The 72089-nt window shown below is 39.3% G+C and overlaps 1 protein-coding gene across 2 annotated transcripts; it reads right to left on the bottom strand.

Annotated features, from left to right (window-relative positions):
- Positions 1–38121: 38121 nt before the first annotated feature.
- Positions 38122–51281, bottom strand: LOC104243149 (protein TIC110, chloroplastic-like). 2 transcript variants are annotated; one of them, XM_070165965.1, is made up of 15 exons: positions 50569–51281; positions 49924–49983; positions 49060–49183; positions 48836–48904; positions 48630–48728; positions 47962–48028; positions 47217–47281; positions 46944–47038; positions 46619–46743; positions 46331–46431; positions 44213–44429; positions 43244–43398; positions 40142–40267; positions 38744–39709; positions 38122–38657 (listed from the first exon to the last, which is right to left on the bottom strand). In XM_070165965.1, the coding sequence occupies exons 1-15, from the start codon at positions 51105–51107 to the stop codon at positions 38415–38417; spliced, it is 3051 nt and encodes a 1016-aa protein (XP_070022066.1). In that variant the 5' UTR covers positions 51108–51281; the 3' UTR covers positions 38122–38414. The 2 variants fall into 2 exon arrangements, with proteins under 2 accessions (XP_070022066.1, XP_070022063.1); XM_070165962.1 differs by having other exon boundaries at positions 46619–46746; positions 50569–51280.
- Between the last annotated feature and the right edge of the window lie 20808 nt (positions 51282–72089).

Below are 72089 nucleotides of genomic sequence, written 5' to 3'. Positions count from 1 at the left end.
AAACTATAGACAACTTGACAGGCCAGCTTAATGTTTTCAATGCTGCTTTACAAGACCTTCTTCGAGGAGGCGAAAATCAAATTAGGGGTGTTGTGAACCTCGCCCCTACAACACAAAATTGAAAATTCCTGAGCCCAAGTCATACAGTGGAGCTCGGAATGCCAAAGAAGTGAAAAACTTCATATTTGACATCGAACAGTACTTTGATGTCATGGGGGGACTAGAAGAAGCTAAGAAGGTAGCAACTATTGCCATGCATCTTCAGGATGATGCTAAACTCTGGTGGCGGGTGAAGTACGAAGCCAACAGGGCCGGTGAAGATGCTCTCGAGACACGGCCAGAACTGAAGGCAGCCATACGCCTACAGTTCTTCCCCGAAAATATTGAATACAATGCAAGGAGAAAGCTACAGGAGCTCCGCTAGACCAAATTAGTGCGGGACTACGTGCGAAAATTCTCTGCGCTCATGCTGAACATACGTGACATGGGGGACAAAGACAAACTCTTCACCTTCTTGGAAGGGTTGAAACCTTATTCTTGTATGGAGCTGCAAAGAAAAAGGGTATAGATACCCTACCCAAGACAATCCAAGCAGCTGAATGCCTTTGGGACTATCAAGTGGAAGCTCGGAAGGATAGGCCTCAGCCGCCTGCTCGAGCCGGATACAAAAGGGGCCAGCCTAGCAATGGTGGCCCTAGTAGAAGTGGGGGAGATCGGAGTGCAACCAAGTTAAAGCTCCATCCTCAGGCAGCAATAGTGTTGTGTCAAACAATAATGATCGGGGGAGAAAGCCCCTTCAGGATGTCGCCATTGAGGCAGACCACATTGGAATAATGAATTCCCACATGCACAAATGAATGCCCATCAAGCTTTTGATGATGGGACAGATGACGACACAGATGATGCGGACCAGACCAAACCAGTAGGTGCCTTCAATGCAATTGTTGGCTCTATTTCTGAGGCTTTAGCAGAAACCGGTGATGGTATCCGTAAGAAGAAGGACCCCTATCCAATCACCAAGAAAGGGAAAAAGAAGGCGAATGAGAGGACTACTCTTAAACAAGAGAGGACCTTAATGTTCATCGAGATGAAGGTAAATAGCAATCCCATTCAGGCAATGATAGACACGCGTGCTACCCACAACCACTTAGCCTCGACTCAGGTGGAGCGCCTTGGTCTATTTGTAAGAAAGGGTAGAGGTCGTGTCAAGGCTATCAACTCACCTCCTCAGCCAGTGGGTGGAATAGCCAAAGAGGTACTAGTGAAGCTTGGCCCTTACGAAGGAAAATTTAACCTGTGGGTAGTGATCATAGATGACTTCGAGTTGATAGTTGGGTTGGAATTCCTATGGCAAACCAACACCATACATGTATCGTATGCAGACAACTGATGATAGGAACAAACGGGGCCAAGCCCTGTATTATCCCGTACATGCCCATGAAGATGGTCACTGAGAACATCTCGGCCTTGCAGTTGAAGAATGGGGTCAAAAAGACATAAACCTATGTTCCTAGAAACCCCTGCATTAAAGATATAGAACGCTCCTCGGGTCCCATTCCTACACCTGTGAAGGAGCTGCTACTGGAGTTTGAAGATGCCATGCCACAATACATTCCAAAGAGACTCTCTCCAAGGCGTACTGTGGACCATGAGATTGAGTTGGTGCCGGGCGCGAAGCCACCCGCTCGGGCGCCTTACAGAATGTCACAACCCGAACTCACCGAGCTTCGGAGACAGCTGACGGGAATGCTAGACACAGGGATCATCGTGCCCTCCAAGTCCCCATACGGGTCCCCTGTGCTATTCCAAAAGAAACATGATGGAAGCCTACGACTCTATGTGGATATCGGGCTCTAAACAAAATCACCGTGAAGAACAAGTACCCTATTCTGCTAATGGCAAACTTTCTCGATATACTGGGTGGTGCGAAGGTGTTCACCAAGATAGACCTGAAGACAAGTTATTGGCAAGTTCGGATTGCAGAGGGTGATGAGAACAAGATGACCTATATGACAAGATATGGGTCATACGACATCCTGGTTATGTCGTTCGGCTTAACTAACGCTCCAACCACATTTTGCACCCTGATGAACCAAGTCTTCTGAGAGTACATTGACAAATTCGTGGTGGTCTACTTGTATGACATTGTGGTATATAGCCAAACACTTGAAGAACACCTAGAGCACTTGCAAAAGATCCTAGCTCGATTGCGGGAGCACGAACTAATATGCGAAGCTATCCAAGTGATCCTTTGCTCAAAAATTGATTGACTTCCTCAGACATTTTATCGAGGAAGGGCGGATCAAGATGGACCAACATAAGATTCAGGCTATCATAGATTGATCGCCGCCTAAGGATATCCACGCCTTAAGGGCGTTCTTTGGCCTATGCAACTTCTATAGGTGATTTGTGAAAAACTACTCCCTCATCGCAGTGCCATTGACAGAACTCCTCAAGAAGGTCACACCTTGGGATTGGGGACCCAAGCGAGCGAAGGCCTTCAATGCATTGAAAGAGGATATGTCTAGTAGCCCCGTCTTGGCCAAGCCATTCGAGGTACAAATGGATCCTCTGACTATGCCCTTGGCGGAGTCTTGCTAAAAGAAGGGCATCTTGTAGTGTATAAGAGCTGGAAGACAAAGGATACAGAGCGGTGCTATGCCGCCCAAGAGAAAGAATTATTAGTTGTCTTCCATTGCTTACAATTTTGGAGGCACTATCTGCTGGGAACCTCGTTCGTGGTCAAGACAGATAACATAGTTGTTAGCCATTTTATAACCCAGCCGAAGTTGAATGGTTTCCAGGCTAAGTGGTAGGAACTCCTAGCGAAGTTCCACTCCAACCTAGAGTACCGAAGTGGGAAGACCAATCATGTTGTTGATGCGCTCAGTCGGAGAGCTGACCTAGCATCGGTGTGCCTACTTGCCACTTTAAGGGGAAGCGAAGTAGCCACCACTATCAAAGACCAGATACAGGATCTACTCATCAAGGATCCTGCTGCACAGTATTTGGTTGATTTGGTAAGACAGGGCAAGATTCGCCAATTCTACATGGAAGATGGTTTCTAGAAAGTGAAAGGGAACAGACTTTATGTTCCAAAAGGAGGAGATCTGCGAAAGACTCTTCTGGCGGAATGTCACGATACTTTGTGGGCCGGCCATCCCGGTGAAAATCGCACCATGGCATTACTATGCCGTGCATATTATTGGCCTCAAATGGCCGATAACGTTGCTCAGTATATGAAGACTTGTCTAGTATGCCAGAAGGACAAGTCGAAGCGCTTGACACAAGCGAGACTCTTGGAACCACTAGTTGTCCCAAAGAGACCTTGGGAAAGTGTTTCCCTAGATTTCATCACCGGATTGCCCAAGGTCGAAGATCTCACAACTATGTTGGTTGTGGTAGATCGGTTTTCCAAGTATGCTACCTTTATAGTAGCCCCACAATATATCTCAGCAGAGGATATAGCTTGACTCGTCTTCTCTCATGTCGTCAAATATTGGTTCCTGCCTAAAGACATTGTTAGTGAACGCGATTCACTCTTCACTAGCAACTTTTGGACCCAACTCTTTAAGTGCCTCGGGTCAAAACTGAGTCACAGCTCAAGTTTTCATTCGCAATCTGTTGGCCAGACGGAGCACTTCAATGGCATGCTGGAGGAATATCTCTGTCACTTTGTAACTGGATCACAGAAGAACTGAGTGAAGCTTCTGGATGCTACTCAACCGTGTTTCAATTCACAAAAGAGATCTAGTACAAATAAAAGCACTTTTGAAATTGTTACCGGACAACAACCGCTACTCCCACTCACCGTGAATGCACCAAACATGTCAAAATCTCCTCGGGATGCTAGCTTTCTCAAAAGAATGGAAAATTTGGAGATAGTGCGGAGCTATCTTGTCAAAACCCAAAAGTGGATGAAGAGTCGTGCCGATCAAAATCATCGCTTTGTTGAATACCAAGTAGGAGACAAAGTGATGGTCAAAATTCCAAAGCGATACTTGTGTGCAGAGGTCCATGACCCTCGCCTATTACTAAAATACATTGTACCCCTGTCCATTGAAAGGCGCATTGGGAAAGTTTCATACCGAGTGGATACCCCAGCTTGGTGGAAAATCTGTCCCATCTTTCATGTCAGTCTTCTGAAACCTTTTCGGGAAGACACGGAGGATCCTTCACGGAGCCAATTCACAATACCAAGTATTCTAGGCCCTAATTCAACGAGGAAAAGGTGTTCTAAAGCTATTCTTGATGATCGAGCGATTCACGCCTGAAGGAAAGATCACCAAGAGTTCTTGGTGAAATAGCAGGATTGTGATGTAGAGGAAAATACGTGGGAGAGGGTAACAAACCTCAAAGCCTACAAGAGCCTAGTTGATGATTATCTTACAAGTAAGTTATCGAGGACGTCGCCAACTCGGGTGGGGGAGAATGTTATGGGTTGCTTTCCAGTCATGCCTCATGACCTCTTGGACGTGCCATGTGGCATCCTAGCAAGTCTCCCAACGCCTAATGCCACGGATGGCCCCGTGGTCTTGGCTGTGTCAAGTGAAAAATGCGCATGTGCCTCTGTCGCCCCACCAATATCCCTTGCTAGCGCCCAACCGCAGGCAGATGCCAACAGCCCCGCGTGCGCAGACCGTGATGCCAAAGACAAGGTTGCTGACAACAGACCTATTTCTACCTTGTAGAAAAATCTTTTCATTGTAAATATAGAGTAGTTTTATTTCATGTACTTCCATTATGTTCCTCTAGCTTAGTTAGGTCTAGTCTTATAACTTTGGTTTATTTTTTTAAGCACTATTAGGGGGGATCAAGCAATAAAACTTTCTAGCAAGCAAATAATTCTTTGTACTGGTGTCTCTCCCCCTCGATACTGTGTTGCTTTTTTGTAATAGCTTTCATTAATGCAATCAAGCTTTCTTTCATTCTCAATTCTCATTTATGTTCTCTCAATTGCTCTTGACATTGGTTTTCCAATACGGCACTAACAATATCATCTAGCGTACGGAGGGGACCTCAATTGGTGGATAGTAACTACTGTGAGCACGTGATTTTTGCTTCACGAAGACTACTCCAAAAGAAATCAAAAATAAAACAAAATTCTCTTGGTGTACAATTTTTAGGATTTGCGTGATATTTTTTGGATAATTATTTGTGTTTTTATCCGTAAATGTTTACCTTGTTATAGTTAATTGAAAAATAAAAAATAATAATATAAAAATACATGTTGTATGCATATTTAGGATTTAATTATGCATTTAGGAGTTAACAGTTTTGTTTTACAAAACGGAAAATCACAGAAAAAATGTGTACTTTGCATTTGTAGCACTGTTGAATTATGTTGATTTTATTGTTAATTAAAATTTAGTTGTATGTGATAAATGTTATTAAGGGATAATTAGTATTTTAGTATGTTAATTTGGTTATTGATTTTAGAAAATAATTTAGAAAATATAAAAAAGGGGTTAAAAACGTGAAGAAATTCGGACTGGGCCAGGTTTTAAAAGAAAGTCAGGCCCAAAATCACACCCCATGCCCAGGTCCAATCCAACCCGTCTCCAGCCTCTATCAAACGACGCCGTTTCAAGCGTCTCAATCTGGACCGTTGATCTCAGATGATCAAATGGTCCCAAAGCTGTGACCGAACCCGACCCCTGACCCATTACCCGGGTAAGCCCGACCCCCCCCCTGTTTAAACCAAACGACATCGTGTGGTTTAACCCCCTTGATCTTGGCCGTTGATCTTAATTGATCTAACGGCTAGGATCGAAATAACCCCTCCGTATATAAAGGCCAAATCCTTACCCCACCCCTCACCCCAAGCCAAAACACCCCATCTCACCTTCGTCTCTAACCTTTAGAGACCAGATGACCCTCCGCCCCTTACCACCGTTGACCACCCACTGGAAATCGCCTCACGGCGATTCCGGTGGTCCAAACAACCCCAAAATTACACCATAGCTTCCCCACGACATCCCCTTTCCAGATCAGGTGTTAGTTTCCTTCGAATTATTACCAATCTTCTCGAATCTTCAATCGAAGAGTTCGTCTGAAACTCCACCTATTCCGATGACCACCAAATTAACACCACAGCATCCCCTGACCACCCTCATCATGGATCTGTTAACCTTTTACTTCGAATCATCCTACAACTTCTCGAATCTTCAATCGAAGATTTGAGCAAAACCTAAACCTACCCCAACCTACCCCAAAATCATACCAGGTACTCCCTTGACCTCACTCGTAACCAAACCAAGCTTGGTTTGGTTCAAATCTGCCTAGAAATGTTCATACCCTAAATCCGAAAAAAAAATGGAACCCTAAAATTCCAAATCATGGAATCTGTCCGATTAAATGAAGGGTTGGGGTCTAATAGACCTTAATCGAGGTATTCTCAATTGAGAATACTTCGATTAAAGTCCGTTCGACCTCAAAGAGGTTAAATCCGGTTCAAGACTGGGACATTTTTGTCTTTAAGATTCAGAGGTATTTTTCCTTTCTTTCTTTTTTGTTCATGTATTCTATGTGTATCTCATTGCCTGTTTTAGTAATTTGTGTGATTTTTCTACTTTTCTTTTAATTAGTTCTGTTTCATCTTCAATATACCTTTTTATTTGGTCCAATTCTGTTATTGCTTCTGTTTACTGTAATTGTTATGAGTTACAATGTGTGTAATCGATTCGACTAAGTTCGTCGATTAGTTATTTTATTATAAACCCCTGTTCCTGTTAATGCTGATTGAAATTGTCTAATTATCTATTTTTAGATTGATTGTTATCATTTGTTGTAGGTAATCAGTTAATTAGTTTTCGTCGATTAATTCGTTCTTGTTTGTTAAATCAATAAGTTCGTCAAATATTGTTGTGTATGTTTGATATGTGGCCACTTAGTTTCAGGGCATTGTCATTAGGCTGACAATGAACCTGCATTCATGTTACCTGCATTCATGTGCATATTGATTCAATGTTTCAATTTCAGTTTAAATAATTCTGTTAAGTTCTGTAAATTCAGTTCAGTTTGTTTCAATTGGGATTCGACCTTAGTCATTTAGTTGTCAATAAGTTTGGTTATAGCTGTTAGTCAGATTTAGTTTTCAAATCTTTGTTAGCTGGAACAAATTGCAGAATTAAAAGTTTTAATACAGTTGCTAGGCGGTAATATTAAGGGGTTTCAGGGATGATTTACGAATGAAATAGTTAGGATTATACTTTATTGTTAGTGCTTTGTCAATGGGGGTATTAATTAATTCACTAATGGGGAACAAAAGGGAATGGGGGTGCTGAAAATAAGGAAAAGCTTCCTTAGTGAGATTTAAAGTAAAAAATCAGATTTTAGTGGAAAATTCTGATTTGAATAAGGAAAAGGGGGGCAGATTTGTATAAAAGGGGGTTGGGGACTGATTTTAAGGGAAGGAAGATAGAGGAGAATTTTTAAAAAAGAGAGCGGAAAATTAGGAGAAATCTCAGAACCAAAGAGGAGAGTGCATATAGGCTATGTTATCTTACTAAGTTAGGAATAGAGTAAATGTTTAAGGGCTCAGCTTACGTTAAAGAGCTTAAGTTTTCTTTCTTCTTTGAGGGTTCACAATCAGAAAGGCAGTTTTCTTACACCTGCCTATTTTCTGTTTTGACTGTAATTGCTTTGTGGTATTGTTTGGTTTGAATTTGGAATTTCCTGGGATTTCTGCTAGTTTTCAAGCTCTGTTCTATTGAGTTGCTGGGGTTATTCTTTTGTTTTCAATTTGCTCCTGAGATTTCTGCTACTGTTACTATTGGCTACTGGTCTACTGTTGTTGTTGTACTGCTGTGTTACTGTGAATGTTACTGTTGTTTTGCTGCACTGATCTTCCTCTTCTTCTCTTTGCTTTCCAAATACCAGGTACATAAATTTGATACACTGGTTCTTGTAGGCTGAAACTTGAAGCATGAATACAAAGAAATGAGGAGTTAAAGTTTTAAAATTCAATATAGTTGTCTATTTGTTTGTATGTACATTAGAATACCTTTCTTTCATTAGAGTCATGTAGGTGTTTGTTTATGTATAACTAGACATGCCTATTCTATAGTAATTTAGTTGTAAATTCCCCCCCCCCTCTGTATGTTTTTAGTTAATAAAGACTAATAATGTAGTAGTAATGTTTTGTCATTTCAGTCTATTTTGTTTAAAAGCATGTTCCAAATACACATCAGGCCATAGGTTGATTATTCAATATTTTAAATTATTTCAGTTAACAAATTGCTTATCTAATTTTGTAATAACAAGTTCAATTGGTTAATTTCAGCATCTAAGTGGTCTAGGATAAAAAATCAGATTTTTCAGGTTCATTCATTCCAGTAGAATATCACTTTAAATTGGTAGAAATTTGTTAACAAAATTGACACCATTTTTAGTTTGAAAAATTATGAATATGTATATAAACCAGTAACTAAGTCCAATTTGAAGTAGTATGGCCCAGGTTCGGTTTTACCCTTTATATGTCGAACCTGGGCACATAACTGTCAAATAGATTGCTCTTACTACGTTCATTTTAGATTTAACGAATCATGTTCGAAACTCAATTATAGTAACTCGTAAGTATGTAAATAAAATAGGACCTTTTTCTTCATTTACTTTAGAGACAAACGAAATAGAAAACATAGTCATTATAGGACGACCTTTAAAATAAAAATGAGATGAGCCTCGCCGAATAAACTATAAATTGCGAGGCCCTCAATAAATATTGTACTAATTTTTAGACTTCGGGATGGGCTGTTTTAGTGAATTTCACGGCCTTTCCCAAAATAATAACGCATTAGTCTCTTTAGGGCACGCCTTTAAATTTATCTTCTCAAACTCGGGTGCACATTTATGTGACCCAAATCCAAATCCCAATGAAGTCGAAATGTGTCAACAACCACGGATGCATTTATGTGACGTGATTTGAGACATGTTTTTACGACGTTGCAATTCTCTTTCAAAATAACAACAATAAAAGCAGCTAAAAGTTAAAATTTGCACATAGACTCATAATTGTTAAAATCAGATAATTTACGCCAAAGATGACAGTTGAGCGACCGTGCTAGAACCACAGAACTCGGGAATGCCTAACACCTTCTCCCGGGTTAACAGAATTCCTTACTCGGATTTTTGGTGCGCGGACTGTAATACAGAGTCATTCTTTTCCTCGATTCGGGATTCAACCGGTGACTTGGGACACCACAAATCTCCCAAGTGGCGACTCTGAATCTTTAAATAAAATCCCGTTTCGATTGTCCTTTAATTGGAAAAACTCCCTTTGCGCCCCTTAGCGAGGGGTGTAGTTGAAAAAGGAGGTGTGACAGCTCTAGCGACTCTGCTGGGGATTGGATTTACCCAGAACCACCGGTTCAGGGTTAGAAATTCGAGCCTGATAAATTGTTGTATTTTGGCTTTATTATCTGATATTCTCATATGATTTGTACTTAATGTGCAAAATGATGCTTTTTACTGCTTTGACATTATTTGAACTGTACATATAAACTATGATGAAACCTTCTCTTCTTACCTCTGTTGATGTGCTTACTGGTTGAGATTCCCTATCTGTTAGTATCATACCCTAAATAAAAGAGGCTCGGAAAGTTTCTAAGTCGGTTGACCTTTTGGTTCCTGGAAAGGAGCTCATTCCTCAACTCGAGTTGTCTTCTAGGGTACACTGTCTAGAACATATACCCAGGTTGAACCTAGAATAACTTGACTTCATGCCGGATCCCTAGTAGGAACGTTTATTTGCATCATTTTGCATTCGGCTTAGGGGACTCAACACAGGGGTTGGGTCCGTCTAGGACAAGCAACCTGAAATGAAAAGACCATCCTGTTGCATCTTGTTTGTTTTGCACATTTATTTGCTTCAGATCTGCATACTGACCGGCTTCTGAAATCAGGAATTTTTGAAAAAAAAAAGTATATAGCAGTGTAGGGAGATAACTACTTTTTTATATATAAAAATGAAACCAATGGCCAAGTAGTGTCAAAACCCTGCCAAAATTTTGAAATTTTTTTTTAGTTTGATTTATTGGGAAAGAAAGGAGTATTGTTTACAAAGTTCAATTTGTAAGCACGTGATTTTTGCCCTACATGAGAATTACTCCCAGAAAATTCAAAATAAAATGATTTTTCTTGGTGTGCAATTTAGAGTATTGTTGTGATATTTTTGGATTATTATTTGTATTTGTCCGTGCATGTTTATTTGTTAAATTAATAAAAATACAAAAATATGTCGCATTTTGCATGTAGGATTTAATTCTACAATTGTTAGTAATTAAGTTTGTTGTACAAAAAAATAAAAATTACAAAAATAGGCATCGTTTGCATTTTTAGTATTTAATGTCCAAATATACAATTTTATGCTTAATTATTACTTAATTATGCGTTAATTGTTATTGGGAGTTAATTTGCGCCTTTATAACTTAATTTAATTCTTAATAATAATTTAAGTATTTTTTATAATTTAGTTTTAGAGAAATAAAAGAAGAAAAGAGAGCGAAAATATAAAGAAAGTCGGAATTGGGCCTCTTCTTCGATTTCAAGCCACAGGCCCAAAAAATGGCCCAATCTTCCCTACGACCCAGTCCATTTCGAACTGGGTCGACCCAGTCCATAACCCAACACCCCCCTATCTTGTAAAACAAAACAAAAGAGAAAAAAAACAAAAACCCCTAAAACTACTAAGTCATCCGCCGCCACCCCCTCATTTTCCTTCTTCTTCCTCAAAACTCCAAAACACCCCATCCATGGCTGCCCACCCCACAAACCCCAGCCTGCAACATCGTCCAGTCCTTCGACCAATCAGTCCCCTCCCTCGTCGTCGTTGTCCGTCGTCAACACCACCCTAAAACGACGACCATGGATGCCCTCGCCTCCCAAAAACCAACGTCTATGGTTGCCTCCTTCACCCTCCAGTTCGGCGACACGGCAGCAACAACTACTGCATCGACCATCGGTGTTGCTTCCTCCTAACCGTTCGCGGTTTCAAGCAGTTCACCATGACTGCTGCTGCTCGACGTCCAGTCCCCCCCAGCTGCTGCTTCTTCACCTCCAAACAGACCCCGTCGCCATCGCTACTGCGTCGTCTACGGCAACCTCAGTTCCGCTTCAAGCTCACGCAGCTGCTACTGCTGTCACTGCCTTCTCCATCTCCCAGTTCCTCCGAGTTGCTGCTACTGTCGTCTGCTCGTGTTCGTTGGTCGTCTGCTTCATCTCCCAGTTGCTCCTGCTTCATCGTCGTCATTCAACGTCAAGCTCAAAGTCGAGCTCGACGTCCATGGATGACCCTCGACGTCCATGGCTCGACGAGTTCTGCTCCTGTTTCATCCCTTCCACTGCGCCGAACTGTTGCTACTGCTTCTGCGCTGCTTGGTTCGCTTCTTAAATTCGTTCATCGTCGTGTGGTCGAACTTTGGCCGAGGCTCGTCGAGTCAGTCCATACACTCTTCGTTTCAGTCCGGTTAGTAGTTTTTGAATTTTATTTTGTCCGTATTTTGTTTTGATATTTTCGAATCTAAAATCGGCAAATGTTTGTTTTGTTTATCGTTTGAATTAATTTTTAGTTCATGTTCATGTGTTGTTTGTTAAATTAATTTTTCAGATTCCAAATGAAAGATTAATTAATTGTTTTTCATGTTATTTCGTGTTTGTATTGTTGTTTAAGTGAATATTTGTTGGTTTAATGTTTGTTAGATTCAAATTGAAATTTAATTAATTATTTCTTCAATTTGTTTCATGTGTTATGTATTTTCCAGAAAATATTAATGTTTGAATCGTTAGAATCCGTCATGTTTGTTGCTTAAAGATAGATTTAATTCATGTTCGTCTTGGTTTGAAGTTCATGTGTAAATTCAGTGATTTAATGTGAGTTTATGTTTGTTTGTGATTTGCTTGATTTAATTTGAATCATGCATATTGTTGTTTGTATTATTGTCTCTTTGTTCATCCATTAATGGTCTAAATTAACCAGGATTGGTTCCCGATATGGTTGATTTATTTCCATTAATTTGGAGTTTGTGTTGTTCATCATGTTCATGTAAATTGTTGTTGAAGATTGTTGAGAAATTGGTCATCTTGACTATATTTTGGTTGAGTTATGATTAATTGATTTGTTATAGCTGATGGGGTAGTTTGGTAATTTGCAGTACGTTCTGGGGTAGTTTGGTAATTTCAGTAAGGTCGGAGGGGTAGTTTAGGAATTGTACATTTTGTAATTGTTTATATGAAGCATGGGGGACAAAATGAAATGGGATGGGTTGTGATATGGTTATTTAATATAAAGGGGGGACAAGACAAAATTTAGTGGGGGGAATCTTGTATTATTTTATGTTAGGCATGGGGGACAAAATATAATGGGGTGGTGTGATATGTTTATTTAATGTAATGGGGATGAGTGGGAAGATAATGGGTTGGGTAGAGAAAAAGTATTGATTTTAATTAATTGAAAGATTTATGGGATGGGTTATATATAGGAAGTCTTGAAATCAGATTAAGAGAGAAGAAGAGAGGACGGACAGAACAAAATACAGATAGAGAAAAAAGAGAGGAACGAATCTGGAACAAAAAGAAAATAAGAGAGAAAAAAAAAAGGCTGAACATTTAAGAGAGAAAAATTCCGAAAAATATTCAAACCTTCAAATAAAAAAAAACAAAAAAAATATTCTTCTTTCTTTCATTGTTTAAAATCAGCATTAATTGTTGTTGTTTCATAAAAGTTGGAAGCATTTGTTTTGGGATTACTACTCCACCGGTCTGTTACTGGGTTGTTACTGTTGTTGGGCTATTGCTGCTGTGTTGTACTGTTATTACTGTTGCTGATTCTCATCTTCATTTTCTTCTGCTTCCAATATCAGGTACACAACTGAAAAGCTGGTTATTGTAATCCGAAATATGAAGCATGAATACGAAAAAATGAAGAGTTGAAATTCTGAATTATATTCAATTATATTCTGAATTTTGTTTGTATAAATTATTTAGCTTGCAAAAAATCAGAATCATGTAGATATTTAATACATATAGTGGAACATTCAACGATAGCTTAACAAATGAACTATCTACATCTATTGCCTAAAAATAAATAAATGGTGTAGTAATTCCGTCGAGTCAAAAATCAAACGAATAGGCCATCTAGTAGGAAGTTGGTAGAAATATTGTTTAGTTAAATAATATTGGTTAATTTCAGCATGTAAATGGTCTAGGATTAAAATTAGAATTGCTATGTTTTTTTTAATTTGACAAACTGAGAACATGCCTAGTATAATGTAACTAGGTAATAACATGTAAATAAATTAAGATATTTCTCCTTTATTTTGTAGAGACAAATTTCAATAAAAATGTAGGCATTTTAGGACTGTCCTTTTAAAAATAAAATGAGATGAGCCTCGCCCAATAAAATGCACTAATTGTGGGGCTCTCAATAATTGTTTAATTGAGTATTTAGAATTCGGGATGGACTGTTTAGTGAATTCCACAGTCTTACCCATAAATAATAATACGCTAATCGCTTTAGGCACGATTTTAATAATAATATATTCTTAAACACGGGTGCGCATTTATGCGACCCAAATCCAAATCCTAAAACATTGAATAAAAATACGTTCCGGATCGCGGGTGCATTTTATGTGACGCAATCCAAAGACATGTTTTTAAACGATGTTCACATTCTTGTAAAAATAATAATAACAATTATGAAAGCGGTAAAAAGATAAAATTTGCACATAAGTTCATATTTGTATAAAATCAGATAATCAAGCCGAATATAACAGTTGAGCGACCGTGCTAGAACCACGGAACTCGGGAATGCCTAACACCTTCTCCCGGGTTAACAGAATTCCTTATCCGGATTTCTGGTTCGCAGACTGTAATACAGAGTCATTCTTTTCCTCGATTCGGGATTAAATTGGTGACTTGGGACACCCTAAATCTCCCAAGTGGCGACTCTGAAATAAATAAATAAATTCCGTTTCGATTGTCCTTTAATTGGAAAAAACTCCCTTGCACCCCCCGCGAGGGCAGAAAAAGGAGGTGTGACACAGTTTATAGGGGCGAACTACACCGGTTTGATTCTCACAGGGCGTGAGATACGTAGGCAATCCTCATCGGGTCCAACCTCCCATTTTGCAAAAATAGCCCAAAAAATGTCAAAATTTTAATTTTTCGTCATAGAGCCGGGTGATGCCGTTTTTATCAAAAATAGCCTAATGTTTCCAAAAGGAACGCCGGAAGGGTGACTTTGTATAAATGGCCACTTCTGTCATTTTTTATTTTTTGATTGGTTAACTCACACAACCTTAAAATCTTTGTCCCTGAAGTGCTGAAAGGTCGTGTTCGGAAGATCTGTTTTTTTTAGGAAAAATGATCAAATCGTTTTGAGTAAAATAAATTTTCTTTTGTTTAATTAAATTAATAAATGTGTAGAATGAGCACGACTCAAAATGAACCTTTTTCAATCATGACTAAAATCCCCCTCCAGTTGCGGCTATGGTGGAATGATTTAGGCAAAGAAGGGCATGACGAAATCAAGAAACATCTGAAAGGTCTCACGAGTTTGTTGGATATCAGGCCTCGAGGGGATATTATAAGGGCACTGGTCCCTTACTGGGACCTTGCGCACAATGTCTTCCACTTCTCGGACTTTGAACTCACCCCAACTTTAGAGGAAATAGCAGGATACATCGGCAGTGCTGAGGTTCCGTTAAGGCATAAATACCTGGTTGCTCCCAGAGCCGTAGCGGTACACCGGTTTTTGGACTCATTAAAGATAGTCAGAACAATCCATAACCCCGACTTGGCAAAAGGTTTTTGCACTTTGAGCTTCATATACCAAAGATACGGCCACATAGGAGGATTCGACAAGCCAGAAAATAAGTTGTGTAGCAAAAGTAACCGTCGAAAGTGGGATGCACATAGACGGGTTGCTTTCATGATAACCTTCTTAGGGCTTTTAGTGTTCCCAAGAAAAGACGGGAATATTGACATAAAGATAGTTGGGGTCGTTAGTACTTTTCTCACTCAAAAGGATAGCACGCTTGCGCCCATGATTGTATCTGATATGTTCTGAACTCTCACGGCCTGCAAAGCTGGAGGGAACTTTTTCGAAGGGTGTAACTTGTTATTGCAAATGTGGATGACCGAACACCTATGTCACCGAGCCCAGTTCCTGAGCCATGGATCTTCTGAAAAGACCTGCATAGAGGAGTTCTACACCAGAATTAATGAGGTCCGCCTACCTAAAGGAGTCTCGGCATGGACCTCATATTTCCGGACCCTCAACGCCAGTCAAATACAGTGGACACTGGGATGGTTACCGATCGACGAAGTCATATACATGCCAGCAGCTAGGCCCCATTTTCTCTTGATGGGACTTAAGAGCATTCAACCTTATGCACCGTATCAGGTTTTGAGGCAACTTGGGAGTTGTCAGATAGTGCCGAAAGATGAGGATCTAAGCACCCAAGTGATTGAGATCAGTTCCGATGGCCAATTTCCTAAAGAAAGGGTCCGCCAGATTTGGAGCCAATGTCAATACTTAGAGGCAAATACTTGTGTACTGAATCAGGCAAGAGGGGATGTTTCACCCGGATATCAGGCTTGGTACAAAGGGGAAATGTCGTCTGGAAGGCCGGCTAAAAGACCTCACCTTCAAGAATTTGCCAAGTCCTCACAAGAGCATTGGGATTGGTTGGCCAAAGAGCGGGAATGTCTTGCCGAAATAGGCAAGCTGAAACAACAGATTAAGGATCTGAAATTTGAAAACAAAGTCCAGGTTGCTGCCGACGAAGGAGAAAAGCACAAACTAGCCAGAGAAAGCAAGATCCTCAAAGCTCAGATCCGGAAGATGAAAATGGATGCCGACAACCAACAGAGAAGTCGGGCCGATAAAAGGTTTATAGCAGGGTTAAGGAATCAGGTCGCTGAAAGCCGAAAAAACATGGAAAGATCCGAGGCTAGCATAGAAAGAATACGGGCCAGATGGGCAAAAGGTACAACAGCACGAAAAAAGCACCTATGGCAAGTGAGAAGGGATTATGAAGGGAGCGTTGCAATATTAAGAGAAATAAATTACACTCTTAGTGATCAGGTCTTTAAACAAGCCCGAGATGCTAGAACGGATAGGGAACGCTGCTATGATTCAATAGCCCGAATGGAAGAACAAATAGAGAGGTTCCAAGATCAGCTCGTTGACAACACTCAAGTATTGGGATTAAAGAATCAACGAATAGAACAGCTATGTATGGAAAGGGATAGAATCAGGGGTAGGATCGATGAAATTGGGCGCTACATCACCACGAAGTGCCTAACATGTGAAGAAATGCCCCGTGATATCCTTTTTGCCTCAGTTATGGGTTATGTCCACCGGATCATGGAGGAATTAAAAATCTTGCAAAGAGACCTGGCACCAAAGCCCGCGGAAAGGCCGAACGATGCCTCGCGGGCACCAAAATTCAAGGCTTTAATGTATCCCTAGTTCAAGTCTGCACTTGTTTGTTTTAATGAGTCTGTTGTCTACCCTTCTGTTCTCTTTTCATATCAAACATTGTTAATAGTGTGGAGTCTGTATTTCGTTTGTTTTTCTTTCAAATGATAGCTTGTAATAGCATATTTTGGTAATAGAATGCAAAATTGTGTCTTTATTTTACTTATGGCAGAACTACGTCCGGTCTGATTCATGCGGGGACATGATACGTAGGCAATCTACATAAGATTCGACCACCACTAAAAGATAAAAAGAAAAGGCAAAGTGAATAAATAAAGGACATAAGCCGGAATGACGCATGCAATCGAAGCAAAAACATGTTAGAAATGGTTAAACTGCCTAGGAACATTGCATTCTCCAATGTGAAATTGAAATATGTGTTAAGCTCTAACGCTAACAAGTTTGTTGTTTATATTAGAGAAAGAGATTTCAAAACAGTTAGCTCGTTAGAACGTTCTGGCAGATTACCATTACCACACAAGATCAAAAGGGCCCATTCCGGAAAGTATGTCTGGTTCGGACAAAAGTGTTGAGGAGGAAAAGACAGAGATGCAAATGATGAAGGAGGAAATTGACAGGTTGAGACAAGAGATTGCTGGGATGCACCTAGCCTGGGCTAAGGGACAAACACCACCAATACTTCCCCCTACTCCTACCCTTTCACCAGCTCGGACTCCGGAACACCCTTCCACTGGTCCATCAACGAGCTTCCCCATTGCCCAATACTATCAAGGGGAAACTTCCTATAATCCCCAAGCTTCACCACCCAAACAAAACCCTCCTCCACCAGCTGTTCCTATTTTTGTGGCACCTCCACCCGCCACATTGCAAAAATCACCTGATGAACCAGTGTTTCAGGTTCAAGACAATCAATACTATCCTCCTGAACTCACCTTCAAAGCACTTGAGCCATACACTTACACCCCTCACCTTCAGTTCCCAACAGAAACTGAGGGGCCAGCTAAGAGTCCGGAGTAGGATGAAATGCTCCGTAAAGTGAAAAACTTGGAGCAATCCTTAAGGAATATGCATGGATTGGGCAGCCAAGTTAGTGAGGCCTGCAAAGATCTGTGTCCCTTCCCCGATGTTCAATTGCTGGCATGTTTTAAGATGCCAAAGTTTGACTTATATGAAGGACATGGTGATCCCATGGCACATCTACGAGGTTTCTGTAGTAAGATGAGAGGGGCAGGTGGAAAGGATGAGTTGTTGATTGCTTATTTTGGTCAAAGTTTAAGCGGGTCCGCATTAGAATGGTACACGAGGCAGGATCCTAGCAGGTGGTATACTTGGGACGATCTAGCACAAGCATTTGCAGGTCATTTCCAGTATAACCTTGAGATCGTCCCCGACCGTCTCACACTGTTAAAACTTGAGAAAAAACCCGGAGAGAGCTTCAGGGAATTTGGATTCCGTTGGAGAGAACAAGCAGCAAGAGTCGATCCGCCAATGAGGGAAGGTGAAATGGTGAACTACTTCTTACAAACGTTGGAGCCAACTTACTTTGGTCACCTGGTGACGTAGGTTGGTAAATCTTTCAATGAAGTAATAAAAATGGGTGACATGGTTAAAGAGGGACTCAGGTCCAACAAGATAATGAGTTATTCGGCGATCAAGGCCACAACTTAGGCTATCCAAAGCGGCACGGGAGGTGCGCTCGGGAAAAAGAAGAGAGAGGAGGTCGTAACAGTCGAAGCAGGTACTTGGTCCAGATCAAGAGGTCCAACCCCTCGCTACCAAACAAGACCCCATTACCCAAATTATCCATACAACCCTCCACAACCCTATTATCCACCACAAGAGCCCCATTTCTCCGTCAATCACGCCCAAACTTACACCCAGCCTCCGGTTCGTCCGCAATGGCGTGCGTCGGCTCCCCAACATACATATCCACCTCCGCAAAACACATATCCCCCTCCACAAAACACATATCCTCCACCAAGGGCCTACAGGAATCCTTCATGTCCAAGCTTCCACGGAAATCAGGCTTTCAGAAACAAAAGGATACAGAAGCTGAGAACATTCACTCCGTTGGGAGAAACCTATACTACTCTATTTCACAAGTTGAGGCAGATAGGCTTATTAAGTCCTGTTGAACCCAAATTGCCAAATCCCCTTGCCAGAAATCTGGACCATTCAGTAAGTTGTGAATATTGTTCGGGGGCTCCTGGGCATGATACTGAGAAGTGTTGGAAGTTGAAGACTGCCATACAAGATCTTATTGACAAAAATAGGATCGAGGTTCAGGCACCAGAGGCACCCAACATCAATGAAAACCCGTTACTGGTGCACCACGAGGCCCACATGATCGAACTAGTGCACGAAGGAGGGGAACCTAAAACACCTTCACAAACGGTAATGATGATTTATGCCAGTCCGAACGAAAATTCGACCAGTGAAAAGGCAATGGTACAGTTGGGAAAGGCAGATGACAAGCCATTTGTGGTAATAGGGAAAGGTTCGTCTATTGCTGCGAAGAAGCCAGAGTCAGCCAAGGTAGTACTGCAGGGAGTATCAAGCACACCAGTTTTGGTGGTAAAGGGGGTCCACGTAGAACCAGTTGTTATCAGACCAGTCATGCAGTTGCCGGTAACAAGTGAGAAAGTTATGTCGTTGAGCTACAGTCAAGTGACAGTGATGCATAAGGGAAAGGAGGTGGTGGAAGAAGTATGCGAAACTCAGGGACTAACTCATTCGGGAAGGTGTTTTGTTCCCGCAGAATTGAGAAGGGTCAATCCTGTAACAATAAAGAAGCCAGTAATGGAGGAAGAAGCGGGGGAGTTTTTAAAGAAGATGAAGGCATAGGACTACTCAATTATAGAGCAGTTGAGGAAGAACCCGGCCCAGATTTCGTTGCTATCTTTGTTAATCCATTCAAGCGATCATTGTCAGGCCTTAATGAAGATTCTGAACGAAGCCTATGTCCCGGACAAGCTCTCAGTGAACCATTTGGAGAAAATAGCACACAAAATCTTCGAAGTAAACTGAGTAACATTCTCTGACGATGAGTTACCGGTAAAGGGTACTGAACACAACAGAGCACTCTACCTGACGGTAAAATGCGAAGAATCGGTGGTCACTCGAGCACTAATTGATAATGGGTCAAGTGTCAATATCTGCCCTTTGGCCACTCTGAACAAACTAAAGGTTGTTGATGATAGGATCCACAAGAACAGCATATGTGTCCGAGGTTTTGATGGGGGCGGTACTGACACAGTGGGTGATATCGTACTGGAATTAACCATTGGTCCAGTCGATTTCACCATGGAATTTCAAGTGATAGATGTGGAGGTGTCGTACAATCTTTTGTTAGGATGACCCTGGATCCACGCAGCTAAAGCAGTGCCTTCTACACTGCATCAAATGGTCAAATTTGAATGGGATAGACAAGAGATTGTGGTATACGGGGATGACGGCACACATGCCGTCAGTGATGCTATTGTGCCCTTCATAGAAACCGACGATGACAAGGGCCCATGGGTTTATCAGGTTTTCGACGCAGTCTCAGTAGACAAAATTCCTGAGGGTAGGGGTCTTCCACTTCCCAGAATCACAGTTGCAACCTTCATGATAGCCTCAGAGATGTTGAACAGCGGGTTTGTACCAAGGAAAGGTCTAGGGATTGATCTGTAGGGAATGATCCAGCCAGTTTCCTTGCCTAAGAACTTGGATACTTTTGGGTTGGGATTCAAACCTACCGCAGCGGATGTAAAGTGGGCCCACAAGGTGAAGAAAAGAGTCCGGGTCCTTCCTAAGCCAATCCCATGCCTATCTAGATCATTTGTCAAAGCAGGGTGTAGAAAGTTGCCAGTCCCGGAAGTTCTTGGACCCTTGATCGGGCCAGATGGAGATTTGAATGAAGGCTTTAAAATAATGTTCGCAGATGTCAACATGATAGAAGCTGGAGAGGGTTCCAGCAAGGCGTACATACAGTTTGTGGGTCCTAAGGCCAAGGTCAACAATTGGATAGCTACTCTTCTTCCTACTCGGAGGAAGTCCTGGTAGTTGGCTCTGATTTTCGTTTTTGTTTTCCGGATTATTCCAGGGTTGTAATCCAGATTCCTTTTTATTTCTATTATTGCTCAACAAAGTGTGAAACCTTGTTATCCCATAATTCAATAAAACGAAAAGTTTCTTTTTTATTCCTTATTTTATATGTTATTTTTAATTTTGTTTCCTTCGTTTCTTTTTTTGAACAGTTATTTTCATACTGATTCTAACGACATGGCATGCACGACGGATCTTCAACCTAGTCTAAAAGATCAATCTGATTCTGAACTAACTATACAAGAGGTCGATTATGATAATGAATCGGAATACGATGAGGATGAAGCCTTCGAGGAGATAAATAGGGAGTTAAGCCAGTTTGAAGAAAAATCCAAGCCCAATTTAAATGACACAGAAGCCATCAATTTAGGGGATGCCGGCGATATCAGAGAAACTAAAATGAGCATCCACATTGCACCAAATATCAGGGAGGAATTGATCAAAACACTTATTGAGTTCAAAGATGTTTTTGCATGGTCATATGATAACATGTCGGGGTTAAGCACGGATTTAGTAGTTCATAAATTGCCTACCGACCCGGCATGCCCTCCCGTCAAACAGAAGTTGAGGAAGTTCAAGACGGATATGAGTGTGAAGATTAAAGAGGAAGTAACCAAACAGCTGCAAGCAAAGGTTATTCGTGTCACTCGATATCCTGATTGGTTGGCTAATGTGGTGCCGGTGCCGAAGAAAGATGGGAAGATCAGGGTTTGTGTCGATTACCGCAATCTGAACAGGGCAAGCCCAAAGGACAACTTTCCTTTACCCAACATCCATATCTTGATCGACAATTGTGCCGAACGTGAGATCGGATCTTTTGTAGATTGCTATGCTGGGTATCATCAGATTCTGATGGATGAGGAAGATGCGGAAAAGACAGCCTTCATTACGCCGTGGGGAACTTATTGCTACTGGGTAATGCCATTTGGTTTGAAAAATGCTGGAGCAAAGTACATGAGAGCGATGACCACTGTGTTTCATGACATGATCCACAAAGAAATTGAGGTGTACGTGGACGATGTGATCATAAAATCCAAGCATCAGGAAGACCATGTAGCAGACCTAAAGAAGTTTTTTCAAAGACTTCGAAGGTATGATATTAAGCTCAACCCGGCCAAATGTGCATTTGGTGTTCCATCTGGAAAGTTGTTGGGATTCATCGTCAGTCGGCGAGGTATTGAACTGGACCCGTCAAAGATCAAATCTATCCAAGATTTGTCACCGCTGAAGAACAAGACAAAAGTAATGAGTCTGTTGGGAAGGTTGAATTACATCAGCAGATTTATTGCACAACTCACAGCAACCTATGAACCCATCTTTCGGCTATTGAAGAAGGATGCCGTGGTAGAATGGACGGCGGAATGCTAGGAGGCATTTGACCAGATCAAAGGATATTTATCAAATCCACCTGTATTGGTTCCACCTGAACCGGGGAGACCATTAATCCTTTATCTAACGGTCCTAGAGAATTTGTTTGGCTGCGTGTTGGGGAAACACGACATTACAGGAAGGAAGGAGCAAGCCATCAATTATCTCGGCAAGAAGTTTACAGTATATGAGGTTAAGTACACTCAACTCGAGAAGACATGTTGTGCCATAACTTGGGTGGCCCAGAAATTAAAGAATTATTTGTCCTCATATACCACTTATCTCATTTCCCGCTTGGATCCACTAAAGTATATTTTCCAGAAGCCTATGCCCACGGGGAGGTTAGCGAAATGGTAAATATTACTCACGGAGTTTGACATCGTCTATGTGACGAGGACGGCTATGAAGGCCCAAAGCGTTGGCAGATCACTTGGCTGAGAATCCTGTTGATGAAGAATACGAGCCATTGAGGACGTATTTTCCTGACGAGGAAATAATGATTATAGATGAGTTGGACTTACCTGAGGAACCAGGTTGGAAGCTTTTCTTTGATGGAGTCGCAAACGCGAAGGGAGTTGGAATAGGAGCGGTACTTATTTCTGAAACAGGACGTCATTAAACTGGCTGCAGACATGGATGTCTAGGACATTTTGGTATTGGGAGACTCGGACCTCCTGGTGCATCAGATTCAGGGTGAATGGGAAACACGGGATTTGAAACTCATACCATATCGACAATGTTTGCACGATCTGAGCAAGCGATTTCGATCAGTGGAGTTCAGACATCCCGAGAGTTCACAATGAGGTTGCCGATGCATTGGCCACTTTAGCATCGATGTTGCACCACCCATACAAAATTCATGTTGACCCATTGTACATCCAGGTTCGTGATCAGCATGTTTATTGCAACATGATAGAGGAAGAGGTGGATGGCGAGCCATGGTTTTATGACGTCAAGGAGTACCTCAGGATGGGGATATACCCGGAGTAGGCCACCGGAGATCAAAAAAGAGCCATTCGGCGGTTGTCAAATGGATTCTTCCTTAGTGGAGGAGTGTTGTACAAAAGAACCCCAGATTTGGGATTGCTGAGATGTATAGATGCCAGTCAAGCCACGACAGTTATGACAGAGGTACATGCTGGAGTTTGTGGGCCACATATGAGCGGATATGTATTGGCGAAGAAGATTCTTCGAGCAGGGTATTATTGGCTCACTATGGAGCGTGATTGTATCAATTTCGTGCGGAAATGCCATCAATGTCAGATACACGGAGATTTGATTCATTCTCCGCCGATAGAATTGCATACAATGTCAGCGCCATGGCCATTTGTTGCATGGGGCATGGATGTCATTGGACCTATTGAGCCGGCAGCTACCAACTGTCATAGGTTCATTCTGGTGGCCATTGACTATTTTACTAAGTGGTTTGAAGCTAAAACTTTCAAATCAGTAACCAAGAAGGCAGTGGTGGATTTTGTTCACTCCCATATCATCTGTAGATTTGGGGTCCCAAAAGTGATCATCACGGATAATGGTGCTAATCTTAATAGCAATTTGATGAAAGAGGTATGTCAAAAGTTTAAGATTGCACACTGCAATTCCACCCCATATCGTCCTAAGGCGAATGGAGCAGTTGAAGCAGCCAACAAGAACATCAAGAAGATACTGAGGAAGATGGTAGAAGGGTCCAAACAATGGCATGAAAAATTACCATTTGCATTCTTGGGTTATCGCACCACTGTCCGGACTTCAGTGGGTGCAACCCCTTATTTGTTGGTATATGGAACTGAAGCAGTAATACCGGCAGAAGTTGAAATTCCATCCCTTCGGATTGTCGCTGAGGCTGAGATTGATGATGACGAGTGGGTCAAAACCCGTTTGGAATAGTTAAACTTGATTGATGAAAAAGAGATTGGCAGCTGTGTGTCATGGCCAGTTATACCAAAAGAGGATGGCGAGAGATTACAACAAGAAGGTGCGCCCCAGAAAATTAGAGGTGGGGCAGCAGGTGCTGAAACGAATCCTGCCACATCAGGCTAAAGCAAAAGGCAAGTTCGCCCCAAATTGGCAAGGACCGTTCATTATAACCAGAGTGTTGTCCAATGGCGCTTTATATTTAACAGATATCGACGGGAAATGCGTCGACATGGCTATCAATTCTGATGCAGTTAAGAGATATTATATATGATTTCTTTTGATTGTAATTGTTGTTTGTGGTTGGCATTTATCGGAGAATGAAATGAAGGAGGCAATTCTTTCTTCTATCCAAATACTTTAACCTTTGTTTCCCCTTTGAGCCTTATTCATTCTTTCATATCCCTCTTTTGGAATCAGTAATTAAAATAAAAGAAAAAGAAAAAGAGAAAACAATGATAACCAAAGGCAAAAGAAAGTCACAAGAAAATAAAGGAATTGGGAACTACGTTTGACCTGATTCCTCAAAGAAGGATACGTAGGCGCCTCACGGCTCGGTTATAGTGTAACAAAAAATAAGAATCCCCAAGCAAGAAAAACTGGGGCAGAAGTTGTGTTTATAATTTTGGGAAAGAAAGTTTGATTCCAAGAGTTGTAATGTTTTACCCGTCAAAATTACTTTAAGCCTTTTGATACCCCTTTTCCTTTTAGCCAGACACGAAAACCCATATTGATGTCCAAAAAGACCCCCCGATCAGTATTCGAGAAATGCCAAGTCAGGCAGACGGAAATCGGGGATAACACCCTGATCCCCAGTAGAGAAGAGGACCATAAACTGGAAATGAATTGATAGCTGAAAAGAATCCCCAGCAGAGAGAGTCATATCGGCAGCACTCCAACCCACATCTGAAAAAAATAAAATAAAACGAGAGTCTTATCGGTGAAAACCTTCACATGCACCATAAGGCGACGGAAGTTGAGAGAAATAAAATGAGAGAGTCTTATCGGTGAAAACCTTCACAGACACCATAAGGCAACGGAAGTTAAGAGAAATAAAATGAGAGAGTCTTATCGGTGAAAACTTTCGCAGGCACCATAAGGCGACGGGAGTTGAGAGAGACGAGAGAGTCTTATTAGTGAAAACCCCTCGAAGGGCACTATGAGGCGACAAGGCAAGATTGGCGGGAAGGATCCGCGGTTGGCAAAGAGTTGAGTGTTTTATTTATCCCCAGCAAGATGAAGCTATCCGAAAGATTGATTGATATGAATAGACTGGGTTGATTAATCCGGAATGCACGACATGATCATTGGGATCGGTTATATCATTCAGATAAGTTCTTTTCTTTCTTTTTCCCCAGCATTTGTTCAGAAAGACTTCTTCTTTTTCTATTTTTTTATCATTTCTTGGTTTAAAGACTTTACCTCCCTAGCAGTTTGTCTTTGAAAAGGATTTTCAGAGCTTACTACCAGTTGCCAAAATGGTGCAAAGCAAAATGCGAATAGGACAGGCCAAAGATAAGGCGACAAAGCAAAAAGAAGTTGGTCGCAAGACCAAATAATGAATGGGTCTAGAGCCCAAGAGGACCAAATTTCCAGGGGAAGTTGGAGAAAAACGGAAAAGCAACAGTTAAAAGGTTATGGGGATCCCCAGCAGATTTGCGAGATATAGGAACAACCCTAACAGATTCTCGACCAAGCTTCACAATGGTCGGACAACACAGAGCAGGGAAGGAAGAGAAAAGAAAAACCATCCCCAGCAGGAGTATCATCCCCAGCAAAGAATATCATCCCCAGCAAGTTTTATAGCAAAGCAGAGAAAAGAAAAAGGGAAAAACCATCCCCAGCAGAAGTGGCACGACCACTCATCACGTTTTAAACTAACAAATTTTTCTTTGATTTAAAGCAGGGAAAGGAAATATTATTGACAGCAGGAAGACAGGGTCACAAAAAAGATTATTAAACTGGGGCAGAAAATTTTCTTGAAATCAGATAGCCATTTGGGAAAGAGAGAAGGTAACACAAGTTTAGAAGAAAATAAAATCTCCAGCAGTATACAAGAAGGGAGATACAAGTTTTAAAAGAAGAGCAATCTTGGAAGAAGCAAGATAACCCAAAGTTGTAAAAGCAATGACCTTTGAATCAATATCATCCCCACCATTGTTAAAAGGAGGAAGATAATTCCCCAGCAGTGTTATTCCCGGCAAGTTTCAGGGAAATGGAAGCACTAAGCTTTAAAGGAAATAGTCTTTGAAGAAGGAAAATGACATATTTGTGAGATAAAATATCGGTGTTATTCCCAGTAGTTTTCAGAGGAACAAAACACCAGTTTGGAAGGAAGCAGTTGGAGAAGTCAGGAGCCCGCCTGGAGAATGGAGGTGTTACATTTTCAAAGTGATTGAAGTCAGGAGCCCGCCTGGAGAATGGAGGCTGAGTTATTTTTAAGTTAAGTTGGATTCAGGAGCCCGCCTGGAGAATGGAGGCCGAATTATTTTAAGTTGTTGTTGAAATCAGGAGCTCGCCTGGAGAATGGAGGCTGAATTATTTTTAAGATTGAAGAAATCAGGAGCCCGCCTGGAGAATGGAGGTGTTCAAAATTTAAGAAGTTGTTGAAGTCAGAAGCCCGCCTGGAGAATGGAGGTGTTAAAATTTAAGAAGTTGTTGAAGTCAGGATCCCGCCTGGAGAATGGAGGTGTTAAAATTTAAGAAGTTGTTGAAGTCAGGAGCCCGCCTGTAGAACGGAGGTTGTTATATTTTTTTTAAGTTGTTGAAGTCAGGAGCTCGCCTGTAGAACGGAGGTTGTTATATTTTAAAGTTGAAGAAGTCAGGAGCCCGCCTGGAGAATGGAGGCTAAATTATTTTTAAGTTGAAGAAATCAGGAGCCCGCCTGGAGAATGGAGGTGTTACATTTAAAAAAGTTGAAGAAGTCAGGAGCCCGCCTGGAGAATGGAGGCTGAATTATTTTAAGAAGTTGGAGAAGTCAGGAGCCCGCCTGTAGAACTGAGGTTGTTATATTTTTAAGTTGAAGAAGTCAGGAGCCCGCCTGGAGAATGGAGGCTGAATTATCTTGAATAAGTTGTTGAAGTCAGGATCTCGCCTGCAGAACGGAGGATGTTTATTTTAAGGTGGAGAAGTCAGGAGCCCGCCTGTAGAATGGAGGTTGCTAAATTTTATTAAAGAAGTCAGGAGCCCGCCCGTAGAACAGAGGTTGTTATATTTTTAAGTTGTTGAAGTCAGGATCCCGCCTGGAGAATGGAGGATGTGTCATCTTTCAAAAGTTAAGATTGGAGTCAGGAGCCCCGCCTGCAGAACAGAGGAATACATTTCAAGATCAAACAGGAGTCAGTAATGAGGAGGGGTACAACAAAAATCCCCAGCATAACAAGCTTTAATGTAGGAAGCAGTGTCTCCAGCAGACAGAACGGAATAATAAAACTTGTGTTCAGAAAGGCAAAAGGCCAGTGTCATCCCCAGCAGTTTTCGAAAGAAAAGCACCAGAGGAAACACAAGCCGACAAGAAAGCAAGGCAACCAGAGCAAATGGAAGATAGATAAGATTTTATAATTCCTAGCTTAGTCTAGATTCTTATTTTCTTTTGGCACTGTGTAATAGGGAGATCGGTAAGCAGTAGCAACAGTGTGCAATAGCAGTAACAGCAAAAAGCAGTCCCATGGTAGTCCCAGCTACCAAAACTTCCCGAACTACATTAACCTGATTCCCTTTTAGCCAGGGATATGTAGGAAACCTTTGAAGCAAAGGTTCGGTTAAATCATTTTCAAAAAATGCTTCACACGGAGTATTCCAACGGGCAAAAATCGTTCATATCCGCTCACTTTATCTTTGCACGAAAACCCTTCATGTTTTCGGACAAAGAGGGGCAACTGTGAGCACGTGATTTTTGCTTCACGAAGGCTACTCCAAAAGAAATCAAAAATAAAACAAAATTCTCTTGGTGTACAATTTTTAGGATTTGCGTGACATTTTTTGGATAATTATTTGTGTTTTTATCCGTAAATGTTTACCTTGTTATAGTTAATTGAAAAATTAAAAAAATAATATAAAAATACATGTTGTATGCATATTTAGGATTTAATTATGCATTTAGGAGTTAACAGTTTTGTTTTACAAAATGGAAAATCACAGAAAAAATGTGTACTTTGCATTTGTAGCACTGTTGAATTATGTTGATTTTATTGTTAATTAACATTTAGTTGTATGTGATAAATGTTATTAAGGGATAATTAGTATTTTAGTAAGTTAATTTGGTTATTGATTTTAGAAAATAATTTAGAAAATATAAAAAAAAAGGTTCAAAAACGTGAAGAAATTCGGACTGGTCCAGTTTTTAAAAGAAAGTCAGGCCTAAAATCACACCCCATGCCCAGGTCCAATCCAACCCGTCTCCAGCCTCTATCAAACGACGCCGTTTCAAGCGTCTCAATCTGGACCGTTGATCTCAGATAATCAAACGGTCCCAAAGCTGTGACCGAACCCGACCCCTGACCCATTACCCGGTTATGCCTGACCCCTCCTGTTTAAACCAAACGACATCGTGTGGTTTAACCCCCTTGATCTTGGCCGTTGATCTTAATTGATCTAACGGCTAGGATCGAAATAACCCCTCCGTATATAAAGGCCAAATCCTTACCCCACCCCCCCAAGTCAAAACACCTTATCTCACCTTCATCTCTAACCTTTAGAGACCAGATGACCCTCCGCCCCTTACCACCGTTGACCACCCACCGAAAATCGCCTCACAGCGGTTCCGGTGGTCCAAACAACCCCAAAATTACACCATAGCTTTCCCACGACATCCACTTTCCAGATCTGGTGTTAGTTTCCTTCAAATTATCACCAATCTTCTCGAATCTTCAATCAAAGAGTTCGTCTGAAAATCCACCTATTCCGATGACCACCAAATTAACACCACAGCATCCCCTGACCCCCCTCATCATGGATCTGTTAACCTTTTACTTCGAATCATCCTACAACTTCTCGAATCTTAAATCGAAGATACGAGCAAAACCTAAACCTACCCCAACCTACCCCAAAATCATACCAGTTACTCCCTTGACCTCACTCGTAACCAAACCAAGCTTGGTTTGGTTCGAATCTGCCTAGAAATGTTCAAACCCTAAATCCGAAAAAAACGGAACCCTAAAATTCCAAATCATGGAATCTGTCTGATTAAATGAAGGGTTGGGGTCTAATAGACCTTAATCGAGGTATTCTGTCCGTTCGACCTCAAAGAGGTCAAATCCGGTTCAAGACTGGGACATTTTTGTCTTTAAGATTCAGAGGTATTTTTCCTTTCTTTCTTTTTTGTTCATGTATTCTATGTGTATCTCGTTGCCTGTTTTATTAATTTGTGTGATTTTTCTACTTTTCTTTTAATTAATTCTGTTTCATCTTCAATAGACCTTTTTATTTGGTCCAATTCTGGCATTGCTTCTGTTTACTGTAATTGTTATGAGTTACAATGTGTGTAATCGATTCGACTAAGTTCGTCGATTAGTTGTTTTATTATAAACCCTTGTTCCTGTTAATGCTGATTGAAACTGTCTGATTATCTATTTTCAGATTGATTGTTATCATTTGTTATAGGTAATCAGTTAATTAGTTTTCGTCGATTAATTCGTTCTTGTTTGTTAAATCAATAAGTTCGTCAAATATTGTTGTGTATGTTTGATCTGTGGCCACTTAGTTTCAGGGCATTGTCATTAGGCTGACAATGAACCTGCATTCATGTACATATTGATTCAATGTTTCAATTTCAGTTTAAATGATTCTGTTAAGTTCTGTAAATTCAGTTCAGTTTGTTTCAATTGGGATTCGACCTTAGTCATTTAGCTGTCAATAAGTTTGGTTATAGTTGTTAGTCAGATTTAGTTTCAAATCTTTGCTAGCTGGAACAAATTGCAGAATTAAAAGTTTTAATACAGTTGCTAGGCAGTAATATTAAGGGGTTTCAGGGATGATTTAGGAATGAAATAGTTAGGATTATACTTTATTGTTAGTGCTTTGTTAATGGGGGTATTAATTAATTCACTAATGGGGAACAAAAGGGAATGGGGGTGCTGAAAATAAGGAAAAGCTTCCTTAGTGAGATTTAAAGTAAAAAATTAGATTTTAATGAAAAATTCTGATTTGAATAAGGAAAAGGGGGGCAGATTTGTATAAAAGGGGGTTGGGAACTGATTTTAAGGGAAGGAAGATAGAGTAGAATTTTTAAAAAAGAGAGAAAAAAAAGAGAGCTGAAAATTAAGAGAAATCTCAGAACCAAAGAGGAGAATGCATATAGGCTATGTTATCTTACTAAGTGAGGAATAGAGTAAATGTTTAAGGGCTCAGCTTACGTTAAAGAGCTTAAGTTTGCTTTCTTCTTTGAGGGTTCACAATCAGAAAGGCAGTTTTCTTACACCTGCCTATTCTCTGTTTTGACTGTAATTGCTTTGTGGTATTATTTGGTTTGAATTTGGAATTTCCTGGGATTTCTTCTGGTTTTTCAAGCTCTGTTCTATTGAGTTACTGGGGTTATTCTTTTGTTTTCAATTTGCTCATGGGATTTCTGCTACTGTTACTATTGGCTACTGGTCTGTTGTTGTTGTTGTATTGCTGTGTTACTGTGAATGTTACTGTTGTTTTGCTGCACTGATCTTCCTCTTCTTCTCTTTGCTTTCCAAATACCAGGTACATAAATTTGATACACTGGTTCTTGTAGGCTGAAACTTGAAGCATGAATACAAAGAAATGAGGAGTTGAAGTTTTAAAATTCAATATAGTTGTCTATTTGTTTGTATGTACATTAGAATACCTTTCTTTCATTAGAGTCATGTAGGTGTTTGTTTATGTATAACTAGACATGCCTATTCTATAGTAATTTAGTTGTAAAATTTCTCCCCCCCCCCCTTCTGTATGTTTTTAGTTAATAAAGACTAATAATGTAGTAGTAATGTTTTGTCTTTTCAGTCTATTTTGTTTAAAGGCATGTTCCAAACACACATCAGGCCATAGGTTGATTATTCAATAGTTTAAATTATTTCAGTTAACAAATTGTTTATCTAATTTCGTAAGAACAAGTTCAATTGGTTAATTTCAGCATCTAAGTGGTCTAGGATAAAAAATCAGATTTTTCAGGTTCATTCATTCCAGTGGAATATCACTTTAAATTGGTAGAAATTTGTTAACAAAAATGACACCATTTTTAGTTTGGCAAATTATGAATATGTATAGAAACCAGTAACTAAGTCCAATTTGAAGTAGTATGGCCCAGGTCCGGTTTTACCCCTTATATGTCGGACCTGGGCCCATAACTGTCAAATAGATTGCTCTTACTACGTTCATTTTAGATTTAACGAATCATGTTCGAAACTCAACTATAGTAACTCGTAAGTATGTAAATAAAGTAGGACCTTTTTCTTCATTTACTTGAGAGACAAACGAAATAGAAAACATAGTCATTATAGGACAACCTTTAAAATAAAAATGAGATGAGCCTCGCCGAATAAACTATAAATTGCGGGGCCCTCAATAAATATTGTACTAATTTTTAGACTTCGGGATGGGTTGTTTTAGTGAATTTCACGGCCTTTCCCAAAATAATAACGCATTAGTCTCTTTAGGGCACGCCTTTAAATTTATCTTCTCAAACTCGGGTGCACATTTATGTGACCCAAATCCAAATCCCAATGAAGTCGAAATGTGTCAACAACCACGGGTGCATTTATGTGACGTGATTCGAGACATGTTTTTACGACGTTGCAATTCTCTTTCAAAATAACAACAATAAAAGCAGCTAAAAGTTAAAATTTGCACATAGACTCATAATTGTTAAAATCAGATAATTTACGCCAAAGATGACAGTTGAGCGATCGTGCTAGAACCACGGAACTCGGGAATGCCTAACACCTTCTCCCGGGTTAACAGAATTCCTTACTCGGATTTCTGGTGCGCGGACTGTAATACAGAGTCATTCTTTTCCTCGATTCGGGATTCAACCGGTGACTTGGGACACCACAAATCTCCCAAGTGGCGACTCTGAATCTTTAAATAAAATCCCGTTTCGATTGTCCTTTAATTGAAAAAACTCCCTTTACGCCCCTTAGCGGGGGGTGTAGGTGAAAAAGGAGGTGTGAGAACTACACTGACATCAGTTGCTTAGCCTTACATCGCCCTTCCAAGGAATCTCGGGAAGGCATCGCGTAACATTTTGGATGTTATTCATAAATGACCGCCTGGTACCACATCGCTACACAAATGAAATAAGACTACCTAGAACAACTTGGTTATATGCTATTGAAAATTGTTTTGCTATTAATGTTTGACGGATAATTTGTAAAAATATTAAATGATGTCTGACAAAAATGACAGTAAAATCTAAAATTTCTTGAACAAAAGTTGCACACAGAGTCTCAGTTGAAATGGATAACCAAGCTCATGTAATATGACTTTATCATTGAGTACAAAAATTGAAAGAAGAATAAGGTGGCAGATTCTCTATCCAGATTACCATTGATAGAGTTGGTAGCTTTAACACTCTCTACCATTACGACTGACTTGTTAAGTCAGATTATGGAGATCTAGGAGTTGGATGTTAAGCTAATGGCCTTTATTAAAGATCTTAAGAGGGAAGGAGTAGAATCTAAGGGGTACTCTTTTGTGCATAATTAGTTAAGAAGAAATGGAAAATTAGTGATAGGGCCTAATGAACAATTAAGAGAGGATATCATGAAACTATGGCATGACTCACCTACTAAGGGCATTATCGCATAGATCACACTTATAGAAGGATAGTTGCTCTCTTCTATTGGAGAGGAATGAAGGAAGATGTTCAGACATATTTCAAGAAGTGTAACATCTGTTAGAGACACAAGTATGAGATAGTGTCTTACCCAAGATTGCTGCAACCACTTAAAATACCCTTACTGGCTTGGAACAGTATAGGCATAGATTTCATTGAGCGGTTGCCAAAAGCTAAGGGGAAGACAATGATATGAGTGGTGGTAGACAGGTTAACCAAATATGCTCACTTCATAGGTGTGGCTCACCCTTATACTGTTACTAACATTGCAAGGTTGTTTATGGAATATGTTTTCAGGCTGCATGGCATGCTAGAGGACATAGTGAGTGATAAGGATCATATATTCACTAGGAAATTGTGGCAGAAGTTGTTCTTTATGAGTGGTGTCATACTTAGCACTTCTACAGCATACCATCCATAGTCTGATGGACAGACATAGGTTGTTAACAAGTGTCTGGAGACCTACCTTAGGTGTTTTTGTTCTAACTCTCAAAAGGATTAGCGTTCTTACTTAGTAGCAGTTGAGTGGTGGTATAACACCACATTTCATTCCTCAATTCAGACCACCCCTTATGAGGCCCTTTATGGCCAACCCTCACCACTTCACTTACCTTACATGGAAGGTGATTCAGCTATAGAAGAAGTAGATAAAAGCCTGTTAACAAGGGAATTCAAGTACCAGTTGTTGCAGTACCACTTGCAGAGGGCACAACAGAGAATGAATGGCCAAGCTAATAAACATAGAAATGATAGACAATTTAAAGAGGGGGATTGGGTTTACCTCAAGATACAGCCTTACAAGCAGGTGACACTCTCGGGAACTCACTTCTCCAAGTTGTACATGCCCCTTTGCTCCTACTACACCATACATCCCATATATCACAGTTGAAACCCTGCTATAAACTACCTGACATAATTTCCCACCCACCAGTAATCGATATATCCAGCCCATATTGTCCTCAACCCCAGCAAATTCACAATAAAAAACTGATACAGAAAGGGAACAAGGCCATCGCACAGGTGTTAGTTCAATGGGATAAAGCAGTTCCAAATCAAGCCACTTGGGAGGATTACCAATCTCTCAAAATCAGGTTCCATTCATTCCTTCCTTGAGGGCAAGGAAAATTTTAACAAGGGAGATTTGAAAATGAATCTAAAAAGAGAAAAGCTACAGCAGTGGTATCTTGTGTTTGCGCAATTGTACTTAGCCGTTAAGTTAGTTGAGGACAAGGTTAGGAAAAAGTTTATAAGTTAGTCAGTTAAGTCCTTTTTACTTTTAAGTTATAGTTACAATAATTACACATTGACCCCACGTATTTGGGTGTCTTATACACACTAGGTCCAACCCAGGTAGTTAGAAATAGCAAAGGTCATACATTACCAGCTAAGGAATTAAGGTCTGCAATTTCTATATATTGTAGTGACTATCTCTTTCTTCATTATGAATACACAGAACCTTATTTTTGTTGCCCTAGATTAGCTTGCATTCCTTTTTTACTGTTTCATTGTCCTTTTTTATTTTCCTTTCGATTTATGCTATTTTAGCTCAGCTCGTATCACTGATGAATCATAAAAAATGTATGATCTAAAACAGAAAGATAAAGGCAATGATAAATAAGTCGGGTGATATCAAATTACTGCTTTTTAACTTACTACTCAAATAAGTTAATGTGAAAAAACAATGTACAGCAGTGACAGCATTTTCCCTCTGCACTATCTAGGCCAAAATTCATAATTTAATGGCCGAGAGCCTGAAAATCAACCACCTCTATCAAATTTTTATCCTTTTCACATTTGCATATGTTCATTGTTGTAGTTCCTACTTGAAAAATACAAAAACTTTTCACTTGTATATGGTCACAATTAGCTGGGAGCTTTACATGGTTTTATATTTGTGAAGATTTGAGACAATAATGTGGCATTTGCAAAAGCCTACATCTAATGGCGTTTGATTGGGAAAAAAAATTAGAATCTTTTCAATTGAAAAAGTTATTAATTTTTTTTCCGAAACACGAAATCAAGGTGCTTGAAGGGTCTGCAGTTCTAAAGCTGCAGAACTTCTACTTTGCAGGCAGCTGAAAGGGCTTTGTTTCTCTGGGAAATGACTAGTATCTGGTGCAAAAAGAGATTTTGTGGGAGCAGACGATCGATCCATTCTCAGCCTCAAATTGTTCAGTTCTAGAAAATGTTACTTCATCACATTTCCTCTTCCCCGTAATGGGCATGAGAACGGAGGCGGGGTCAGGATTTCAAGTTTAAAGGTTTGGAATTCTAATATTGAGTTCTAAATTAATAATTTATGTATATTCAATAAAATATTTAAAGCAAATACAGGGTTCGAATCAAACCTATTAGATTTGGCTGAAAATACTCTAGCTCCACCCCTGCATGGGAATGGGGTATGGTAGTAATCTTCCTTTTTTCTCTCTTTGTTTGAACATTTTATCAAATCGTGCCTATCTCTTTGTGGATGCTCTTCTTTGATCTCTTCACTCTACTGCTTTTTGAATTGGATAAATGTTTTGTGTATTTTATATAGGGGCTAGTAAACTCAAATACCGGACAGTTCAACATGGAAAAGAATGGAAAGGTAAATTAAAGTAGCAGGCACTCAAAGAGTTGGATTATTGCTTGGAAAATCAATTTTTCGCCCGAGGAGTATTTTGGTCCGTTGGGCTGATTGCATACTACCAGGTTTGATCGGATGTCGGCACCTTTTATCACTATTGGACAAATTTCTCCTTTTGCTTTCTTGTTCTCGTCAATACAACAAGAGGAGTCAACCAAACAGAAAGACCACTAGAAATAATGGCCACCAAATTATTTTCTTGTGCTTATATTTTCCAAATAAACGAACCCTCTTTATAGGCGAGGGGTGGCTCAAAGGGGAAGCTAGTAAAGTTTTTGCTTTAGGCCTCCTAAGTAGGGTGTTCAAAACTGAATCGAAATCGAAAACCGAACTGAAACCGAAGTTTAATGGCTTATTGGTATCGGGTTCACGGTTTAACGGACGGAGAACGGATTGAAATTCTTTTATTAACGGCTTATCGGTTTAGGGGCGGATTATTCAATTTTCTTAACGGATAATTCGTTAACCCCTTAAGAATATAGGGGGAAGTGCACGGTTAGCCACTAATAACATATGTATTTACTTTTAAACCACTGTTTAAAATGTCTTTAGTTTTTAGCCACTGCTTTAATAAACTTTCACCGCCCGGACGAAAATATCCTTCTGCTCATGTCTTTAACTTTTGAACTTAACTTCAGGACTACATGTCCTTAACTTTTGAACTTGTAACTCTAAGTTCAGGACTTCAGGACTACATGTCCTTAACTTTTGAACTTGGAACTCTAAGTTCAAGACTTCAGGACTACATGTCTTAACTTTTGAACTTAAGTTCAAGACTACATGTCCTTAACTTTTGAACTTAGAACTCTAAGTTCAGGACTTCAGGACTACATGTCTTAACTTTTGAACTTAAGTTCAGGACTTCAGGACTACATGTCCTTAACTTTTGAACTTGGAACTCTAAGTTCAGGACTTCAGGACTACATGTCTTAACTTTTGAACTTAAGTTCAGGACTTCAGGACTACATGTCCTTAACTTTTGAACTTGAAACTCTAAGTTCAGGACTACATGTCCTTAATTTTTGAACTTAACTTCAGGACTTCATGACTACATGTCCTTAACTTTTGAACTTGTAACTATAAGTTCAGGATCAAGTGTCCTTAACTTTTGAGCTTGTTACTCTAAGTTCGGACCTATTGTCCTTAACTTTTGGGCTTCTTAGCCTAAGTTCAGGACCTATTGCCCTTAACTTTTGAACTTGTTAGTCTAAGTTCAGGACTAAGTGTCCTTAACTTTTGAACTTGTAATTCTAAGTTCAGGACCAAGTGTCCTTAACTTTTGAACTTGTAACTGTAAGTTCAGGATCCATAACGTAGCAGAAAACCAAACATTATTTGTATCTTTTCACACAAAAAATAATAATAATAATAATAATAATAATAATAATAATAATAATAATAATAATTACAATTTACATATAAGATTGATGTCAAACTACACAACAGAAAGCTATTAACAAAAAGAAATAACTAAAAAAATAAAAGACTACAGAACCTAACTAACCAAAAGAAAAAGAAAAATAACGGCTTCTAAGATCACATTCTTAGTCCCTTTTTAAAAAAAAAAATGGATATCACGGCTTAGAATATGATCTTAGAAGTATTATTGGTCACTAGTTTTAGAAGTATTATTGAAAAAAAGGACTAAGATAGTGATCACTATGATCTAATTCATCGTGTTCAGACTGTAGAGCGTGCGACAAGATGTGAGTTTGTACTATTGGTTACTGGTTTTCCTTCCGGCACAGTTCTTCTCCCTAACATGAAAGAGATAGAAGAAAGGGTAACATAGTCTTTTCATATTAATTTTAATAGACTAGTGGCTACTATTGCTAAGCATTAAAAATGCTGGATAAAAAGTAAATACACTTTAAAAAGTGGCTACCCCACACAATTTTTACAAGTATATATATATATATATATTAAATAATCAAAAACCCTTCTTCCTCTGGTACTCTATCAAAGTGAACTAGAATAAAAGAAAGTCAAATAAAAGGAGTCATCTAACTGTGACAAAAGACAGAATTTGTTGTCTGAAACAAGATAACAACACTAGTTACACCACTGCTTCATCAACTTTGTCTGGGTTTTAAGGCATTCTAGAATTCTAAGCATGACGAACATTTGTTTTAACAATAGCCAATTGGAAATCTTTCACATGGACTAAGGCCAATGTGCATAAGCATAAATAAGATTTTAGACAGATGATTTACCCATCACGGTGTCTCTTCTGCTTCGTCCCTCTTAGTATGTCGACCACCTATTTAAACATATATAGACTAAATTTTCTTTTATTTTGCTTGAATTAGGCCGATAAACCGCCCGATAAAAGTTAAACTGATACCAATCCACCCGATATCTTATCGGGTGGCTAGCGGATTAATACATTTAAAAGCCGATAATCGATAAGTCAAACCATTAAGAGTAAATAGATAAGCAGCCTTACCCCTAAGTTTTTGGGGCCCAAATAATATTTTTAGTTGTGGAATTACTATTTTAGTTTTGCTTAGACAATATTGAAGTTTATAGAAAAGAAAAAAAATACAAAATCCTTATAAATATGGAAAGAAAGACCATCTATTTTTTAACAATAGAAAGGTAACGAATTGTAAATACGTGGCTAACATCTTACTAACTTGAATTTCTTGACCAATGTCAATATTAATATTATAGTTTATAAGATAACTCCACTATAAACAAAAAGAAAGAAAAAATAAAAAATCACTATAATATTAATACTATATTATGCAAATAACTATACTACTGACAAAAAATTAGAGCCCCTTATTAAAATTTGGCTTTAGGCCCATTTAGACGTCTTTGTTATAGGCTAAGATTTGTTGACACAAAGTTCCCTCTCATCCTGACTCACCAAGGAAATGAAAATTGAGACACAAAAGCCTTGCATTAAATCTATCTTTTCATTGGTACATTTTAATTCCTTTCCCTTCTAAAAGGAGAAGAAAGTCCAATTTGTAACTAAGCAACAAAGAAACTCAAAAAGCATAACAGTGCTCAACCAGTTACTAAATACCAAAAAAACGATACTACCATTTCTGCTCACATCTTAAAGCACAAAGATACCTCAATTACATTAAATGAAAAAAATTACCAGTACCCATCCCCCTCTCTCTCTCTCGCCTGATATTCAGACATTCATCAGAAGCTATAAAAAAAAATCAAAATACAAACTCTTCCTCCCCTACCCCATTTGGTAGTTCTCTATCCTTCATAGATCTCAAAGTTTCTGCTGTTGAATCACTTATACCTAACAGATACTGTAACCTGGACAACTTATCCGGTGCAGGATCACTCTTCGCATATACAATGAAAAGATCAGACAGTTCTTCTGGCACCTCCCAAGATAATGGGGTCGAAGGAACGGCCTTGTCACAAGCTAGCAAATCATTGAGAGACGAAACCTACAAAAACACAGAGAAGCGTTAAAACTGCAAAATTACGACATTATTCACGCAAAACCAATAGCATCTTCATATCAGACTCATACCAATGCTTTATGGTTTTTCTGCCTCAGAAGGGATACAGCCTGAATAAGCGAGTTTAATAACCTGCTACGAGCTAGTTCATGAACAACTTTTTTGGCCTTCTCAGCATTAATAATAAGATCTTTTGGGATATTCTCATATACCTCTACTTCGTCAAACTCTCCGGTACCAGATGAGAAGATATCATTCACTGTCTTTTTGAAAAGATTCTGACGTAAACTCTCAGATATCATGGTGTTTATATCTACTGAAGATTCTTTCAATTCTCTAATCTCCTTAATGCTCAGCCTTCCCTGACCAACAGCAGTTTCAAGGGCTGCCGCCAGTTTTGTTGTTGTGATGCTCTTTATTATATTCTGGGCATACTGAGGTGGCAAGCCAACATTCTTCTGCAATTCAGTAAGCTGTTCCATTCTGGCCTTGGTTAGCTGTCCATCAGCTAAGATCACCTCAGCTTGTTGCCTAAAAGCCTGCTCAGCTAGACTTCGGTGCACTTCAACAATTTCCTTATCAGTCAACCCAAGGATGCTACCAAGTTGACTTAACAAAACATATTCTGAATCATCCTTCTTTGTGGTGATTTGGGCCCCAAAAGGAATTCTAGTAACCTCCCCAGTTAGACAAAAGAGCAAGTATGTCTTGTAAAGATCAGTTCTGTCTCTTTCCGGAAGATCATCCTTGAGAGAAATCTCAGTCTGGATTTCCTTTCTCAAATTGTCCTTGCTGGGTTTTACTTTCCTTAGTGATTGCAAGGACTCCCACTCCCCATCCTCCTCGTCGGTTTGTTGAACCTGCTCCTTTTGAGGCTCTTCTGGTGGTGTATCAGACGATTCACCCTTGATGTCCGCAACTAGTTGAGTCACAACCAAACTATTAAAGGCTATCATCTTTTTCAGTTCTTTGGCTTGTTCAGTGCGGCTTCCAGATCCTCGGGCCTTTTGAATGTAACTGATGAAAATCTTTCTGACCTGTATTTGTGAAGCCACTGAATGTAATTAGAAAGATATTCTAATATATAGAAGAGCCTTGGAAGCAGCTGGGCGTTGTCTTGCCAGCTTGCCGACCAAGGGCTTCTTTGGTAATTTCAGGTGATTCAATTATTTTGATTGGTTTAGCTTGTGTAGGTACTGTAGTTGTATTGTTAGTTTTAGGCTATGAAGACACTTTTGCCATTGTAGGCTCCATAAATTTTCACTGCAGACCACTTGGCTCAGTTGATTGGACAAACTGAATGCATCATCGCTCTTCTATGCATTAGACTGCCACGTGTTCTAGGAAATGATGATATAGTATTTGGTAGACAAAAAATGAATAAAATACTAGTCGAGGTATATTTCTGATTGTGGAATCAAATTAAACTTTTACAAGCTGTAAACGAGAATTAGCATCCTGATACTTACTGCCTTACTAGCAATAGACATGGCAACCTCCCTGGTTAACCGTAAACCATATGCTGCCTTTCTCACAGATTTTTTGATTTCAGCATCATAACCATCTACACCAGCAGCAATTGCTTCCTTAACCACCTGCAAACAATATTTATATTGGGTGACAGGAGGGAATCAGATTAGCTCAATTTCACACCTTTTACACCATAAGAAGTTGAAAGAGATCAACCCACTTAAATACTGAAAACTAAAAACTCACAATTTAAGAAACAAAATCTCTAACAAACGTGGCTTGTTACAATGTGATTACTGTACGTAACAAGACAACGCCAAATCAACTAATTCTACACTATCTGAGAAACCAGAATGGAAGAACTTGCTAAAATTGACATAGGAAAACAAGCTGGCAGGGGACACGGAATGGGACAGTGCTCCAATCAGGAGCTTTCTATTATCTACATACTGAGAGGTGCATACTGATGCATATGTAAGCACACATATATATCGACTGAGGATGAAAAATTGAGGGGGGTGAGAAATAATTTACTACTGCCTACTTCAGTAGAATGAGTTTTATGGCATAAGATGCCACATACTACTACAGTTGACAATGGGCTTCTGCTTTCTGCAGATCATACATGGTAATAGAATAGTTGTTGTGAACAGACAAGCAAACCCTACTAGCAGGTTTCGACTCAGTACACGTAAACTCTAATCACTAACTACACTCAGCACCGCCAAAGTTTATGAAAACATCTGAATTACTAGATGAAAAAATTTAACCTTCAACCAAATCACAGATAAATGAAAGTTAAATCGTTCTTGTTCCTTTGCTTTTATTGGGGAAAGTTTGCATTTCACTCCATTCAATCATCCTAAGTTTTCTACCTGTAGCATAAGATGCGAATTTTCAAAGGAACAAGAACAAAAAGGAAAAGAGACACTTTCTACAAAAAGCTAACTATATAGACAGTTAAACTGACAACATTTGCTCCATTGCTTACTTCCTTCTGGTTCTCTACTTGAAACCCATTGATAGCACAGCTACTTCCCCTCGCAAGAAGATTTTGTAGCCACAAGAACTACCGCGCCGTAAAAACTTGCTCCTGCAGCTCAGTGCCAAATTTTTTTCCAAAATAACCATCTTGAAATATGTATTCTTTTTTTTTATAAGTAACCCATCTGGAAAAATGATTCTCTCACAAGAAAGAGTGAATGCTGAAGACAAAATGTAGAGGCAAAATTTATCCATTTGACAACCAACTCCAAATCATTCTAAATATCGAAGAAAAGGAAGATGAAAAGTAAGTAATGGGTACCTCTACTTAGTTTTCTTTAGTGCATGTTAGTTGTGGAATGGGGCTTGACGTTCTTGGTTTTTAGAATTAAACTGGTTTGATTTCCGTTTATGACCCCGACTCTTCAATTCATTTTATCTGTTTGTGTCAGGCATAGCAAGACAAAACATTTCCATAGCAACTTCTGTTTATCAACAACCACCCGGGGTTTGTTGCTAGGGGGAGTATAGGGCTTTGTATGTCGAATGATCAGTTTGCATATATTTTCGCCAGGTCTCTCATTGGTCCTCTTATTAGTTACATGTGTAACAAGCTCGGTACATATAATTTGTATACACCGGCTTGAGGGGGAATGTTAGATAGTTATGTGTAAATAGTTAAAATAGCACGGTGTAGCCAGTTTTCGGACTGGTCATTCAAAAATAGTCAGTGTTTGCCAAGTCAATGAAAAATAGCCATTATTTTGCTGCAACAGAGACCGGTCCAGCATAATATACTGGAGTTCGGTGCACCTGTGCATGAACTTCCAGCATATTATGCTGGACCGGCATACTTTGCTGGCTCCAGTATAATATACTGGAGACTGGAGCACCGGTGCTCCAAACTCCAGTATATTATGCTGGACCAATATATTATACTGGAACTCCAATATATTATGCTGGAGTATTTTTCCGGATTTTGAAGTGTTTTCGTTCAGATTTATCTTTACATGAAAAGTGGCTATATTTCGATTACTTTTGAAATTGTGGCTATTTTTGAATTTCTCCCGTGTAAATAGTCATGGTCCCATATGTAGTAGGAGTAGAATATGTCCTAGTCCTATATGTAGTAGGAGTAGAATATGTATTATATATAGGGCTCACTGTATCATTGTTAATAAAATAGATTTTCTCCTGTGCATTCTCACACATACAATACACACTACTCTTTGTTCGCATTTGACTTTCAGGGGTAAAACTGCAACTTGATCAAAGCAATTTTTAGGACTAAATATCACAATAACAACAACAACCTAGTAAAATCCCACTTGGACTAAATATCACAATGTTCTAAAAAAAAGTTAAAATAACAATAAGCTAAATGAAAAGTAACTCCACATAAAAGGTCTAATATTTCCAAATATGTAGTAGATCTATACAAGAAATGCATTTGACAGAGGGCACTTTCACATTTGAAAGTATACATGCACAAAAATTATGGGGCAGAAGGTAAGCAAGGTAGAAGCAGTCAAGCAATAGCCTTTGGTCCTTGTTAAGTGACCCATATTGGTTGAGAAATGGAGCGTTTATTTCCTTGAATGGTCTTGGGTCATTCTCACCTTATCAGCTAGCTTTTGGGTTTGAGTTAGGAGCAAGGTCCATTAGCTTCACATTCCTAACTGCTTTTTCCCAACATTTATGACAACTTATTCAATTCTCATACACCATGAAGCGCATGGGATAAGGGTATCAGGTGAATAAAATGTAACTTCCCAGATAACAGCAGAGTTTTCAAGTTATCTCCTCAATTAAAAGCAAGCACAAAATAGGTCTCTGTAATGACATTATAAGCAGTATGGGAAGTTTTGTATTTTACCACCATCTAGACCAAAGGTATCTATGGCAACTGAAGGGGGGTTGGCTGTGATTTCCTAAAGGCAATTGCTCAAAACATCAAACTACACTTGGCTAATTTAACATAAGAGAAACGACAGGGTACACAAATTCTTATATAATCCACAGCAAAATTTGCCTCATGCCATTACAGCCCAATCAGCTGCATAGCATAAAAATGAACTAATTGACGCCGCATAAATAGAGAAGAGACTGGTGGTTACCTTTTCAAATAAACTGCCACAGATATCTGCATGAGCCGCCTCAACTGTTTGCTTGGGAACGCAAAGCATGACCTGCAGGCGTTCCAATGCCTTCATGTCCTCATCACTAAGTTCTCCATCAGCGACAAGCTGCTGAAGCTTTTGCCTATAGATTTCTGAAAATGAAAAGTAAAGACAAGCTTTTCCAGTGACAGAATACAACAGTTCAAATTATCTTTTCATAATGTTTAAGGTTTCAGATGAATGCGTCAGGCACATAGTAAAGTTCATGTTGCATATTTCAGGAAAAAAACTTAGTTCATAAGACGACACATAGCATTACCTAGGTGGCTCAAAACATTGTCAGCGTAATAATACCTTGACTAAACTGGAGCACAGAATCCAAGATACTATAGATAGGTGGTCAACGTTGTACACAAACCAATAGGACAAACATCGAAAATTCCCTAATCCCTCCATAGGTCTACTTGTTTGGTTGATGCGCCCTTAAGCATTCTCTAATCTTATAGCCTCATTCTCAACATTTTGCATCCTCACTTGCAACACTCCAAAACGGAAAACACAACAGAATCAGGATATTCAATTATAAAATGAAATTACTAATGGCCGGTAAGCAAACTCGTGACACTACAAACACCTCTCCTATTCTAGTCAACTGACATGCTATGCACTATGCAGAAATGGGGACAACTAAAGTTTCAAGGACTGCTTCAGGAGGAGGTTTTATTACCGAATCAGAAAAAGAAAGTCGACACTCTTGTACTGAATGGACAGCTCAGTTATATCTTTGCATCATAGATGAATCAACTGAAACTCAAACCAATAGCCTCAACAAGTTCTTCTTAGCACTCCTCGATGTGATTAAAAACTTGACTACTAACAAGAGGCTTCCCTCTCCAGAAAGATTGAAAATGAAAATGTCACTCAATATCCATTAGAAGATAAAGTTACAGTAAAGTCATGAGTTACCTTCATGAATCTGAAGAGCCTTTTGCGGATCAAAACTTAATTCTTCACACAGCATTTGAAGATAGGCTGCTTTGCTCTCAGCAGCTTCTAAATCACCACTGGTAACAGCTTGAGCAAGTCGTTTACGGTATACTTTTGAAGTGACATCCAATGTGATTGTCTCTGCTTCTCGTCTCCCCAAACCAAATATATTTCTCAATTGGTTCAAAGCAGCAAGCTACAAGAAGAAATAACATTGAACGGTTAAAAGGCATACAACTAAATGACAAACAGAAGAAAATCAAATGGCCTAGAGACGATGCACGGGAACTCCTACTCGTTAGGGTGCAGAACCAACTGAACACAATACTTAAACAATGATCCAATATACTCCAATATTACAAGCACATCGGTCTAGAAACTGATTGGTCCCACAACCATCTCATCAATGAGAAATCTGTTTCCTGAATCAAGCTAAGAGTAATCCTTATGTGATAATGACGAGGAACTTAGGCTGATTAGCATGCAGCTATCAAAAGAGCCAAAGAGGATCATAGACTGATTTGCGTGCAACTTAAAAGAGCCAAAGAACATTGACTGCTTTGCATGCAATTATTTTTGACTGATTTGCACGCAATGATTAAACAAACTCTATTATTACATCATTAGATATTGTAGTGATATCAGCCTACACCCACAAAGCAAGATTCAACAAGGTTGAATTACTCCAAATTTATTATCTACTCTATTTTATAACCTTATCTACGTTTTTATAACCTTATGTTTTCATAGAAAGGTACTCCAAATATATCATCAATATATTTGTGGCAGAAACATATTTACCAAGAATGAAATTCAAAAACCAATACATGTACTTTTTCATAGTTCTAATGTTCTAAAAAATGAATGTTCTCAAGGAAAAAAAAAAGATAAAAGAGGGTAAGAAAAGGATCAATGTAGATATAAACAAAAGAAAGGACTCAACATACTACAGCCTTTTTTTAAATAACCATGGTGGCTGGGCCAGCTTGCACACACCTCGACTAATTCCACGAGATACTTGCTACTTCCCACCAGCAACAAGCAAGCCTTGGACAGATAGGAAGAAATCACCTAGTTTTTTTTGCCACCTGAGACCTCATGATTCTTAACCCACTTCATTGACCACTTGGCTACACCCTTAGGTGCACCCAACATACTACAGCTTTTTGTGCTATATTTTTCTCATTGGACATGTTTTTAGGGACATGGAGCATATGCAATACATGTGATGCTGACAACCAAGAGCTCCCTTCTATAATATGCTCTACCAAATATGTTAATACACGTGTATATCACTCTCATCTGGGAAAATATGAGATCCTCTGGAGAAAAGCAATTGAAGCCAACAAGCCTATTTGTGCAAGTGTGCAACTTAGCATAATTAGGACAAGAGCCGCTATCAAACTAGTCTTTCTTGCTTTCATCCTCATCAGACAACTCGGACCACATTTAGATTAGTGCATGTCACCTTTGCACAAAGGTCGTGCTAATCCTCTTGATTGAACAACCACATCATCCATTTTTTGGTTCTAGTTCCATTAACTTATCATAAGTTTAGTAGAACAAAGAGGCAGGAGGACAAGCAAGAGATATGGGACAAAGGAGTAAAAATGGAGGGATATTCTGTCTTCCCATGTCAGCATTTTCAACCACAAGGAAGCTAGAAAAGAGAAAAGAATATGTGTCTGCTCCAGTGTCGTCATACCAAACGCAAGGGGGTGCATAAGCTATCTTCCATAGGAAAGCAAATCAACAAGTATTAATTTTTAAACCTGTACCAGAAGTTTAATATAGTGAAGCTGGATAAAAAGAAATGTGTGTTCTCCTTTAACTTCTTGTCCATTCATACCCAAAAACAGAAGCAGGTGGATAAACCATCTTTCATAGGAAAAGTATATCAATGAATAACCCTCCCCTTTAATCTTTTCAAGCCCCTCCCAAGAAGCAAATATATGTTAAACATAACTTAATCCGACATATGCAAGGAGAAAAGAAGAGAGAATCTCAAACTTTCCTGCCAAAATGGCAGGAAAGTAGAAAAGGAAAATTCCAAAAACCCTATAAAGAAAGAAGGAGAGAAAAATTTAATCACCATACCTTGTCTTCTTCCATCCGACCACTTGACAAAGAATCTGTAATATATGCTCTGTAGAGAAGTTTTAGGTCATCCATCTTTCTATCACCATCATACTCCCCTCCTGAAGGAACAGGAAGGAAAAGAATAAGGAAAAAGGGAAGTTAACTCCAGGTACCAAACTGACACACAAACAACAAACAGCTGAAAGAAAAAAGCTTCGTGAAAGGATTTCACTTAGACTTGAGAGAGACCAGTGACTTTTAAAACAAGTTCTATAAGAGTCAGCCAAAGATCACCAACAAACATACCTACTAAGGAAACTGGCCCAATGCCCGGAGCAAAGCGACTAGCATCACGATGGTTCTTCAGTGAAATTAGCAAATTATTAAATGACAATATCTTATCAAGCTCCTCGATCACACGTGTCGCTCCCCTGCTGAACAACCCAATCGATTTATTAAACAAATGATACAAGCAAAGAATATGGAAGATTATGTCGTGCTAGAAATTGCACGAGTTATCCCATTTGTATTACACAGAATTGCCTAGTAAAAGATTTATCCGGTGAAATTCAAGTCGCGGATATGCCTCAAAGTTCCCTTTTTAAGAGGTTAAACACACTTAAGACCTTACGTTGCTCTTGTTCTTGATTTCAAACTGCCAAGAGCAAGTGATATGCATTCCTCAACAAGCTTTCTTGCATGCTCTTTAAACATCTCTTCTGCAAGCTGCAAACACATAAACAGTCATGGGCATATTAATGATGACCAAATACATGGATATAGTAAAATCGATCATGAATATCATGCAACAAATTCAAAACAGTCTTATCTTTTTTTTCAAGGAGCAAAGTACGTTTTACAATGATGTATTTAAGTAGAAATGTGATTATTTTTTTGGCACTACCTCATCCGACAGCCGATATGCAAGCTGTGCTTCTCTCAAACTGACCAGCTGGTTCACATCAATATCTGGAGAAACAAGTGAAGTAGTTAAATAAACCATGCAAAGCTTCTGAAGTAAAGTGGAGTAATTAAATCATGAAAAAACAACTGAAAGAACTTCATCCCAACGCACCATAACTTAGAATTGCAAGGTCCGTTAGCTACTAGGAGTTGAATTTGTGTAATTAATGAAAGAATTAGCATTTGCAATATAAGGCTGGTAAAAGCCATAGAAAGACCGATACTGCCCTAGAGAATAAAGATACATCCAGACTCAAGAGCTATTGCCAGAACGCCCTCAAAACCCATAAACCAATATGATATATCACTAGACATAGAGAAATTTGAAATGAGAGAAAGACTTCCAGAGAAAAGAATCTCTTCTCGGTGCACGAGTGGAACCCACCAAACCCATGCAGCACAAGGAGCCTCATGTAACAATTCATCTTATTCAGGATTAAGCGCCATATATCACAAAAGAGACAAACTTACGCACATAAGCTGATTTGCTAAAATTACCACAATAGAGAGAAAATTTTAAGAATAGAAAAAGGAAATCCCAAGCAAAAAAGCAAGTAGTTTGAATGTTTTTGGAAAAGCATTACTTTCATTCAGCGATACAAAAGAAAGCATGTGAAGAGATTTGCTCTGAATGGCTCATACATTAGAGAAAAGCAAAAAGTGCCTTCTAAGGCATCAGTATTTACCTCGGCCAACAGACTTAAGCTTGGAGGCATATAATCGCTGTGCATTGTCCCTGACAGCAACCTCAACCTAATGAACAAAAATGTAAAAAACAGGTGAAATGAAGTAGAGAGTCAGATAACTTTTCCTCTTTTTTTTTAGGAAATGGTAAAATAGTACGGAGCCAGATAACTTGGAGATAACTTGGAGCCCGTTAGGACATAAGAACTTTTTCACTTTTCTTTCGAAAAATTTTCACTTTTTTTCGAAATCAATGGTTGGCCATAAAATTTCCAATTTTTCACTTGAAGATGAATTTTGTAATTTTTCGAAAATTTGAAAAACTCCAAAAAACTGTTTTTCAAAATTTTCACTCTGATCACTCACAAAAATTAAAAAACAACCCAAATTTATATTCATGTCCAAACACAACTCTAATTTTCAAATACTATTTTCACTTGAAATTTTTTTTCACTTTTTTTGAAATTTTACAATTCTTATGTCCAAACGCTCACTTAGGAATCTAATACATAAATGAAGGGGATACAGAAAAGGAGGAATGACAGCAACTTCAATCAGAAGACAGAAATGTTAAAGCCACAAGCAGGGCATGGCACTGCACAATCGAACAATTCCAGAAAGAAGGAGGAGCGAAAAGGGGCCAACGGAGATGCATCGAATTATCCACTACCTGGGAATCAGTAACCTTGAAAACACGTTTCCAAGGTAAAAGGAATGCAGATGCTTCTCCAAATACGAGAGTTGAGACGTATATCAACTTCTGAAATGCCTGCACGGGAGAAGTCAGAAATGGTCAAGTTCCATTTATTGTTCTTTGATAACTAAAGGCAGTACAGTAGCCATAAAGTGGAAATTAAAGCTAAAGAGATGACCCACCCGACGCTGTTCTATATCTCCATCACGATCTCCCGTTTCAAGTCGTTGCCTGAATATTCGCCTGCCAATCTGAGAAACCAACATGCATAAGTTTCTTAACACTTGACGAATTATTTATTAAAGCAAACGTAGCTCATCAACATAACATTCTACCTTTGCAAACCCACCACAGCTAGGAGTATTGTAATGCTGAGGTACAGAATCAAATAAATACTTCAAGTTACCTCCATATGCATATCTGCTGCATCTGGATCATCAATTCCCAAAGCATTTTTAAATTTGATTATGGTATCAACTTCATCGCCTCTAAGTTCTTCAGTCCCAGTAGGAAAGACAGCAGATACATATCTGAACACAAATCAAATTTGATGCATAAGAAGGCGCAGATAAGCTAAAAATGTTTAAACTGATAAGTTATATGGGCCATGTCACTGGTAAATAAAAAGGACATATAAATTCAAAATAATCATTTGAAGTGAATAAGCAAAAATCTCTGCTTGATTCCTTTTACGTATCTGAAACAAGTATCACGCCATGTTAGTTATAGCATTCAAATGTAATTGGGTCAATATGCCAAGACAAGGATAGCAATTTTGATACTTTCTGGGTCATAAGGAACTGAAATTGTATAGAAAAGCATGTGCAAGAAGTTGTAACAGCAGAAAGGTGACAAATACTTTCTTTTTCTTTTAATCTGCAAAAGTTGACACAACCTTAAAACTTTTCAGGGATCTTAATCAAGGAAAAAACATCTCAGAAAGGAAACAAAATCAATATGTTTGGACGTAGCAAGCAACCAATTAACTACAAAACCCATTCTTTGCCCTACAAAGTGCTTAATAGGGTCAAACTCTGCTACTTTTATTCACAAACAAGCAACTCATATAAAGAAAATTTGTCATACGACAGTTGGGGGAAAAAAGAAACAAAGAGCACAAAAGAAACCGAAAACGAAAAAGGAGAGAGATGTGATAATACATTGAAGAGGTTTTACTCGATTTATTTTTTTCAGAAATATATAAAGCGTTCATGTCAGCCAGGGTGTTCGTAACAAGTTAGTACTTCAGTGCAGACAATTTATCACTCACCGGCAATATATATCACGTAGCTCCGCATTGAATGCCTCATTCTGTTTGCTGACACCATACCTAAACAATAAAAAGAAGTAAAGGGGTAAAGAAATGAGGTGACAAACGTCAATAAACGAAACTAGAAAAGTTAGAGAACTCTGATAAAATTTAGTGTGTGAAAGCTCATAAAGTAGCCAACATGGAATTTGATAAATAAGTTCTAGAAGAAAAAGCTAAAATATATATGTGGTAGTAGCATGTTTGGGAAACAAAATAGTCTGTAATCCAGCCACAGCACCGGTCAATTGTCTGAAATAACTAATTGTTACTAAAAGGTCATTAAGCCAGAAATAAAATGATAATTAGGCTACTTAGCTGATCACAAAGATAATCAATCAAATCAAAGCAAATGGTCCAAGCATCCGCATTAGAGTTTTTTTTTTTTTCCTGAGAATTACACTATTCAAGCAACCCACTACGGGAAAAAATTACGCACACCCAGTGTTTGCACCAACTCATGTTAATTTAACTTTAAGTGGGGCATTGGTCACAAATCCAAGAAATAGCACATATTAATTAATTTGGTTGGTGCAAGCATTAGTTGCGGGTAAATAGACTGGCAAATAAATAAATAAATAAATCAAATGAGTATAGTGGACAAACTTATTAGCAATTGCATCAATATCTTCCTTGTTCAAGGCAGCAGGGTCCTCAAAATCAGCCACATAGTTATGCAAGTTAATAGCCGCGACTTCAGGAACACAGGAATTCAATGCATAAGCGGCGCCGGCACCAGCAGCACCAAGAGCAATAGCACCACCCACCCCAGCATTGCGGGACCCACCAAAACGAACACCAAGCCCGTACCCAGCAGCCGCAGCGCCAGCAAATACTAAAGCCGAGCTGGCTATTCTGATGGGCGGTGACATGGCATCCACGAGGGATTGAATAGGAGAAAGCTCTTTCTTACCTCCAAAGACATCTGGCTTGACCGAAATAGACGACGAAGGGGGTTTGTCAGGGACAGAAGAAGCAGATGAACGGACAGTAGATAAACTGTAATTGTAGCGAAAATGGTGGCGTTTCTGGGAGATTTTACGGGTAAAACGGAGAGGAGTAGGGTTGAGAAAAGGAGATAAGAAAGTAGTTGTGGTGGGGTTTACAGAAGGTTGGTTGGTAGTGAGGAGAAGTGAGGGGTTCATATTGTGGAGCTCCTATCTCGTCTTCTCTCTTTGTTGGAGAATTTTTTTGAGAGAGAAGAGAGGAGAAGATGATGTGAAGAGGGGTGAGTTATAGGGTTTAACGGAGTCGGAAGAGAACAGTGAGTTGGTTTGGAAGAAAAAGGATAGGCGCTTAAGGAGTCAGGCGTCCCTTCCGTAAAGCTAAAACAAGAAGATTTATAGCTATCATTTACTAAATTACTTAGTATAGCTATATTTTAACTTGTTATAGAGTGTATTCCATCTAATTAAGTTAGTGTATTTATGAATATAATAGGAAAAATCGGTAGAAAAAAAGAAATTACAACTAACGTATAGACTGTATTCATATGTATTCGCGAGTTGTATTCATGAATACAGTAACGGAATTTGCGGAAAAAAAAAAGTCTTCAGCTGTTTAAAAACGGTAAGTGAATCAATTAACGCGATAGAATCCTAATATAACTCAACAAACTCAATTATAACATACAAATTTGTATTTCCAGTGATAAAAAAGATTTATAACTATATTCATATATATTCGCGAGCTGTATTCGTGAATACAATAATGAAATTTACGGAAAAAAAGGTCTTCAACTATTTTAAAATGGTAAGTGAATCAGTTAACGCGATAGAATCCTAATATAACTCAACAAACTCAATTATAACACACAAAATTTGTATTTCTAATTATAGAAAAGATTCTTAATCGAAAAATACCCCCAAAACAGAGCAATCTTCAGAGATTCAATCCATCATTTCTTTTTTTAGTGGTATTTTTACTAAAATATTTTTAGTGGTATCTTTACAAATAGATTTATATATTGAAATTATATAATTACATTGAATACATGAAGTATAGCAGGTCATCTATATTGCAAAAACATATTAATACATACTGCAGATACATTTGAATACATATATACATCTGAATACATAAATTATATTAATTAAAAAATATATGAATACATTCTACAATACATTGAATACATATTGCTGAATATATACTGCTGGACAAAACAGTGAAACAAAGTAAAGCTTTGAAATTATATAATTATATTGAATACAGTTAAATACAATGAATATATTGAAAAAGTAGAAAAAACTAAAGACAGTGAATACAATGAAATACATAGAATACAACGAGATACATTGAAATACAATGAAAAAAAAGATAACAGACTTTTCAAGTTCCTCAACTCCAAACTCCGTCCACAATCCACCGATATCCAGGCACCGTCATGTGAGACGGCGCCCCGGTACCGGCGCCGAGGTTTATGGTTTTTCTTGTACAACACTCTATTCTCTACCAAAAACCTTGCAATCCTCCCTCTACTCCCATTCTTCGTACCAAAAACCCTAAAACTCTCTGTAAAAAGTGGGTAGCAATCAAGCAGTACTATCACTTCTGAGAAACCTAGCAGAAGCCGCATTTGGAATCAGCGTCGGCGCAACGGCTCTCAGCTCCTCCCTGTACACCATCGATGGCGGCCTCGTACTCTTCGACCGGTTCCGAGGAATTATCGACGAAACCGTCGGTGAAGGAACTCATTTTTTGATCCCATGGCTTCTCTCACGACCCAAATCCCATCGTAGGTTGTGATGGCGCCCGACACCATTGTCAGGAAAGCCAACTCTAATTCAACTAATGAGTTCTCATTATTTTACCCAAACAACCCCAACATACTTAACAGTTAAGCTTTTAATAAATCGATAAATAACAAGATCATAATAATATAAATAAATTCCAAAATAATGGTCTACAAGTGTGTGCCAAGAACTAGTGTCACAAATATTAGGGCAACTAGTAGAATGTACAAAAATAATATCATCCTACTGCCTGAAATAGAATAAAAAGTACATAACAATAACAAAAGAGGAGAACTCTGGTATGCTACTGAACGGCTTAAAATGGGCAGCTCACCGTGAAATCTCGATCAGGAATCAGGAATGTGCGCCGGACGGGCAACTAGATGCACCTGCCTAAGATCCTGTACAGTTAAGTACAAAGCATAGTATGAGTACATAAACAACATGTACCCATCAAGTATCCATTTTAACCTCGAAGAAATAGTGACGAGGGGTCGACTTGATACTTATTAAGGTCAATATCAATAATATATAAGGTTTACGCTAAGTATGGATAGCATGAATATAATGACAGTCTCAGAATAAGGAGAAACAATATATATCAATTTTAGTCATGTCATATAGTAATTTACATTTCAAAGCATTTAAATAGAGTAAATCATAGATGAATTCCACATAAATAACATGCGCACATTATGCCGAGGTCGTAAGGCCCGGTCCAACATAATAATAATTGTTCACTGCTAAAGGGTCGAATGGCGCGAACCATAGATGCATCTATTTCTACCGAGGCGATCGGCCCAATCTACAAATAGAAATTATTATCAAGTAAGCACACATTGCTCATTTATAATCAAATAAATTCATACAAGCTCTCAAGTAAGTGCGTACATTCATTTATTTACAATTCCTAGCATGTCCTAAATGATCTCATAGCAAGCAAAAACGTAAATATTTGCAGGTATGACATGATATGGGCCCTAAGCTACCCGGACAATTAGCATAATAGTAGTTATGCACAGACTCGCGTAGCCCCCCCCCCCTCACAAATAGTCACATACAATTATTTAATTCGCATAGGGGGTTATTTCCCTCTTACGAGGTTAGAAAGGAGACTCACCTTGGTCCAAAGCTTACTCCCAATTTCAAAAACGCGCTCAAACCCTCAATTCGGAGCCGAACGATCCAAAACTATTCAAACGGGGTAAGAACTAGTCAATACAAGCTCAAGAGTTCATATTCTAACTATTAAAGTAATTTTTCAACCCTAAATACAAGTTTCCTAAAATCCATCCTCTGGCCCACATGCCCGGATTCCGAAAATTACTGAGGGAAGTTGTTACCCATAACATAAGGATAAAAAATATATGATTTTTACTTCATTCCATAATAAATTTCGTGGTAAAATCTTGTTTTTATCAAAACCTTAGGTTTTACTCAAATCCCATGATTTTTACCGATCTTTACATGTTAATCTACCCAAAATCCAAGTATTTAACTTACATATAGTAGGAATTACTTACCTCTAAGAGCTTGGTGAAAATCCTCTCTCAAGAACTCCAAAATCGCCCAACTTTTGAGTGGAAATGAGCCAAAAATGACTAACACCCGCAATAAATGAAGGCCACTGCCTTCTGTGAATTCTGCATCTGTGGTCCTGGGCCGCACCTGCGCCCACCGCATCTGCAAAAAAGAAGTCACTTCTATGGAAATTCCACTAGCCGGCTGGGCCGCTTATGCGGAAGGTAGGCCATTTCTGCGGCTCCTAGGTTGGCCACCCTTGGCCGCATCTGCGATGGATCGACCGTTTCTGCGGTCTCGCACCTGCGGTTGGCCAACCACAGGTGCAGTTATGGCAATAACCTAGAGCTTCTTCTCCTTCCAAAATTTCCTAACTCAACTCGAGCCTCATCCGATCGACGCTCGGGGCCCCTAGGGCCCCGTCGGAACATACCGACAAGTTTGAAATCATAAAATGGACTCGCTCAAGCACTCAGAACGCCCGAAACAACGCTAAATCTAAGAATCACCCCTCTAAGACCAATTGAATCGAACTTATGAACTTCAAGTTCTTCATTTCACATCCAATGCAACGAACCACACTTATACTACTCGGATTGGCACCAAACTTGCGTACAAGTCTTAAATGACAATACAAAACTATTTTCGGACTTGGAATTCTGTTCGAACCTCGATAACACAAAACCTGCTCCAGACCAAATATTTAAGAACTTCAAAATCCTTAAGGAATCAAATTTTACTATTAGGCGCCAAAACGTTCCTGTGTCATCTAGAACCCGATCTGGATATACGCCCAAGTTCGAAATCATCATACGGACCTGTTGGAACCTTTAAATCCAGATTCCGAGGTCGTTTACTCAAAACATTGACCGAAGTCAAACTTGGCCTTTTAAGCCAACCTTAGGGAACTAAGTGTTTCGATTTCAACCCAAACTCTTCCAAATCCTAAACTAATCATCCCCGCAAGTCACAAATCAGTAAGAGCAAGTATGGGAAGTCTTATATAGGGGAACAAGGTTCTAGAAAGTAAAACGACCAGTCGAATCGTTACATTCTCTACCTCTTAAACAAACGTTCGTCCTCGAACGAGTTTTGATTCATACCTGAAGTGACAAATAAGCGTGGATATCTGCTCCACATGTCCTCCTCGGACTCCTAGGTCGCCTCCTCGATTGGTTGGCCCCTCCACTGGACCTTTACCGCAGAAATCCTCTTGGATCTCAACTGGCGATCATGTCTATCAACAATAGCAACTGGCTCCTCCTCATAACCCAAACTCTCATCTAGTTGAATAGTACTGAAGTCTAACACATGGGACGAGTCGGTGTGATACCTCCGAAGCATAGACACATGAAAAACTGGATGAACTCCCGATAAGCTAGGAGGTAAATCAAGCTCATAAGTAACCTCCCCAACTTGCCTCAACACCTCAAATGGGCCTATAAACCTGGGGCTCAACTTGACCTTCTTCTCGAATCTCATAATGCCCTTAATCGGTGAGACTTTCAAGAGAACTTTCTCGCCGACCATGAATGATACATCCTGCGCCTTCTGATATGCATAACTCTTCTGTCTGGACTGCGCTGTACGAAGTCTCTCCTGCATCAACTTTACCTTCTCCAAGGCATCTTTCACCAAATCTGTACCATACAACTTAGCCTCACCGGGCTCAAACCACTTGATAGGAGAACGACATCATCGACCGTATAAAGCCTCAAATGGAGCCATCTCGATGCTGGACTTATAACTGTTGTTGTAAGCAAACTCGGCCAAAGGCAAGAACAGATCCCATTGCCCTCCAAAGTCAATCACACATGCTTTGAGCATGTCCTATAGAATCTGAATTGTCTGCTCGGACTGCCCGTCGGTATGTGGGTGAAATGTTGTGCTGAGCTTTACGTGGGTCCCCAACTTACTCTTTACAGCTCTCCAAAAATGGGAAGTGAACTGAGGGCCTCTAGCTGATATGATAGAAACAAGCACACCGTGCAACCGAACTATCTCCCGAATGTAGATATGAGCCAACGTCTCTGAAGTATAAGTAGTCACCACCGAAATGAAGTGCGCCGACTTGGTCAACTTGTCGACAATGACCCAAACTGCATCAAACTTCCACAATGTCTGCGACAACCCAACTACGAAGTCTATAGTAATGCGCTCTCACTTCCATTCAGGTATAGGTATTTGCTGAAGTAGGCCACCTGGCCTCTAGTGCTCATACTTAACCTGTTGGCAATTCAAACACCTAGCCACATACTCAACTATGTCTTTCTTCATCCGCGGCCACCAATAATGCTACCTCAGGTTACATCTTCATAGCACCTGGATGAATGGAATACCGTGAACTGTGTGCCTCTTATAGAATCATCTTCCTAAAGCGACCCTGGAGTCGCAGAACACCATCCTCGCTAATAGAAACCTCCTTGGCACCACCCTATAACACCGTCTCTCTGAGAACTACCAAATGCGGATCATCGAACTTCTGAGCCTTGATCTTCCCCAATAATGAAGACTGAGCAACAACACACGCAAGGACTCGGCTGGGCTCTGAAATGTCCAATCTCAAAAGTCTGTTAGCCAAGGAATAAAAGTCCAAAGCTAGTGGCCTCTCCTTCGCTGAAATGAATGCCAAGCTACCCATACTCTCTGCCTTCCTACTCAAGGCATTCGCGACCACATTTGCCTTGCCCGAATGATAAAGAAAGTGATGTCATAATTCTTTAGTAACTCAAGCCATCTACGATGCCTCAAATTGAGATCCCTCTGCTTAAACAAATGTTGTAAGCTGCGATGATTAGTACAAACCTCACATGACACCCCATATAGATAATACGTCTATATCTTAAGAGCATGAACAATCGTTGCTAACTCTAGATCGTGCACATGGTAATTCTTCTCATGAATCTTCAACTAACGTAAAACATATGCAATAACTCACCCTTCCTGCATCAATACACATCCCAAGCCAACACGTGAAGTGTTGCAATATACCGTATACATCCTTGAACCGAAAGGCAACACTAGAACTGGTGTTGTAGTCAAAGCTGTCTTGAGCTTCTGAAAGCTCGCCTCACAATCATCGAACCAATGGAAAGGAGCATCCTTATGGGCCAATCTAGTCAGAGGTGATGCAATGGATGAAAAGCCTTGTGCAAATTGGCGGTAATTACATGCTAACCTCAAGAAACTCCTAATCTCAATCACTGAAGTAGGACGTGGTCAACTCTAAATTGCCTTTATCTTCTTGGGATCCACCTTAATACCCTCTCCTGATACAATATGCCCCAAGAATGCTACTGACTCTAGCCAAAATTCACACTTGGAGAACTTAGCATATAGCTTCTACTCTCGCAAGGTCTGAAGCACTACTCTCAAATGCTACTCATGCTCCCCCAGTGTTACACCCCATATTTTTGTACGTGAAAGTACGCCATAAATAAATTAATGAGAGCCCGGAAGTGAGATGTCACGTTCCGCAACACTACATTACGACGATGTTGCACCCTCTTATATTGTACATTGAATTTGTCGTAAGGTAATTGGCATCAGTCCAAGGAAACGATTATTTGGAAATTATAAGGATTTTGCCATTTCAAACAAGCAATAGGTAAATTCATGAAGGTGAGAGGGGAAGCAAGTCAAATAAAATGAATTTTCGTCCAAGTTTGACATGTTGGGATAAAATACGGCCCGAGCTAAAATACTCGGTATTTATAGACTAGTACAATACGAGGTACCACATGACCATAATAGTAAGGTGTATAACGTATGTGAAAAGTGAATAGTATTTTAAGTAAGTAGGAATAATTATCAATTTTGTGCGTAATTGATTAACTACCAGGTTAATGAGACATTACCTAATTAATTGGGGATATATTTGGATAAGATTAACCCCTCCCAAAAATGTGTCAGCAAGCCAAGAATTAAAAAAATGACTCTTAGATTTTTGGGTTAGGTGGCACCTAATTAATAACTAAGAGATACTTCATTCTCACCTTTTTAAATAAAGTCTTGTAAAAGCATTTTGGATACTACAGTTTCTATAACCAGAACATTAGCACTTCTTACCATTCTAATTCCTACATAAACCAAACAACTCCAGTTACAATTCAAGAACCATTTCGTCCAAATCAATAACAAGTGGATATACATCAAGTTTTTTGAACAAAGCTTTCAACCAAAATTCTTGCAACCAAACAATTCTAACGAGAATTGTTAGAACCGTAGCAACGTAAAAATTTTCGGTTCTAAAGGAGTACGGTGCAATCTTTTCAAAAAATATTATACGGATTTTTCCTTACTCCATGTATGTTAAGGCTAATCCCTTCTTTCATTTTGGCATGATCCCATATAAATAAATCACGCATGAATTTGATTTTTGAGCTTATCCTATTCAACCAGTATTCTTCTAGGAATAATAAATATTTACGAGGAAAACTTTGGCATTAATTGTTATGCTTATTCATAACAGAAACCGTACAATTTATTTCAAATCAAGTGGTTAGGTAATTATTTAATAATAGTTGAAAAATTATATTATATACATTTTTTGAGTGAACTTGATTTTTCTATAAGGTATTTATATAAATTTATATATAAAAGAAAATGAGTTTCTTTAACTCTTAGGAAGCAGATTGCATTTAAAACTTTTACAAAGTAGATTTATTCCTTTAAGACAAACATAACATAAGTAAGGAAATTTTAAGATAAAGCGTCATAAGTAAAAGATTTTTTTTATATTTGATAGTGAGGCATAAAGAAAAATTAATATCCCGAAATTTACGTATATTTTTCTAGTTTTGTAAGTCACAGTATTCTCCTTATAAGGACTCATATTCAATTGAATATTTCCTTCTTCCAGTCAAGAGAGCAGAGAGTTTATATATAAAGTATTATATTATTTTCATTACTATCGAGCTATAATCGATGGGCAGGCCCCTATTGGGCAACCTCTGATCAGATGGTAAGTTATATACCGAGCCTACTATGGTCGAGCACTTATAAGCGGGCCCAGTTGGTCGAGATACAGAGCCTAGTATGGTCGAGCGCCTATGTGCGAGCCTACTACGGCAGAGCAGTTATATATATACAGAGCCTACTGTGGCCGAGCGCTTATGAGCTAGCCCAGTTGGTCGAGATGCAGAGCCTAGTATGGCCAAGCACCTATAAGCAAGCCTACTACGGTAGAGCAGTTATATATATATACCGAGCCTTATAAGGTCGGACAGCTATTTTACTTACTATATTGAGAGAGTTGAGTCAGTATCAGCAGGTAAGCATATCTTCAGATTATCTTTGACTTCCAGCTACTTGCAGTTATTATATTATTAGTTCAGTTTCAGCTTTCAGTATATTGCCTTACATACTCGGTACATTATTTCGTATTGACGTCCCTTTTGCCTGGGGACGTTGCGTTTCATGCCCGCAGGTCCAGACAGACGGGTCGAGAGCCCTCCAAGTAGGCTATCAACTTAGCGTAAGATGTTATTGCGCTCCATTTGCTTCGGAGTTGCGTGTTTGGTTAGTATAATTTAGATGTGTATTGTTTGGTATGGCGGGACTCTGTCCCGACCTTTATGACATTTATGTACTCTTAGAGGCTTGTAGACATATGTCGTATACGTGAAAGATTGTACGGCCTTGTCGGCCTATGTTTTGAATTTATAAATGATCACGTTGGACTATTAGGCATGTATGTCACATGTATATGATGATGTAATAAGAAAGATACGTTACGTTAGTACTCGGTTGAGTAAGGTACCGGGTGCCCATCATGGCCCATCGGTTTGGGTCGTGACAAAAGTGGTATCAGAGCAGTTATGTCCTAGGGAGTCTACAAGCCGTGTCTAGTAGAGTCTTGTTTATGGGTGTGTCGTGCACCACACTTATAAGTAGGAGGCTACAGGGCATTTACGATTGTCACTCTTTCTTCTTACTCTAGATCGTGTGGTAGAGCTCAGTCATAGGAATTCAAATTCCTAAATCTTATTTGTAATAAGACGATACCTATATCCGGAAAGAATGTTGAAAAGAGATATTGTTATGGAAAAGCTGAGTCAGAGGAATTGGATTTTTGTATGATGCCTACGATAAGTGAATGTGAGGTCTTTAGCAGATCATGGGTGTACTGAAAGGTGTAAGCTTCCTGATAGGAAGACTTAAGGCAAGAATGCCTATCCATCTTTATGGTAAAGACAATGAGAGATTAAGAAGATAAATACAAGTTTCAACAAGCAAAACAAGCAAGATGAAGAAGGGTACGAGGCGCCCAGTTAATGAAGGTTAACAATGTTTATAATTTTGGCAGAGGAACATAAGATTTTTGAGTTATATTCAACAGTAACAAAGGTATGTACAATTGGTCACACCCATTTCAGTTATGTCCTATGGGGGCTAACAGGTATAGTTAAGAGATATCAAGATCCGGCCAGGGTTAGAGTAACCTAAAATGGTGAATGGATTACTTGTGTTAGTTGATATTTCTAGTCGTTCTTTGTCGGAAAACTCTTCGTGTTTCCAGTCAAAGAGGGGCAGCTGTAGACACCTGATTTTTGACCCTCCCCGAGAATTTTCACATTTTTAGCGTGAATATGTGAAATTGGGTCTAATATAGCTATTTTAACTATTTTACTTTATTTCGTCGCAAAAGGAAAAAATTACAAAAAAATATATATATAAATTTTAGTTTATGTATTTCTCATAAACTTGAAAAAATACAAAAATTGTACTTTTTTTTGTACTTTATATAATTTCGAAATTACCAAAAAAAAATATAGTTCTATTAATGTTTTGTAGTCATTTTAATTTTGAAAAAATACAAAAATATTACTTTATATAAAAATGAACATTACAAAAAAAATAGTTTTATTAATATTTTGTAGCTATTTTAATCTTGAAAAATTAAAAAAAAAAAGATCTAGTTTTGTTTTAAATATTAGTCTTATTTTGGTAGTTATTTTACTTACATAGGATTAGTTGAGCAACGTCGTGTTCTTAATCGGGTCCGGGCAAAAGAATAATATTCGGGTTCAAACTACCCGTTTTTAGGCCTAATTTCGGACCTAGCCCATAATAATCCGAGTCCACCACACATGGGGGATACGCGTGGGGAACACGGACGGAACACGACACACGGGGAACCCCCCGCGCATGGGGGACACAAGTCTTGAACCCCACCACGCATGGGGGTCCATTGTCTTGGCAAAGGCTACAAGAACGGACTTTGGAAAATTTTGAAGGGAGGTTGGACATATTTTGAAAAACCACGTGCAATGTTCACCATCTTCTTCAAAGAAGAAACCAACGAAAACCCTATCGTCCAAGACCACCCTCGCACCCCCCAGCAGCGAACCCAATACCACCTCCATTGTCACCCCTCCCAAACCTCTCCGTCACCTTCCCGTCTTAACCCAAAAAACCAGACGCACCTCTCAACCCCACGAACTAGTAGCAATGCCGTCAACCAAACAGTCCGTCAACCACCCTATCCCCTAGCTCGCGAGCTTCAGCTCCACCAAGACAGCCATGGCTGCTGCACCATCTTGCCCAAACGACCCGCCATAGCTTCTCCCTCGCGCCCAGCTGATCCAAACAGTCCGACGACCATAACCCCAGGCCGCCTCCTCGCCCCAGCAACGAACCTGCAGTAACGCCATATCAGGCGACTATCCCGTCGCCACTCGCATGCCCAGTTGCTGCGTTGTTGCGTTGTTGAGCAGCTGCGGCTGCGTTTCTTCTCCTTCCCAAGCCCAGCTGCTGCTGCGTTTCTTCTGCTTCACCAACAGAAGCATGGTATCCTTCCCCATCTCCACGCCCAGCACACAGTAGTTCCCGTCCAGCTTCCCCAACTCCCCCGTCGTCAAATACCACCAGTCGACAACCAGTCCACCAAACCTCCGGCTCAACCTCGTGTCAGTCATCGCCCAAATAACCCACAGCCCGTCAAGGTCGTCGAGAGAGAGAAGGTGAGCGTCGAGGTCGTTGACAATCTTGGTTCGAGTCGTCGTTTCCGTTGAGGTCGTCGTTGTTCGTCGAGGTCCGTTACGTTGAGGACAAAGTAAGGTCCGCTTCTAATCCTTCTCTTATCATCTTATTCTCCTAAAATTGATGAATGGTAGTTGAGTAAAGTTATTTTCTTATAAATATTATTACTGTATTCAAATGCATCTTACTTGTAGTTTGTTGTGATGGATGTTCAATATGGTTTAATTCTTAACTATTAGGATAGTCAAGTATTAAGAATTGTTGGTGCAGGCAAGAAAAATCACTCATATTATAGTTATATTTTTGGTAAATAATCTGCTTAAGGCATGCATTTTGGGTATGGAATGATGATTCGAATAAATTAATTTCCGTTTCTGTTTCGTTGTGATTTGTAAAGTAACTTGTAGGGAAGAAAATTTTGAAAGATTTTTATTTACGTTATGTCTTTTGGTTTTAACAGTTAAGTCGTACATTCCCTCTATAAAAAATTTCCATAACTCATGGCCCTTAATTAAATTTCAACTCTTTAGAAATCGAGGTGTGCTATTGGTTTGATTTTCCGTAGCCCTCGCAAAGTAGAAAAATGTAGCTGCCTTAGGTCTGCCTTTGTAAATAATAAATGAGACGAGCATCGCCAAATAAAAATACAAATCGCAGGGCCCTCAATATATGGTTATTTTAAATGCTTAGACTTCGGGACGGGCCGTTTAGCAAATTTTACGGCCCTACCCAAAATAACAATACGCTAGTTGCGTTAGGCACGCCTTTAATAATGTTATCTTCCTAAACTCGGGTGCACATTTATGTGACCCAAATCCCAATCTCAACAGAGCTGAAACGTAGCTCTAACCATGGGTACATTGATTGTAACGCGGTTCGAGGTGTGTTTCCACGATGTTGCAATTCATGATAAAAATAACGTTAAATGATAAAAACGGTTAAAAGATAAAATTGGCACATAAGTTCATATTTGTATAAAATCAGATAATCAAGCCGAATATAACAGTTGAGCGACCGTGCTAGAACCACGGAACTCGGGAGTGCCTAACACCTTCTCCCGGGTTAACAGAATTCCTTATCCGGATTTCTGGTGCGCAGACTGTAATACGAAGTCATTCTTTTCCTCGATTCAGGATTAAAATTGGTGACTTGGGACACCCTAAATCTCCCAAGTGGCGACTCTGAAATAAATAAACAAATCCCGTTTCGATTGTCCTTTAATTGGAAAAAAACTCTCTTGCACCCCCGCGGGTGCGTAAAAAGGAGGTGTGACATTGCACTCTAGCTATTACGATTAGATGTGAATACTAGCATTCAGAAGATAGGCACTGAAAGCCTGGATGTGATAAATATTACCTTAAGTGTGGCTCTCATCCCTAGTAGAGAGAGGATGTTGAGCAACCCAAGGCCGATGAATGAAGCAAGGAGAGTTAAAAGCGAAAGAATGGCGTGTTGAAGAAGCCTAAATAGCTTGTGGGCGGTATGAACTCTCCGGTATAGCACTAAAATAAGAGGCAAAAGAACCCTGGGGACCTGAATACCCACTGGAAAAACCCTGGATAGCTAGCGGGCGGTAAGAACTCTCTGGTATGGCGTTGAAATAGGGGCGCACCGGAGCACCTCGTGGAGGTGGTGGTGTTGATTATGGGGGCTTGCTGGGCTGACCCCACTCAAACTGACCTCTGCCCCTAGTTGGGGCACCTCTAAACTCTCAAGATAATCGGGCCCTCTTGTCCTGCTGAATTTGCTTTCTACCTCTCAGACGGTAGCCCCCAATCCTCCGAGCAATCTCCACTACTAGCAGATAAGGAGTCCCCATATCCACCTATCGGGCCATGTTGGCCCTTACCAAAATGCAACCCTGCAACAAACCTCCGCACCCTCTTTGTGTCAGTAGGAAGTATCATCAGTGCATGGCGGGACAACTCAAAAAACCTCGCCTCATAGTCGGTCACCGATATCTGACCCTACTCAAACTGATACCGTAGCTTTTCCCTCTTAGAAGGTGGAATATACCTATCCAGGAAAAGCTGTGTGAACTGACCCCAAGTAAGAGCTCATTTTAACACAATCTATCACACATCTGTCTGAATATCTTTTACACACTCAAAAAGAAATAAAAGCTTGAGAACTTTTGAGTGATTTTCCAGAGAGTAAAAAAAACTTTGTGAGTGTGATTCTTAAAGTACAAAACTTTCAAGAGAAACGTAGGGGCCTTGTATGCACTTTTGGAGTTACTAGTGGCTAGTTTCAACTGCTTTGCTGGGTATCCTGGTTCATTTTCTTGAGTTCAAAAGTCTGCTATTTGTTGGCTATTTTGCTGTGTTGCTACTTGTTCTGTTGTGATCTAGAAAGAGTTGATTTGCTGATTTTTTCTTCTTTTTTACTATCCAGGTAACTTTCAGACCATGTAAACTCCTAAAATCAAGTTGGAATGAAAGCAATAGTGCCTGAAAATATTAACAGCTTCATTCTTACATACTTTTGAATGTTGGATAATGTTATGACTGCGTGTTAGTTAATTAAACTGTGCCAAGTATCTTTAGTCTTATGCCAAAGTTTAGGATATAATTTTGCTTGGCCCTCAGTTGTGTGGTTGTGTGAAAGGAGTATCCCTCAGTTGTGTGGTTGTGTGAAATGAATATGTATTATATTTTGAACCATGCAGTTTCATGTTTGTCCCTCTGTTTGTTGCCCAACTAAACCGTTTTTTATTCATTGACCACTGTTTGGTCATACTTATGATTTCATTTTAAAGTTAAGTGGTCTCATTTAAAGTAGTAGTCTTGTTTAGACATTTACAAATGGAGTTTCAGTTAAGGTTGAATGAATATGGTTAATATAGGTTCTTCGTTTTTGCAATAAAAGAGGTTATTTTCACATGTAATTTAGTTTGGCCATTTGTTCTAAAATTGAGTGTAAGACTACCAATGTACTTCTCTTCTTGATTGAGCATGACATGATTTAATTTTTTGATTCATATGACAGTCTCTCTATTATCACGATTTAGCGTATTAAAATTCAAAGGATATTTTTATATAAGTTGTTACAATGTAAAATGAACTATTATTTGCTAGCTTCAGTTGGTCATTTGGTTATTAGAATTCAAAATAATGAATTTGGTCCACATAATATGAACACCATAAGCCAAGTTAATAAATATACTAGCTCACCCATTTTCTTATAATAAATTCCAGCAACCCAAAAGCTCTATACAAGCTGACCCATTTTTCCTTTTAACAAGAAGTTGGATCATTTCTTTAAAATATATAGAGTTGGTCCAACATTTATTTGCATAATTTTTCTCAACTATAAAGCTAAAAAAAAATAATATCAGATTTTTCTACTAAGTAAATTAACTTGTTTCCTTTTAATTAATTTAAACGCTAGACAAATAGTAGGTGCGCTTTAACTTCATGGACTCGCTTGCGTAGTGTGGTGCTTAACATTTAGTAAGTTAATTCATCAATTTCATATCATATTCAATAGTTTTAATTAATTTATAATTTTTTTGTCAAAATCACGGTTTCGCTTGCATAGCGCAGTAGTGACATTTAATAAATTTCCAAAAAAGTTTATTTTTCCTCAAAGCACAATTGTAGTAATTTTTCAAAAGTAAATAACGTGCTAATAATCGTTTGTCATGACTGTGGATTCTTTTGCGTAGCGCTATTGTGACTAAATAATAAATTTCGTCGATCACGCATTCGCTTGCGTAGTGTGGTTATGACATCTTATTATTCAAAAAATTCTTTAATTTTTCTAATAATCAAGTGATAAAAGCGGATAGGTAAAACATGAAAATCATATAAATCATTGTTTGTCCAAAATTAGTTCAAGCCAAGTTTTAAGTCAATAAAGCGACCGTGCTAGAACCACGAGACTCGAGGAATGCCTTGTACCTTCTCCCCGGTCAACAAAATTTCTTACCCGAACTTTATTTTTTTGACCGATAAAAATAGAGTCAAAACTTCCTTTGACTAGGGATTCAAATAAAAGGTGACTTAGAACACCGAAAACCAATTCCAAGTGGAGAATCTCCAAATAAAATAATTCCTACTCAAATTTGTCATTTCAATTGGAAAAACTCTTTAACCCACAATCCATAACATAACACATATCTTTCGGAGGTAGAAAAAGGGTGTGACAGCTCTGGCAATTCCGCTGGGAACTTAATAAAAATTCGAACTTGTACATGTTGACTTTTTATTTGGCCTTATTAATTTTGTAAATATTGTGATTTATTTGTGCCTAATATGCTACATGTTCGCTTTTTACTGTTTTGATATTGTTGAACTGTACATATGAACTGTCTTCTCACACATACCCTCTAAATCTTCTTGAAATTAAAAATTGGGCATTTGCTTGACATAGCCCGCTTACTTTGAGATAGCCGAGGTATTTGTCACCCGGTGAAGGATTTTAGTCACATATGTTTTAGGCGGGGAGCACCACCAGTTAAGCCGGAAAGCAATGCTACCGGTACACTGACCCTCTTGGCTCGAGTTGTCCGCTCGAGTAAGCCAGTCTAGATACCTTTTCCACCAGAATTTAAACCTAGAAGAACAAACCTCATGCCGGATATCCCTAGTAGGTTCGCTTTATATTATCACGTGCATTTGACTTAGCGAAACTCGACACAGGGGGCGGGTCTATATAAGACAGGTATCCTCTTTGAGACCATCATGTTCACCTATGCGCTACTTGATACATCATTTGGAAGGCTTATTTGCATTGTCCACCGGCTTTAAAAATTAGTGTAATAATTAAAAATAAACAAAAAATCATTTTCCTAGTTTAGTACAAATAAGCCTTTTTTTGCAGTAGCCTAGCGTGAGGTGTAAAGATTAATTTTCAAAAAATCAAAAGAGAAAAATACTCGGTTTTATCGAACTATGCGGGTTTGATTCTCACCGAATATGAGATGCATAGGCAACTTCCATCGGGTTCAGCCCACATTTTTCAAATTAAGAAGGAAAAGGGGCATAAAATTCTGCATGTGCATAAAATTTTCGAAAAAAATGTTATTTTTGGTCACCCTTTTACTGTTTTGCCGTCGTATTCCAGCTATTTCGCCAAGACAGTCTTAACATCTTTCTGGAAAGTTCCAAAGGGCTATTTTCATAAAAATAGTTTTTATTTATTTATTTTGTCTATTTTTATCATTTTGTTCCTATGTTTGGTTGTTTTTGCCGAGACATCCTTTATGCCTTCTGTGGAAGTATCAAAGGGCCGTTTCGTAATAATAGCCATTCTTCCTGCTTTTATCATCTCAACTTTTGTGTCTAGTAATTTAAAAAAATATATATATATTATAATAATAATAAAAAAAATAGATCGAGTCCTAAATTGGCAACAAAAAAATGAAAAAAAAAAGAATGATTAGAATTTGCATACAGTTTAGGTAAGTCCTGACCCTTTATCTTATTCTTAGTTTTACCATGAGTTCTCCATAAAGAAGCAGTCAGAAAAGAGTAAGGGACGAGACACCTCCTATGTTCTTGATCAGAGATAAGATCCTGAGTAGTCTCTGTAATTGGTGGGATAGTTTTGCTACATGGGAACATAATCAAGTATTTAAGCACCTCAAGTTCCTCACAAATATCATGGGAATTAAGCCTAACAGAGATTTAATCGTGGCTCTAGTGGGTTTATGGGACCTCATGAACAATGTCTTCAGGTTCAAAGATTGTGAAATGACGCCTACATTGGAAGAATTAGGTGGGTTCACCAGATTGGGGAGAGTCCTTCATGGGAAAAAGCCTGATGCTCCGAGAAAAGTCGGTGTGAACAACTTTTTAAAGAAGTTATGCCTCCGTCGAATTCCAATAGTTTGCTTAAACGAAGGTTGGAGTCTGTTGGAATATCTTTATGACAGATTTGGTGATGAGAAAGGGTTTGAGAACTTCTCGGGCATAGAATTTGTCAACTAGTTGAGTTACGACGCTTGGAGGGAGTTGAGAATCTTCGCGTTCCTGATATCATTTCTAGGGATCATGGTCTTTCCAGAGTGTGGTGGGCGCATCAGAATTTGGTTGGTTGCGGTAGTCTCGTATTTGTAAAGTAGCGAGGATCATACTATTCTTCCCATGATTTTGGAAGATATATTCCGAGCTTTGACCCATTGTCAAGAAGGTGAAGATTACTTCGAGGGATGCAACATTATGCTGCAGATGTGGTTCATATAGAACCTTTATCATCATCCAATAGTATTAAATTTTAATGATAATTGGCTGAATTACATTGGATGTCACCCAGACAGAGCTGCGAGTTGTAATCTTCTAGAGGGGTGAGGGCCTAGCGGACATTACTTGGTTCATTGAGATCACTTGGAACTATTATCGGTTCCCTTCTACTAGGGTCATGCATATGTCGACGTATCGCCCGTTCTTCATACTCATGGGTTTCAGAGGTTTCCAACCCTACGTGCCTCTACGCGTCATGCGCCATCTAGGGAGAGAGCTAAATAAGCCCCCGATTGAGTACATGCGTCCGTTCGTGTGGGAATTCAAGGGAGAGGAACCTCCAAGGGAGTCATATGCACAAAAGGTTTGGTTTGGTGGTCGATTTTCTGATTTGGACGAGATGGTAGCTGATCGTGAACATGGGGAGGTAAGCCTCGCATACCTTGAGTGGTTTCACAACTAGGCTATCCCTGAGCAAAGGCTAGAAAGATCCATACGGCATGTAGTTGACTGGGAGGATGAGATCTAGGCCAAAGTTAGAGAAACCAAAAGGGAAGTGGTACACGAGTTCCAATCTCGTATTGATATTTTACAAGAAGATAAGGGCATTCTAGAGATAGCTATTGATATACAATAGGCTGATTTCGAGAGGGAAAAGGCTCAGTAGGCACAAGAGAGGCGAGCGCTCAAAGCTCAAATTACAAAAAAAGTGATCACTACCGCTCAACAATAAGAAGAAAGAGAAGCCCAGTTCAAGATGGTCCGTGATCATGAGCGTAGAGGTTTTGCTCCATTAATCCAAGGTCTAAGGGATCAGATAGGGGGAGTTGGGTCAAGCAATGAGAGCCAGATCACGGAGTTTGAAATAGAAAGGCATCACTACCAAAGTATGATCAATCGGTTGGAGGGGGAGTTACTAGAAATTCAGTGCCAGAGAGATATGGCCTGGGACCACGAGCATGATGTGCTGGATCTAGTTGAGACCTATGGTCAGCAAAATCAAGAGTAGCATTTGGCTCAGGAATACATTAAGGAAAAGATCCTCGAGGTAGCCACATATACCTCACGAGCATGCATGAGTTGCCAGGGAATGATGCCTGAGCGGTTTGCAGAAGTATCATTGAACGTTGCTCGTCATATATCTGTAGACTTGGAGAGGATATACCGCAATGTTGGGGGTCAGCCGCAGGACAAACGCCTTGATTACAGTGATGCTGGTGGATTCTACTGCAGAGATCTAAGTCTTCTTTAGTTAGCAGTCCTTTTGATTATTCTTTTGTTATCTTTAAGTTTTGTAAGAGTCTTTTGTTGTTTTGAGACTTGTTATTTTGCCTTTTATTTTAAAAGGTCTGTTTGAGTCAAATCTGGTCTTGTTTAAATATTTATCTTTATGTGATTCTTGTTTCTTGAGTCTTGTATCAAAAAAAATATATTGAAAATCAATGAAAAAGATTTTGTTTAGAAAAATTCGAAAATGAACCAAAAAGATGTTTGTTTTGTAAAAAAAATGGTCATGAACTACGTAATGATCTGATTCATGCGGCCACATGATACATAGACAACCCACAAAAGGTTTGATCAAATATTTTTTAATGACTATAAAGTGAGGGATCAAAACAAAGCTAGTGAAAGGAAAAAAACAAAAAAAGACAGAAGGAAATAACAATGTCAATAAGCAACAAGCTGATAAGCAGGAATGAAATATAAAGCCTTCCAAAAGTATGTTAGAGATGGTGATATTTTAGGAGCATAGCATATCTACGTATGATTCCTATCTGTAAAATGCTTAACCCTAACACATTTGTTGCCTCTTATATAGTAAACTTAAGGTGGTTAGTTTGTAGTGAAACTGGCAACACATCATTACTTCACAAGATCTAAGGGAGCGGTAGTAATGGATAATAATGATAAAATCGAGTTGGTCAGTGACAATCCGCAGGGTCAGTCAGTTGAGCAAAAGTCGGAGGAGATAAGAAAATTGAGACAACAACTATCAGATGTATATCAAGCTTGGGTTTCCGGTCGACCTCCACCCCAGGGTCCCTTAGAGGGAACTTCCACCATACCCCAGGCCACTCAACCACCACTCTATGCAACGAGCGATCATATTCTACCACCAGGGTATGTGCCAAACTACATCCTCCATGCAACCCTCGGTACCTCTAATATGCGACCCCCAGTTGCACCGGTCAGGAATACCCCTCTCATCGTGTATGGCGCACCGGTATATACAATCCCTCCACCACCTCCTGTGACGAGGCCAAACAATGAGCCACCATCTCACGCTAACAATGAGCCACCATCTCATGCTTATGATGGCCAATACTATTCTCCAAATATGACTTTCAGGGTCTCGGCTCCATACAATTAGACTCCTCAGTACGAGTTACCAGTGGAAAATGAAAAGCCTAGCCAGATGAGATGGACAGGAAAATGAAAAGTCTTGAACAGAATATACAGGGACTAGGTGGTCACAAAATTGTTTCATTCAGTGATCTATGCATGTTCCCTCACATCCATTTGCCCGAGGGTTCAAGACCCCAAAATTTGAGAAATATGATGGACACAACGACCTTATCGCCCACTTGAAAAGGTACTGCAACCAGCTGAGGGGTGCAGGAGGAAAAGAAGAGTTGTTGATGGCTTATTTTGGGGAAAGCCTTGTAGAGGTAGCTTCCGAATGGTTCATTGACCAAGATATCTCTCACTGGCATGTTTGGGAAGACATGGCCCAGGCCTTCGTCAAGTAATTTCAGTACAACATTGATATTACGCCAGATCGTAATTCCTTGTCCAATATGAAGAAAAAGTCGACCGAAAGCTTTAGGGAGTATGCCATCAAGTGGAGGGAGCAAACGACTAGAGTTAAGCCACCAATGGATAACCATCAGTTGGTCACTATTTTTCTAGAGGCTCAAGAGCCTGATATTTCCAAAACATGATGTACGTAATAGGCAGACCTTTTGCAGAAGAAATCATGATAGGGGAAATGGTCGAAAATGGCCTTAAGACTGGAAGAATTATAAGTCAAGCTGCTCTAAAAGCCACTACCCAAGCAATCCAAAGTGGGTCGGGAAGTTTGACAAATAGAAAGAAGAGAGATAAAGGGTCCATGATGACCTCGGAATCCAGGGAAGATCAAAGAGGGGCATCACATCCTTATATGCAAGTTCAGCAGGGGCAATCCAGCTACCCTCAACATTATTATCCCTTATCAATTCCTCAATACTCTGTGGCCCACCACAATATACAGTGTTCAATGCTCAATCCTATGCTCGGCCTCCCAATCAGCAGGTACGGGCACCAGCTCTAAGGATCCCCCGACCTCAGCAACAAAATTTTCGGGCACCCTACAATGCTCGTCCCAAGCAGGATTATGGTAGAGAGTAGAGGCCGACTGAAAAATTTACTCCATTGGCTGAATCATACTCTAGTCTATTCCAGAAGCTGAAGCAAATGGGCGTGATTGGACCCATCGCTCCCCACAATATACATCCTGATTCATATAGATTTCAAGCAAATGCTAGATGTGAATATCATTCAGGTGCCCCGGGGCATAACACTGATGATTGTTGGACTCTGAAAAAAGCCATAGAGAAACTTGTTTTTGAAAAACTGATTGTAGTGACTAATGGTGAGGAACCTCCTAATGTAACAAACAACCCTTTGCCAGTACACAATGATGTTCCTTTTGTGGGAATGATTG

This window comes from Nicotiana sylvestris, chromosome 1 (assembly GCF_000393655.2).
Source record: "Nicotiana sylvestris chromosome 1, ASM39365v2, whole genome shotgun sequence".
Lineage (NCBI taxonomy): Eukaryota > Viridiplantae > Streptophyta > Magnoliopsida > Solanales > Solanaceae > Nicotiana > Nicotiana sylvestris.
Note: the sequence above shows the minus strand (reverse complement) of the source record. Positions and strands in the feature narration are given on the sequence as shown.

Excerpts from the sequence above, each read along its gene's own strand:
- LOC104243149 (XM_070165962.1), bottom strand. The coding sequence starts at position 51,107 with ATGAACCCCTCACTTCTCCTCACTACCAACCAACCTTCTGTAAACCCC. Across the intron at positions 48,729-48,835 it reads GAGATATAGAACAGCGTCGG|GCATTTCAGAAGTTGATATA; the intron begins GTGGGTCATCTC and ends TCTCCCGTGCAG. Across the intron at positions 48,029-48,629 it reads TCAAGGTTACTGATTCCCAG|GTTGAGGTTGCTGTCAGGGA; the intron begins GTAGTGGATAAT and ends TTTGTTCATTAG.